The sequence below is a fragment of the Cornus florida genome, unplaced genomic scaffold (genome assembly GCF_030987335.1).
Source record: "Cornus florida cultivar Cherokee Brave unplaced genomic scaffold, ASM3098733v1 CherokeeBrave_3.0.0_Hap2_Chr04, whole genome shotgun sequence".
NCBI lineage: Eukaryota > Viridiplantae > Streptophyta > Magnoliopsida > Cornales > Cornaceae > Cornus > Cornus florida.
The window spans coordinates 18,506,740-18,578,828 of NW_026775574.1; the positions used below are offsets into that span (position 1 = coordinate 18,506,740).

Sequence of the window (72,089 nt, forward strand, 5' to 3'; positions counted from 1 at the left end):
TCCTCTCCAAGAGATGATATGAAAATAATGTTGGCTTCTCTTAAAAAAACAATCCTTATCCTTATATAGGTAGGTCAAAATGACACCCAAAATGAGCTGGGGTCGTACACACAATATTCCCTAATGATTGGATAAAGGACAACTTTCAATAAGATAGAATTTTAACTTTTTCGCACTGGAGGAAGTTCGATCGATCAAAAGTAAGTGAGATCGATCAAACTTAGGCTAGATCGATCCAACTGGCTGAGCTTTTTGGAAAAAGACAAATCCGATATATTTATGGGAAATATTTATGGGAAAAGGACAAAAGTGGTTAGTGGGTGGTACAGCTGTGGATAGGATCAATCATTTGGATAAGGACAAAGGCGTTCGATCAATCGAAGAATGATGTTGGATCGATCGAACTTTTGGACTTAAGTGCTTTGGGTCAAGGCTTGGATCTATCTTGAAGTGCTGAGATCGATCAATGTTCGATCGATTGAACCTTGGACTTGGATCGATCGAACTTACTACTTTGCTTCATTTTGCTTCTTTCTTTCTCCACTTTGCTCCTTTCTTTGTTTAATCTCAGAATTGTTTCAATTAAGCTCTTATTTGGCTGAGTTAGCTTATTTTCGGTATAAGTGCCTGAAAATGGAAATAATGAAATCAATCTAAAACGGTAAAATAAGATAGATAAAGGTACTAGAATGCCTAAGCTTAAGGGGTTTAAATACGTACTTTTCAGTGCTCATCACACCCCCAAACTTAAATATTGCTAATCCCTAGCAATGAACTAGAAAGTAAAGGAATGAAATGAACAACTATACAATTATAAACTAGAAAATAATAAATGGATAATGCCACTTTCGCAGGGAGCACGATTGCATTTAGTATATGCAACAAGCCTTTTAAACCCCTAAGTTACCCCTAGTGGACGAGTGAAGTCTCGTGAGGGTTTCCAGAAATGGTACCCACAAACATTAAGTTCATTTTTTCAAAAGAGGTACCAATATTGCAAACAAGCATTGGGAGAAAACTACCTCAAGTATGCAATTTTTTAACCCTTTCCAAGCAATTTCCCAAAATCTCAACATCAAGCAAGTAAGTATGGTCCTCCACACGTCAAGAAAATGATCATGCAAATCAAAACAACTTTAGAATTCTTTTGAGTGGACTGGCATCAATGTGTTGCTATCTTAGCCAACTAAAGAATTAATCACATCCTTACCCTCAAACTAGCACACAAATCTAGTACCGATCATCAAGACAAAAAGTAGACCTTTTATTAAAACTTTATTGTTCGAGGTGCGCCTATTCTTTTCACTCATTTTTTTTTTTTTTTTTTTAGAGGATCAAAGATGGAAGTATAGTGCAATGTATTGATCTATTGAGCTTTCTAGCGATTCATGAGGTCGAGCGTTAGGTCAATGACTCCCAAACCAGACGTCTTTAGGGCACTAGGTGTTCAAACACCCTTACGGACTTACAAGCTCAAATCAACTAGACTACAAATCAAGACAACAACTATCTAATCATTTCCCACGTCTCAATTTTTGAGAGAAGTCCTCATTTTATTTTTTTATTTTTTATTTATTAAACAAGTTCAATTATTAACTTAGAGTTTGGGCCCTCCACCTTTCGGCGTGAGAAGTTTAGTGCTTGATGAGGCTAGAATCCCGGCTACTTAGTGAAAAGGGGTTTGTTATCCACCTTTATTAAGAATGAAAGCTTTCAATGCACTACTAGCTCAATTGGGATATCACCAATTCAATAATTAACAAAGCATGTATCCCACAAATGAATGCTAGTGTGCGCCGGTGCTAGTGTAGAAGACTAGAGTGAATCTAAAAACAATCACAAAATCAAGATGATGTGGACCACAAGTGCAAACAAGATATCAATCTTTCAAAAAATTTACTCCTAAATGGCATTCATAAGGCATACAAGGAGTATTGGACTCTCAAGTCAAGCAATTTTTAAATTTTAAGTAATATAGTCCTCAAAAGATCAAAATCATAGCTAGGTATGGACCAATCATAGAAATATCCCTCAAATACACGAGTCATGCTAAAAGTTTGAATTTAAAACTATCACTGTAGATCACCATTCCCCCCAAACTTAAATTGCACAATGTCCTCAATGTGCAAAGAGAACAAAGGAAAGAGTATACCAGTGCAATTGAGCAAGAATGATCGGGACTGAAGTATCCGAAGTGGGTGGCATGGCCCCCCCAAACTTAGAATGAACTGTGGTCCTAAAAATTGGCACTTGGATAAACTTATCAGATAACAAAATGGGATAATTAGTGCACAGTGAACATGCAAGTGTAAATGGGATAAACAGATAACGAAATGAGAGAGGTATAAGGGTGGTCCTGAAAATTGGGTAGCACTCTCTCACTAAGGTCACTGTGATGCATTTGATGGAGTCAAACATACAGATATGAGAATACAATCATATGACATCCATAGCAAAAATAGATATATAAAATAGAGAAAGTGCAGGTACAACAAAAATATCAAAGCCGACAGACCGGCTGTAAAAATAATACAGTGACAATAATAAAGTATCAAAAGGAGAGAGGGATTATAAGATAGAAAAGACTAGGAGCTCAGGAAGATGAGGTAGGACGGGCAGGTCTGGCTTCGCAGATGTCTCTGGATAAATCTCTGAACATGGTCGCGACATCAGTGCGGAAGGTAGCGAACTCTGCTCTGTGGGCCGTGAGGTCAGCTCTGATGGCAACAACAATGTCCTCAAGCGTCTGTAGACGCACTCCGAAGCCGGGGGTCAAGTCTGGTATGGATGAGTCAGAAGATAGCTCCTGGGTCAGCTTCCTCTCTTGGATAGGTGACTCGGCTGGAGAATGCTGAGCTGCGTCATCCATTGAGTGCTCTAAGTCAATGCCTATATCAATGTCATCATTCTCAGCAGTTGGATCGACTGGTGCATCGTCCGCTGCGGGAGCTGCTGCTGCTGGTTCTGTTGTTGCCGGGGCTGCTCTCCTCCTCTAACTCCAGCTCTGCAGCCGCCAGTACAGCATGGATCTGCAGGCGAGTGATAATAACTCTGTAGCTCTTGTCCCAGTCCTTCTTGAGGAAGTGACAGGAACTTCTCTCAGGGTCCTCCTGCGGGTGGATGGGATAATGCTGGTCAGTGAGAATCTGGGTGATGAGGTGGCTGAATGGAAGAGATTTGGCCCTTCCGGGCACCTCCTTGCTGACGTACTCATCGTAGAGCTTCCTCATCATGCTTCAGATAAGTGCAGGAATAGACATCCAGTGGCCGGTATAGAAGGCGTACAGGGCTGTTAGATAGTCTCCCCGCTTCTGAATCTTGTGTCTTGCTATGTATATGTTTCGGTAGAGCACTGAATCTGTAAACCACAGGTCATCCGGCAAGAATGTCCGGGTGGCGAAGGTCTCGCCACTGGCATGGTGACCTGTGAGAAAAATCGCCATGTCGGCGTAAGAAGGCCTGTGGAGCCTGGGAGAGGTCTCTTGAAGCTCTGGCGAGCACCGATGTGGACAGCGAGTCGAACGGGCTAGAGTATCCACTGTAATGGTGATCTCATGGCCATCAATAGAGGTGATGAGCTCGGCTGTAGTGCACGGCGATGATCGAAGGTTCTGGTAGAACAACCGTACCAGTCACTGGTAGATCGGCTCTGTGACTGGGGCAAGAATAGCTGAGAGGCCCCGTTGAATGATGTCCTGATAGGCAGATCGAGTCAGCACCAATCTGGAGAAGAATGCGGTGACTCGTGCTCGATAGTCATGTGTGCATATCTGGGCTCGAGCCTATCGCGCTTTAGATGAGCTAGCTAAACAGGTGGAGTCGGCTGAGCTGGCTGCTCAGCGCCTCTATGCGGTGGAGATGGTGATGGAGTGAATGTTGGACGAGTTGATGACTGGGGTGGAGTAGGGTGTAATGGCTCCTCTATATGAGAGGGCTGTGCAGTCTCCCCAGTCCGCTATTGGACTCTCCTCTGTGTGTGGTCGGGAGTAGGGTCACAGACATGAGATGGACCGGCCCCGTCGTTAAGTCTGCGTCTGGTGCCGTAATGGTGTCTACGCCCTACAGTCTTGACGTGTGTGATAAGCGCCGAATATTGCATATTCAAGCGCCCTTAGCAGCATTAGTTAAATCCATTATTTGATTATTCTTTATAAATTATCTTTATTTGCACGCTTTTATTTATTTTCAGGTTCATTGGCCAAAAAGGAGCAAAAATGGTGTTTTATTCAATCTTTGAATAGCAATGTGCTCAAGGCTAAGTTCTGGCAGCAGCAAAATCTGACTTTGCTCGCCATTTTTTACCAATCAAGCTCGAGAACTGGACTTTTATTAAAACATGACATATTTAGAGCTTCGATTTAACTTTCCAAATCTTCAAACGGTTCATCATTTGGAGTTCGGAGCAGAAAGTTATGGCTGTTCTACCAAAGTTGTGCAAAGCAGGTCAAGAGGAAGGAGCTCACTGGACTAACTTCGAGCGCTCGAAGTGCTTAGTTCGAGCGCTCGAAGTGCTAGTTCGAGCGCTCAAACTTGGGCAGATTCCTCTCCGGGAACCATCACTTCAGCCCACTTGCACCTTGTTTCCCTCATCTCTGATTTCCATCTTTATGGGTTGGTTGGAGATGTCTTTTGGTGGTTTTTTGTGCCTTGTTTGGTGGAGAGGAATGTCTACACAAAGGAGGGGAACCACACAAACAATATCATATCTCATCTTTGCAAGATTTTTGGAGAGAGAAAGGGGAGAAAAAGATAGAGTTCTTGAAGCCAAGGGAAGGGAGCTCAAAAATGGAGGTTGCAACCAAGCTTCTTCCTTCTTTTAAAGCTTCCATGGGTAACTAATCCTCTATCTAGGGAGGTCATGAGGCCCCTCCCTTGTAAGCATGTTCTAATTTAGGTTATATTTTGGGGATTACAATGTATATTCTTTGGTCTTTTCATGGTCTAGAGCATTTTGCCTTTTGTAATGGATCTTCATGTATTTAAATGATTAATGTTGAGTCAATTATCTATCTTTGATGGTTTATTCTTTTAATCATGTTGCTTGCACTCTCATGGTGACAATGGTAGTGAGATCATGGAATTGTTTTAATGGCATGGAGTTGGAGGACTTTGATAGATCATTGCTTAGGTGAAACCTTTGATGATTTATGCTTATTTCTTACCTTTATGTGCTTCATCATTTTATCTAGGGCTTGATAGTCTTTCATTCAAGTAAATGTGGTTAAGCTACACCTTAGTTAGGTAGTCTAAATATGTTCACCTTTGATGGATCATGCTTGCTTGAGATTTAATGAGCTTCTTGAGGATATTATAGCAACTAAGTGTGTTATGTATCATGACCATATATATATTGCTTTTCCCCCAATTTAGCTCTAATCTAGCATGTGTATAGGGATGGAGGCGGATTCACTTCCCTAGTCCTCTTTACTTGTATCTTATCTCCCTTAAACTCTTGCAAACTTTTACTTTATGCACTTTAATTTCATAGCTTAAGTGACAACCAACAAATCCTCTATGAATACCTCTATCATTCTAAAAAGACTCTAGACATTTAGGTTGCCATAGATTAACGCAGTCCCAGTGGTTCGACTTACCCGACCAATAGCCCTATTTTACAATGATTCGTGTTATTGTGAAGGTTGATTTATAATTGTAATCGACTCAACCAATCAATTTTTGGCGCCGTTGCCGGGGACTGCAAACAGTTTAGCAACCGAAGTTCTAGGGATAATTTTAGTTTGATTGTTAATATTGTGTTTTGTGAATATTTCCTTGTGTGGTTTTGACAACTCTGTTGTTGTAAGTGTGTGAGATTCTAGGAACTCGGGGCTCACTGAGGGAATGCTAGCAAATTTGTAAGTCTAGGGGACTCCAGGTAAGTTTCTTGACCTTCTAGTTTCGAAATTGTAATATATTGTGCATGTGTTAACCTTAGTGATAATTCAATTTTAAAGCCCTGGTTGAGGCTATTATCTTGTTTAAATTTCCTGTACAAGCATCGGTCCTTGTCGTGGCCATTTAAATTCTGTCTTGATAATTGAGGAGAATGGGAACATCGTATGTGGAGTTGGGAATGATGAATAGTAGCATTGATAGCATTATATATTGTTGATGTTTGGCCGTAGATCGCTCTCCCTACCAACTCTTGACTTGCCAGTTGACATAAATTCACTTGAAAGAACGCTTAGACGAAACCTTAGGGAATCTTCTAGCGTAAGAGATCTTGAAACTGAATTTAACACAATGGCTGAAAATGTAGGAGATGTTAGAAATGAGGGAATTAGGGCCGAAATTCCAAATGAAGAGCCAATGACTCTCAGGGACCATTTCATTCCTACTACATATGCTTCACCTTCATGCATAGTGATGCCAAACATTGATGCGGCTCATTATGAGATCAAATCAAGTACCATTCAAATGCTTCTATCTTTCCATGGCCTTGATAATAAAGATCCGTATAAGCATCTTGATGAATTCCTTGAAATCTGTTCGACCATCCGGTTGAGAGGTTTTCCTGAGAATGCACTCCATCTGTATCTTTTCCCATTTTCTTTAAAAGATAGGGCAAAGTATTGGTTAAACTCACTCACTCCAAATTCCATCACTTCTTGGGCTCAATTACAGCAAGAATTCCTTAAGAAGTATTATCCGGTGAGTAAAACCAACCAAATGAGGCGTTCCATTCTTAGCTTTTCTCAAATGGATGGAGATCAACTCTACGAAACTTGGGAAAGGCTACAAGACCTTCTTAGAAAATGTCCGCATCATTTGATTCCAAAATGGCAATTAGTGCAAGCTTTCTATGCTGGCTTAACCGAACCCCATAGATTCATGGTTGACTCTTCTTGTGGCGGGATGTTCATGTCCAAGAATGCAGATGAGGCTTGGACCCTACTAGAGAAATTAAGCAAAAATTCACTTCAACATAATTCTCATAGGACTCCGACCTCAACCAATGCAAAGAACACCAACCCGTGTCAACTAAAATCAATAAGGGAGGAATCATCCCAAGTGGATGCCATAGCTCATAAATTCTATCAATTGATAGCACCACATCTCTCTTCTTCATTATCTCAAAATTCGGCAAGTTCGGTATGCTCATCATGTACTAGTTCATTCCATCTCACGGAAGATTGCCCCACACCGGAGCAATATTCCAATCCAAATGAAGAGCAAGCTAATGCCATGTTCTCAAGATCCGGGAATAATCCCTATTCAAATACCTACAATCCGGGATGGCGAGATCACCCTAATTTTTCGTGGCGACAACAAGCCCCACAAAATTCCCAATTTCAAAATCAAGGGCATCAAAATCAGCCCCCTCCTCAATTTCAAAATAAGCAATTTCCAGCCTCCTCAAGCTACCGTCCTCCGTATAATCCAAATGTCTCTAATCAACCTCCGGTCTACCCAACTAATGAAATTGTGGCTGCAAACAAGCAAATGATGGAGTCATTAAACAAGCAAATCATGGACTCCAACAAGCAACTCTTGACATCTTTGCAGCCTACTCTTCAAATGGTTCACTCTCATACTCAATCCATAGCTAAGCTCGAAAATCAAGTGGGCCAAATAGCTAACTCTGTGAACCAATTGCTTCAAAAGGACAAGGGTAAGCTTCCTGCTCAACCATTTGAAAATCCTAGGGGGATGCATGCGATTGATGAAACCCCTCCATCGAGTGGGCCGAGTCATGAGCATGTTCAAGCAATTACCACCCTTAGGAGTGGTAGAGTGGTTGACAATAAGGTTGATGGAGACAAAAGTGGAAAAGAACCTCCTTTGAGAAATCCAAATTCAAGCTCTTCCAATCAAATTCCAAGCTCTTCTTGTCCAAATACCATTCACGGAAATCCCACACATGTTAACCCAAATGTGGAAACTACTTATGAGCCACAAGCTCCGTTTCCGCAACGTCTTCAAGAGTCAACACACATTGGGAACAAGAATTGTAAAATTCAAGACATGTGGAAGTTTTCAAGCAAGTGAAGATCAACTTGCCCCTCTTGGATGCTATCAAGCAAATTCCTCCCTATGCAAAATTTCTCAAAGACTTGTGCACTCAAAAACGCACTTTTAAAAGTCATTTGCCAAAGAAAGTGAGGTTAACTGAAAATGTTAGTGCTATCATTCAGCACAGCACTCCTCCAAAGTATAAGGATCCGGGTGCCCCCACAATCTCTTGTGTCATTGGTGACAACAAAATCGAGAGGGCCCTCCTTGACTTAGGAGCTAGTGTGAATTTAATTCCATACTCAGTTTACTTACAGCTTGGCCTGGGAGATTTAAAGTCGACTTATGTGGTTTTACAACTTGCCGATAGATCAGTCAAGCATCCACGAGGCATTCTTGAGGATGTTATCATCCAAGTGGACAAATTCTACTTCCCGGTAGACTTTGTGGTTCTTGACACGGAACCGGTCCACGATCCAAAAAAGCATATTCCAGTGATCCTTGGTAGGCCATTCTTAGCTACGACTAATGCATCAATTAATTGCCGAACCGGGCTGATGGACATTACTTTTGGAAACATGCAAGTCAAACTCCATATCTTTCATGCAACTCAACATCCTTCCAATGAGGATGATTGTTTTCTTGTTGATGTCATTGATGAAGTGGTTGAAGAATCTCTCCCCTTCATTCTAAGCAAGAACCTCCTTGAGACTTGCATGCCTCATTTCGACTTCTTAAACTTTGATATTGACCAATCCATCCAAGAAGTTAATTCTCTGCTTGATGTCGACGCTATCATGGATTTTCCCCCTTGGAAAATTCCAAGAGAGCCACTTCCTCAGCTTTCCACTACTCCTCCGGTTCCGTCTTTGAAATCTCCACCACTACTTGAGCTTAAGCCGCTCCCGGCCTATCTCAAGTATGTATTCCTTGGTTCAAATCAAACTCTCCCGGTCATCATTGCATCGGATCTTCTAAAGGACCAAGAAACCAACCTTTTAGCGGTGCTACAAGAGCACAAAGAAGATATTGGTTGGGCAGTGGCTGACTTGAAGGGAATTGACCCCTCCATCTGTATGCACCGCATTCATATGGAGGATGACGCAAAGCCTACTAGAGAGGTTCAGTGCCGGTTAAATCCTAACATGAAGGAAGTGGTAATGAAGAAAGTAATAAAATTGTTAGATGCGGGAATCATCTACCCCATCTCTGATAGCAAGTGGGTAAGCCCCACACAAATTGTTCCCAAGAAATCCGGTCTCACCGTTGTTGAAAATTCAGTGGGTGAGCTCATGCCACAACGAACCACCACCGGGTGGCGTGTGTGTATTGATTACCGAAAGCTCAATTCGTCAACTAGGAAAGATCATTTTCCATTACCATTTATTGATCAAATCCTAGAAAGGCTAGCCGGCCAAAGTTACTATTGTTTTCTCGATGGTTATTCCGGCTATAACCAAGTGGCAATCGCCCCTCAAGATCAAGAGAAAACAACATTCACATGTTCCTTTGGAACTTTTGCATATCGACGCATGCCTTTTGGGCTATGCAATGCTCCTGCAACGTTTCAAAGATGTATGATGTCCATATTTTCCGATATGGTTGAAAAATTCTTAGAAGTTTTCATGGACGATTTTTCTGTCTTTGGCTCCTCCTTTGATTCTTGTCTCAGCAACTTATCTCTTGTACTCCAAAGATGTAAGGAGACAAATCTAATTCTAAGTTGGGAGAAAAGCCATTTCATAGTCCAAGAAGGCATTGTTCTAGGTCATGTCATCTCTAAACGGGGAATCGAGGTAGACAAGGCCAAAGTTGAGTTAATTTCTAATCTTCCTCTTCCTCTTCCGTCCGTCAAATTCGTTCTTTTCTTGGCCATGCCGGATTTTATCGTCGCTTCATCAAAGACTTTAGCAAAGTCTCACGGCCCTTGTGTAATCTCTTAGCCAAGGATGTTCCATTCGATTTTGATGAAGCTTGTATGGAAGCTTTCATTAAACTTCGCACTCTCCTCTCATCTGCCCCAATAATGAAACTGCCTAATTGGTGTCTTCCTTTTGAGATCATGTGTGATGCATCCGACTATGCATTAGGCGCGGTTTTGGGCCAACGTATGGACAAGCTCCCATACATCATTTATTACGCTAGTCGAACTCTTTCTGATGCTCAATTAAATTACACAACTACTGAAAAAGAGTTGCTAGCTGTAGTTTATGCCTTGGACAAATTTCGCTCCTATCTTCTAGGTTCCAAGGTCATAGTTTTCTCGGATCATGCCACCCTTCGGCATTTGCTATCAAAAAAAGAGACCAAACCCTGCTTGATTCGATGGATACTCTTACTTCAAGAGTTCGACATTGAAATTCGGGATAAAAAAGGGGCAGACAATGTTGTCGCCGATCATCTCTCTCGCTTACTCATTGAAAAATCGTTCGATTTCGCTGTTGTCCGTGATTCTTTTCCGGATGAGCAACTCTTCTAGATTTCCTATGCAAATCTTCCATGGTTTGCGGATATTGTTAACTACCTTGCGGTAGGTAAAATTCCAACTCATTGGTCCAAACAAGAGAAAGACCGGTTCTTTTCCTAAGTCAAGCATTTCTTTTGGGAAGATCCAGAGCTATTCAAATATTGCTCGGACCAAATCATTCGGCGATGTATTCCCGAAGTTGAGACCACAAGCATTCTCAATTTCTCTCATACTCTTGCTTGTGGAGGCCATTTCAGTGCCAAAAAGACCGCTCACGAAGTTCTTCAAAGCGGATTCTATTGGCCCTCCTTGTTTCGAGATGCATACAATTTCTGTAAATCATGTGAAAGATGCCAAAGGCTCGGATCCATGTCCCAAAGAGACATGATGCCCCTCAATTCCATATTAATAATTGAAATTTTTGATGTGTGGGGAATCGACTTCATGGGACCATTTCCATCTTCTTATGGCTACGAGTACATCCTTGTAGTGGTAGATTACATTTCCAAATAGGTGGAAGCCGCGGCCACAAGAACCAGTGATCTTAAAGTTGTGACCGAGTTCATTCAATCTAACATCTTTAGTCATTTTGGTACGCCCCGAGCAATCATCAGCGATGGCGGATCACATTTCAGAAATCGTTATCTTAAATCCGTCCTTTCTAAGTATTCCGTCATCCATAAGGTTGCTACACCTTACCATCCTCAAACGAGTGGTCAAGTAGAGGTTTTTAACCGGTAGATAAAGCACATTTTGGAAAAAACGGTTCGACCGTACCGCAAAGATTGGCCACTAAGACTAGACGATGCACTTTGGGCTTATCGGACGGCTTATAAGACACCCATTGGCATGTCACCATATCGACTTATCTTTGGCAAAGCGTGTCATCTTCCAGTAGAATTAGAGCACCGTGCTTTTTGGGCCATAAAAAGGCTAAATTTTGATCTTAAACAGGCTAGCTTTAATCGTGCTTTGCAACTGAATGAACTTGAGGAAATCCGAAATGATGCATACGAAAATGCTAAAATCTATAAGGCAAAGACTAAAGCTTTTCATGACAAGCACATTGTTAGCAAGTCTTTTGCCCCAGGACAGAAGGTTTGGCTTTTCAATTCCCGCTTGAAACTCTTTCCCGGTAAACTCCGGTCAAGATGGGATGGTCCTTACATCGTCACTACTGTCTTCCCTCATGGAGCCATCGAACTCCAAGATCCGGCAAGAGGATCGCTCTTTAAAGTTAATGGCCAATGGCTTAAGCTTTACATTGACGGCATAGTCCCAACCCAAAAAATTGAGGAAGTCCTCTTGAAGGACCCAATTTACGAGGATTGATGCCTGTTCTAGCTTCGTCTAGCTATCGACTTTAAATTTAGCACAGCATGAGAAGCACTTCTTTCTATTTCCAGGCTTCTCTACATTTTCATTGCCTGGGCTTTGAAATTTTCTGGGAAATTGCTAAGGAAAGCCAAAATTTAACCTTATCTGGAATTATCTTAAATTGTGTCCAACAATTCAAACTGGTTCTCTTAGGCCTTCTACAACCCTTGTTTTCATACTTGGAAATTTTTAGCTCCATCCGGCAATTTTATTGGATCTTTGGAATGCTTCACATGTGTATAACCTCTAATTTTTAATGCATTATTGGAAAATTTTCTCCAAATTCCATTCATGCATTGAAGAGATGTTGGCAAATTGGCAATTTCAGTCATTTCACCCAAGCTTTGCTCACTGGTCAAATTTCGAGCACTCAAAGTCCAAGCTTCGAGCACTTGAAACTTCTATTGTTCAGTTAAGAGCCTACTGTCTCAAGTTCGAGCCCTCGAAGTACACACTTCGAGCGCTCGAAAGTCCATCGAAGCTCACTGCCTCAACTTCGAGTGCTCGAAATGCACACTTCGAGCGCTTGAAACTCATTGCCTCAAGTTCGATTGCTCGAAGGCCTAACTTCGAGTGCTCGAACCCTCCTTCCCCACATTTTAAAATCTGCACTCTCTCTCTCCCGCATCTTTCCAGCTCCTCAACCCACGACCTCCTCCCTCCATTTCCAACTTCTCTCTCTCCCATTACTTCTCTTCTACCGCTCCACTCCCTCCATCAACCCACAACCTCAACCTCTGCACCTTCCTCTCTTCCTCCATTAACTCATACCCACATCCCACTTCTCTCCTTCATTTACCCACATCCCACTACTCTCTTTCCATAACTCATCCACCCATTTCACTCCTCTCCTTCTTCTTCATCCATCCCTATATATATGACCATCACCCCCACTATTCCTCCTCATTCCATCCATGTTTCTCTCCACTCTTCTTCCAAGGTATGTCTCTTCCCTCTTTCTCTTCAATCTTTGTGTTATTTATATTACATTTGAGGAGTATGGGCATCAAATCCTTGGAGTTTAATTGTGCTTGTTGCTATGCTCTATCATAGAGAGCATTGTGTCTGAAATTTTTTGGGTTTCTTCATAGATCCCTTTCATTCTGACATCCTTTTTTTCTTTATGCATACCAGGTGCTCGCTGAAATTCCCCAACCAAGTTCGCCTCTCCAAATGTCTCGTGCCGGCCCTTCCCGTCGTCCTAGACCCTCTGAGGATGTTCTTGTCGTTCTTTATGAACAGCCCCGAGCCCCTTGGCTCGACAAAAAGCTCAATTATGAGCTTCTCTTCCCGCTCACGGGTGTCTTTGACACTCTTCCCACCACTTCATGGGCTATCGCGGAGCTATTTAACCGGCGTCTTCAGCACATTTGGCAACCCGTTGCCAAGGTCACCTACCCCCGTGTGGTGCGGCTCTTTTTCCAGAATCTTAATTGCCCCGAAGAGCCGCCGGTCACTCTCACCACATCCATTGATGGCATCCCTTTTTCCTTTACTCTTGTTGACATGGTAGCGGTCTCTGGCTGTCCTCTGGAGTACCCCGATGACATTATCAATCGTGAGAATCTCCCTTTATATGAGGAGCCGGATACTTTAACTGTGGAACAGGTTGTCGCTGCCTTTTGCAACGTGGATGACCCTCATCGACCTCAGAGTTTTACCCTCAAATCCACCCTTCCGGAGCGAGTTTGGTTCCTTGACTCCGTTCTCAAGCATAATGTTTACCCCTTGGCACACAACACCGAGCGCCGAGGCCTGATGTTGCAAGCCTTGTATGCCATGGACCAAGGCAAATGGTTCTCTGTCCCAGAACTCATTTGGGACACATTTATGCGGTTTTGGGACGAGTGTATCAACGCACGGCAGCATCGTCTTAAAAATCGGCCTTTGCCATTACCATTCTTTGTTATCAAGCTCTTGAAGTACAAGGGCTTCATTGTTCCTCCTCATGAACCAAGGGGCAAAAAGATTCAAACTTTTACTCTCCGCCGGTGGACCAATGTTCTAAGCCATTCTTGGAACCCTCGGCTCGCTGCTCCTCCTTTGCCCCACTCTCCATCTCCTCTTTTTCTGAGGATGACCCCATGGCGGAGGACGCTGAAAGGGACGAACCTCCTGTTGATCTTCCGCCAGACCAAACCTTCATCCGGGCTAGTCTTGCCCGTCTTCATGAGCGGATGGATCGTTTTGAGATTTCTTTGGCCGACTACACTCGAACTGTGCGTGAGGACTACTTCCGTGCCGAAGAAGACCGTTGCCTTGCTGCCGACGACCGCCGGGTTGCGGCGGAGGACCGTCGCGTGGCATTGGAGGACCGGCGTGAGACTCAATCCCTCCTCAATGCCATCTTCGCCCATTTTCCTCCGGCCCCGTAGATAGTTGCCAGTGTTGAACTTTATCATTTTGTTTTGTATTTGTGTATGTTTCCTTTCTGTTTTTCTTTTACTTTTCAACTTTAGGATTGTGCTATGCATAAGTTGCTCTGGTTCAACATGATTGACTCTCAGTTCCTTTTGTAATCATGTTATTATGAATAAAAATCCTTTAGCATTTCTGTTATCTTCTTTTCTGAAATTTTTCATCCATATTTTACTGTTTGTTACTATTTTTGTCATTGTTCTGCCTTTTCTTCATGTCCCATTACAGGTGGCACATTTCAAGTTTGGGGGACGCATTTTGCACTTTTATATAGCTGGAAACCTTTGCCTTCGTCGCTCCACTTGGTATTTTTGTTCCTTTTATCCCCTATGCCCTTTATTTTTCCATCTTTGTCTCCTACATTGAGGACAATGTTTCCTTCCAGTTTGGGGGTGCAACTTGCATTGTTGGTTCCATATTTTTGCTAAGCAATGACAGTATAATTTGAAACTTGGCGGAGATAAAGCATATGTTTAATACCGTGGATATAGAAGTAATTGTGAATTTTTGAAAATAAAGAAAAATGTGATTTTAAAATGATCATGTGGATTCAAATTAGTCTATATAAATGTCTCAATTAGATTCTCGTTGTATTTTCCACTCTTTTATGCTTCACAATGCACAGATGCACATTGAAAACTTAACCGTGAGGCATGTAACTTGATTAACCGTGATCTTGACCTAGTCAATCTGAATTAATGAACCTAATAGATGGATACCTTTGGTGTGAAAAAAAAAAAAAATTGACCAGTTTGAGTTTGTAACCTTTCCAACTTGAGTTATTAAGCCCTAGGAGTGTCTCTACACTCAACACCCTAAAGCCATCTGGTTTGGGAGTTGTTGGCCTAACACTTGCTATATGGGTTGGTTAGAAAGCTTAAAAGACTTAGACATTGCACGGTCATTCAAAAATATTTTTATAAACATGGTTCGTTGGAGTTCGTAGCCTTGCCAATTCGAGCTATTAATCCCTAGGAGTGGCTCTACACTCAGCACCCTAAAGCCATCTGGTTTGGGAGTTGTTGGCCTAACGCTTGCTATACGGGTTGGTTAGAAAGCTTAAAGGATTTCAGCATTGCACAACCATTTTATGTATCATTTTTGAGTTAAAATAAACTGTCAACAAGTAACAAAGTTGTTTGTAAATTAATTCATGCCTTAGGGACTTCATTTAAAATGGAATTCAATGATTTGAAGACTTGTGTCTTGAAACTGGAAAAGGAAAGTAAAAGCCGCATGTTGTGAATCCAATCCACTTTTACTGAAACTAGAGTTGATTTCCAGTCAAGAGATGACAATTGAGTTATTTATATAGACTAGGATGTTGATGCGTGTTTATTGAAATGTGTTTAACCAATTTTTTTTGTATCAATGCTTCATATATGCATGGTAGTCTCCTCAATGACCCCATCTCCAGTCCTGTGTCTGTTTCAAGTTATATTCGAGCTATGTATATATTTCATTTTGCCATAGTTGATTTTGTGGTAGCATTTCCATTGTTGTCATTTCATTGAGTTTTTTCATTTTAGTTTTGCTAAGGGACTAGCAAAATGTAAGTTTGGGGGTGTGATAAGCGCCGAATATTGCATATTCAAGCGCCCTTAGCTACATTAGTTAAATCCATTATTTGATTATTCTTTATAAATTATCTTTATTTGCATGCTTTTATTTATTTTCAGGTTCATTGGCCAAAAAGGAGCAAAAATGGTGTTTTATTCAATCTTTGAATAGCAATGTGCTCAAGGCTAAGTTCTGGCAGCAACGGAATCTGACTTTGCTCACCATTTTTGATCTATCAAGCTCGAGAACTGGACTTCCATTAAAACATGACATATTTAGAGCTTCGATTTAACTTTCCAAATCTTCAAACAGTTTGTCATTTGGAGTTCGGAACCGAAAGTTATGGCTGTTCTACCAAAGTTGTGCAAAGTAGGTCAAGAGGAAGGAGCTCACTGGACTAACTTCGAGCCCTCAAAGTGCTTAGTTCGAGCGCTCGAACTCTGGGCAGATTCCTCTCCGGGAACCATCACTTCAGCCCACTTGCACCTTGTTTCCCTCATCTCTAATTTCCATCTTTATGGGTTGGTTGGAGATGTCTTTTGGTGGTTTTTTGTGCCTTGTTTGGTGGAGAGGAATGTCTACACAAAGGAGGGGAACCACACAAACAATATCATATCTCATCTTTGCAAGATTTTTGGAGAGAGAAAGGGGAGAAAAAGATAGAGTTCTTGAAGCCAAGGGAAGGGAGCTCGAAAATGGAGGTTGCAACCAAGCTTCTTCCTTCTTCTAAAGCTTCCATGGGTAACTAATCCTCCATATAGGGAGGTGATGAGGCCCCTCCCTTGTAAGCATGTTCTAATTTAGGCTATATTTTGGGGATTACAATGTATATTCTTTGGTCTTTTCATGGTCTAGAGCATTTTACCTTTTGTAATGGATCTTTATGTATTTAAATGATTAATGTTGAGTCAATTATCTATCTTTGATGGTTTATTCTTTTAATCATGTTGCTTGCACTCTCATGGTGACAATGGTAGTGAGATTATGGAATTGTTTTAATGGCATGGAGTTAGAGGACTTTGATAGATCATTGCTTAGGTGAAACCTTTGATGATTTATGCTTATTTCTTACCTTCATGTGCTTCATCATTTTATCTAGGGCTTGATAGTCTTTCATTCAAGTAAATGTGGTTAAGCTACACCTTAGTTAGGTAGTCTAAACATGTTCACCTTTGATGGATCATGCTTGCTTGAGATTTAATGAGCTTCTTGAGGATATTATAGCAACCAAGTGTGCTATGTATCATGACCATATATATATTGTTTTTCCCCCAATTTAGCTCTAATCTAGCATGTGTATAGGGATGGTGGCGGATTCACTTCCCTAGTCCTCTTTACTTGTATTTTATCTCCTTTAAACTCTTGCAAACTTTTACTTTATGCACTTTAATTTCATAGCTTAAGTGACAACCAACAAATCCTCATGAACGCCTCTATCATTCTAAAAAGACTCTAGACATTTAGGTTGCCATAGATTAGCGCAGTCCCAGTGGTTCGAATTACCCGACCAATAGCCCTATTTTACAATGATTCGTGCTATTGCGAAGGTTGATTTATAATTATAATCGACTTAACCGATCAGTGTGCCATAGTCTGCAAATAAAAATTTAAAAGTTAGTGCCAGCATATATAAAATATAAGGCACAATTTAGAAACATGTATGTCAAATAAGATAGACAAAACAAAATATCGCATGATTCTATGCAAGTGGCAGAATATGAAACATGCTAAACAATTTGAGTATGAAATGCATCCAATGTGGAATATCACAGGTATTGGGCATATATAAGGTAGCATGAACATAAGATAAGATGAATGAAGTGTGTATATGAGATCTGTGAAATTCGATCGATCAGAAAAAGAAATTAGATCGATCACAAAAGTTGGATCGATCGAGGGTTGAGTTGGATCGATCGCAAATATTCGATCAATCATAAATTTGTTCGATCGTTCGAACAATGTGACGATGAAACCCAACAGTCACAGATCTGTGACTTTTGAAGCATAGGGCCCACACGAGTGTGTTCGTGGGCCCTCCAACAACACAAATTAAGCCTAAATGCACTCCAAACGTGGCCCAAACACCCAAATGTAACAAAATCTATGCACACATATACACATATATAGATATATATAGACATGGATGCTAAAGCTTTGAGAATGGAAGATTCAACATGAGAGCAACATGATTACGACATTTGAAACAAGTATTGATGCATGAGAGTTCAATTCTAGGGAAGGATGTCTCGGATCTTACCTCAAGAGAGCGAGAGAATGGAGAATGAACTGAGATTATCTGAGATGAAGAGGGTGGAGATGAACTGAGATTCGAGATGCTTGGATCTCGCCGGAGGAGTTTCCGGAGCTAGGAGAGATGATTTACAGTGAAGAGGGACGAGAGGCTAGGGTTTGGTAAGTGAGATCAATCCAAATGATCGATCTTAAGACCCTTGGATCTATTTTTAAAAACATTTCCCGACTAGTTCGATCGATCGAAGATGAGTTGTGATCGATCGAACTTTGATGAACTCCTTTCAAAGTATTTTTGGATTTTTTTATTTTTATTTTTTTAAAATTTAATTAATCAAAAACTAAATAAATTAAAATATTTTTGAATTTTTGACAACTTGTTGAAAATTAAAACAAAATAAAATGAGAGTGAAAATAGAATAAAATAAAAATGAAAATATTTTTGGATTTTTGAAAAGTTGAAAAGTCAAACTAAAGTTAAAATAATGAAATGAAGATTTGTGATCGATCGAAACAAGAATTCGATCGATCAGACAGAGAGCAAAAATATGCAGGTTTTTGGTTCAAAAATTTGGCTAAGTGTTGGAACATGAGATCGATCGAACTGGAAAGTTAGATCGATCGAAGAACTTTCAGATCGATCTTGGAATGTTTCGAACGATTAGACAGAGAGCTAAAATATGCAGGTTTATGCAGGCTCAAATTTTTATTAAGTGTTGAGTCTTGAGATCGATCGAACCTGGAAGTTGGATTGATCGAAGATGTCTGATTGATCTAAGAATGAGTTCGAACAATGGGATAGAGAGCTGAGTTTGGATGCAGGTGGATGCAGGTCGAAAATTTTTCTAAGTGTTGAGTGCAATCCACAGTTCAATCGATCGAACTCTAATGTGAGATCGATCGAACTTTGCCAAATGCCTAATTATAACATAAAAGCTTATGCAATCCTCACCAAAGTTCCTTTCAATGTATGTGAACCTAAAACAAGTATCTAAACTTCGCAAGAAACAAAATGAAAGATAGAAATAGGGGAGGAATAAGGTTTTGACACCCTACGAATGCCTTTGCTAGTCTTTAACGTCTCTAGCAAGACGTTGGGCTCTTTTAGCCCGGGTCAAAGATCTTGTGGTGCATCCCCTCCTTGTTGGGGTGATAAATGCTTTGAACTCCACCCAACAAATGGTCCTTTGAAGAACTTGTTGGATCAAGCTCAAAAGAAGTTTTTGATCCTTTGTCTATGCAATTAAAACCTTTGGGCTTCCATGCCCTTTCAAAGCAAGAATTTGAAATAACACTTTGAGAATGCAAGGTTAAAGATGATCCTTTGGAAGTTTTGGTTTTACACAAAAGCTCATTTCCTTGGCAATGAAGATCATGACATTTTTCTACAACATTGACCTCTCCTTCATACTTGTCAAGTGAATTGGGTGTGGGATTAAAGATATTCAACTTTACTTTCATGTGGCCAAATGAAATCTTCATCACCCCTGTTCTACAATTGATGTTGGCATTGGCGGTTGCCAAGAAAGGACGGCCAAGAAAGGACGGCCAAGGATAATGGGAATTTGGCTCTTAAGATTGGAAACCGGTTCCGTGTCAATGACAACGAAATCAACCGGGAAGAAGAATTTGTCAATCTTGATCAAAACATCCTCAATGACACCCCTAGGTTTCTTAATGGATCGGTCGGCAAGTTGCAAAACTACCAACGTCGGTTTCAATTCACCTAGGCCCAATTTAACATAGACCAAATATGGAAGAAGGTTAACACTTGCTCCTAAGTCAAGAAGTGCCTGATTAATGATATGATCACCAATGATGCATGATGTAGTGGGTGAACCGGGGTCCTTAAACTTTGGAAGAGTGTTATGTTGCAAAATTGAGCTTACTTGCTTAGTCAAAACCACTTTTCTTGGTGCTTGGCTCTTGTTCTTCCGCTTTTGGGTGCACAAGTCTTTCAAGAATTTGGCATAAGCCGGAATTTGCTTGATTGCATCCAATAGTGGAAGGTTAACTTTCACTTGCCTAAACATTTCTATGATTTCATTGGTTTTTGCCTTTTGCTTGTCTTTTGAAATGGATCTTTTTAAGGCATCCGGAAATGGAACCTTTGGTTCAAACACTTTTTCAGAATTTTCTTTTGAACTCTCTTTAACACAAGAAGTTTTCAAATCATTTTTCAATAAAACCTTTTCAACATCATTTTTCAAAACTTCTTTTTTAAACACATTTTTCAAAACTTTCTCATTTGCAAGATCATGTGTATGCAATGAAGGAGGAATGGGATGTGAAACGGGACAGGTGGCAACTTGAGGTTGCACCGGTTCACTCTCTTCATTGGATATTTCAACTTGATTGTCCACAACTCTACCACTCAGCAAGGTAGTCACCGCATTAACATGTTCAATGGTATGCCCTTTCGCTGAGTAATGGGTTTTTCCACAACACATTGTTGTTTAAGTGGGGCATTAATGGGTATCTTTCCCTTCTCTCTTGCATTAAGAGTGCTTGTTATTTGCCCTACTTGGGTTTCTAGCTTAGCAATAGATTGAGAGTAAGAATGAAGTAATTGAGTGTTAGCCTCAAGAGTTCCCAAAACATTTAAAACTTTTTTCTTCAAAGGCGGGACTTCTAGTGTTTCCTTGGGAATAAGATTGGTTGGGAAAATGAGAATTAGCAAATTGATTCCCTTGTGATTGATAGGGTCTATAACCTTGGGATCCTTGGTTTTGAAGTGGAGGTGGAATGTATTTCCCTTGGAAACCGCCTTAGGAAGGGTTTAAGCCCTCTCCTTGGTTTTTACAAGAGAAATTCGGATGATTCTTCCAACTTGGATTATAATGAGTACCATAAGGATTGTTCCCTTGGTTTACAAAAGCCGCATTGACTTGTTCATTAGGTTCATTATGCACTTGTCCATGAGGGCAATGAGAAGTAGAATGAAGAACACTAGAACAAGTCATACATGTTTCATTTGATGCATGATGAGAATGGTTAGGAAAGGAAGATACTTGGTTCGCCGAGTTTTGGTTAATAAAAAATTGATCAAACCTTTGAGACAAAGACTTCATTTCGGTGGCTATTTCATTTGAATGTTCGACTTGATGTAAGCCTACACTCTTCCTACCTTGTGAATTTCTACCATTCTTAGATGATAGTGTTCTATGCAAAGAATTTTCACTCATGCTTTCATAAAGACGCCACATGTCATCCTCATGCCTATCAATGTAAGAGCCACCCATGGAAGTATCAACCATACCCTTATAGTTGTCTGATAAGCTCTTAAAGAAGTATTGAACTAATTGCCATTTGGGCATGTCATGATGTGGACACTTCCTAAGCAATTCATTGAAGCGTTCCCATGCCTCATGAAATGTTTCTCCATCCCCATGTGAAAATTCTCGAATTGAGGTTCTCATGGCATTGGTCTTAGAATCTGGATAGTACTTCTTCAAGAACTCTTGTTGCATTTTCGACCAAGAAGTGATTGAAAAAGGCCTAAGATTGTTAAACCAATATTTTGCTTTGTCCTTTAAGGTGAATGGAAAAAGTTTGAGTCTTAAGACCTCTTCCGGCATGTCCGTATATTTTACGGTGGAACATACTTCAAGAAATTCATCCAAATGCTTGTAAGGTTCTTCACTAGGAATTCCATGAAAGTTAGGAAGCATTTAAATAGTTTGTACTTTAATTTCATAATGATGTGCTCTAAATGGTGGCAATTGAATGCATGTGGGTGCATTGTGTTCATTAGGCACATAGTGATCTCTCAAAGCAAGAGGTGGATTAGCTACTTGAGGTGCAACATGAACACTTTGGTTATGAATTCCTTGATTAATGACGGGAGGTTGTGGAGCATACATTGGCCTTAGTATTCTATACGGAACTTGGCCTTGTTGTTGTGGTGGTTGGATGAATGGCCTTGGCATGCCTAATGGTACTTGTATGTTCTCATTGTGCACATTAGGATGAAGGATACCTTGTTGGTCTATGTGACCAATGTCCTCAACATGATCATCATTATGGTCATCCATTGAAAGATTGGCTCTATTTGAACTTCCTCTTCCCCTAGGATTTCTAACGATAGATTCAAGATGCAAATCAAAATGGGCAAGAGTTGGTCTCAATGAACGACGCACATGCATGCGTAAAACAAAACACAACAAACACAAATAATGACAAACACTATGCCTTCATAACAATGCAATTAGACTTCTTCCACAAACATTAAATTCATACTCCCATACTTTAACTCAATGATGCAAGACAATAAAAAATAAGCCTCCACGCGGGCCGACGATTTAACTAAGGGATTGAGTAAAGAAAATCTCACAAAAGTCCTTTAGCACTTCAACTCCAAATTTTAAAGCTTGGCTTAACAATTTTTTTTTTTTAAGTTTTAAGCATTTTTCCTTTCTTTGCTTGCTTGAATTGAATGCTCAATGGCTTCTTTGCTTGCTTCCTCTCCAACAATGTACCTAGTTAAGTAAGAACAACACAATAAGTAACCAAAAAGAAAAATAAAAATAAAGTAAAAACACGATCAAAAGAGTATTAATCCTAATCAATTCCACAAATCCGACGTTGCCAAATCTAATTAACAAATCCCCGGCAACGACACCAAAATTTAGCGATGCTCTACATAGCCGCTCGATACACGCCAAAATTGATGTAGTGAATGTGCGGTTTAAGGAAAGCCTTTTGGGTCAAGTGTAAATTTATAAAAAAACCACTACTAACACTACTACTAACGTAGCAAGAGTGAGTAGGGATCGTCCCAAGGGATTGTGGGGATTGAGCAATGTCGGAGTTGATTGTGGAATCGTTATTAGGGTTAGTAAGTCGAGTGATCAAACAATTGGTTGGTTGGTTGATTAAATGGCAACTAGATTAAACTAAGTAATAGCAAAAGAGTGCAATTAAGAGTAATTAAGAGAGAGAAGAGTCTTGGGGTTTAGAGATCACCACCAAGCAATGCATTTCTATATTATTGATAAGTGATTAATGAGGGCAATTAGGGTGTTGCAATATTGGTGTGTGTGTATTTGGTTGATTCAACAAGCAAGGATGACTAATTAAGCATGTATTGTCTAAACATCATGTGAAAGGCACAATATATCTAAGCTATGAAGCATATATTGTCTAATTAACATATGAAAGGCACAATAAATCAAACCAAGTCATTAATCATTTCATTAGGCTCACAATCCAAATACAACACAAGATTAGAGACATATGCTAATTGCATTCAAAAGCTTGGATCATCAAACAACAAGCATAGATTGTCCTCCCATTTAACACAACACTACAACTACACTACATCTAAACTACTAGCATGAAAGTAAACTAGGGAAGAGGTACAATCCATCAAGGAATCAGTATGAACCATCAAGAGAATCATAATAGCATTCCTTTAAGCACTATGTTTTGACAATCTCTAAATTCATAGCATCAATACACATAGACATGCATCAACAACACAAAATCTAGAGACAAGAACATGAACATTAATTCTAGCATACATAGACATATGAATGAATGAAATGATCAATTGGAAGCATTAAACCGCACAAATCATTGATTAAAAAAGATCTATATATATCAAAGTGTCAAAACATTAATTACAACACTAATCCCTCAATAATACACAAGATTAAGATATAGAAAGCATGCTTGGGGCTAACTCTAGCCCCAAGAGGATGTCTAGCCACTCATGGTAAGGATGCTCCAACCCGCAAGGGCTAACTCCATGGAAGAGGTTTGCTCCTTGTTGATGAAGATCTCCAATGGTGTCTCTAGCCTCCTCCTCCTCTAAACTTCCTCTCCAAGAGATGATATGAAAATAATGTTGGCTTCCCTTGAAAAAGCAAATCCTTATCCTTATATAGGTAGGTTAAAATGACATCCAAAATGAGCTGGGATCGTGCACACAATATTCCCTAATGATTGGATAAAAGACAACTTTCAATGAGATGGAATTTTAACTTTTTCACACTGGAGGAAGTTCGATCGATCGAAAGTAAGTGAGATCGATCGAACTTAGGCTAGATCGATCCAATTGGTTGAGCTTTTTGGAAAAAGACAAATCTGAGATATTTATGGAAAATTTTATGGGAAAAGGACAAAAGTGGTTCTTGGGTGGTACAGCTGTGGATAGAATCAATCATTTGGATAAGGACAAAGGTGTTCGATCGATCGAAGAATGATGTTGGATCGATTGAACTTTTGGACTTAAGTGCTTTGGGTCAAGGCTTGGATCTATCTTGAAGTGCTGAGATTGATCAATGTTCGATCGATCGAACCTTGGACTTGGATCGATCGAACTTGCTGCTTCACTTCATTTTGCTTCTTTCTTTCTCCACTTTGCTCATTTCTTTGTTTAATCTTAGAATTGCTTCAATTAAGCTCTTATTTGGCTGAGTTAGCTTATTTTCGGGATAAGTGCCTGAAAATGGAAATAATACGAAATCAATCTAAAATGGTAAAGTAAGATAGATAAAGGTACTAGAATGCCTAAGCTTAATGGGTTTAAATACGCACTTTTCAGTGCTCATCAACTGTATGCCTGAAAGAATGAAACGACGTCGACAATAACACAAGTTATCATGACCAAAAACAACTCACTCAGTGAATGCATAAAATAAGTAGCATGTCAATGTATGCAATATACAGTCATGCTAAAGTAGGTAAGCATATTCAACATGTTAAAACAACCAAGCATATATAACATGCTAATATAAACAAGCATATACCATATGCTAAGATAAACAAGCATATATCATATGCTAAGGCATTTAAAGTAAACTTCTAAACAAGTTGCCACATAAGTAAACAGACATGTTATCAAATCAAAACATGTTATCAAGAAGCATCTGTTATATCAAAGCAAGTAACAAAAGCATGATATTCACCCAAAACCCATCGTTCAAGGTATTCGAACCTAGGAGCTCTGATACCACCTGTGACGGCCCTGGTTTTTCAAGCTAGTGCGTCCTTTGATGAATAGAAGTTTGACCCAATAAGGAATCCGAATGCAGAAACAAAAACAGAAACCGAGTTTCTAGAGATGCATCTAAGATGCCAAAGTGACCTTCCATGAGGCCACGGAACTCAACGAGAACAACGTGGAAGAAAAAGATCAGAAAAAGACCAAATAAGCTTTTTAAATGGAAACAACGTCTTTACAAATGTACATCATCCCCAAGACACATCCGTGACTTCCCATGAAGTCACGGAACTCAAAAGAAAGCTTAGCGAAAACAATTTAAAAAGGAAAACCGGATAAGTTTAGCCCCAAGGGCAAAATCATAATTTCCAGCAATATTTGGGTGCTATTGAGCACACCATTGGATAGACAACGGAGAATTAATAAATTTTTTCTCATTCGGAGTCCAGACGAAGGAGAACAGACCCGGAGAAGAAATGGCGTCGTGGCAGCCCAAGGTACCAGGCCAGCAAGCCCATACGAGCCCACACGTGCGCCCATGCTTGCCCATGTGTGCGGTAAGGCAATGCTGACAGCAATAAAATTTTTTGATTTTTCTAGAACTGAGAGCAAATTTAGACCTTTAAATGAATTTTTTTTGCAAAAACACAAAGAAGAAACCCCTTTCAAATCAAGTTTTCTACCCGACCATTTTAAAAGAAAAATTTTAAACGCGCTATGAAATGCCCAGAATGCCCCTGGATCAATTTAGGTCAAAAATGATGAAAATGCAACTTTGCCCCAAGTGTTCATTTTACCCTAAATGCATTTCTAGGCTAAAAAGATTATGCACGCAAACGTATTTAGTGATTTTAAGTGTGCGGGAATGACCCGTGGGCCCCATAAATGCCCGATGCAAAATTTGACAAATCAAAAGCTCAAAAATGCCTACAAATGGACTTTAAAATGAGAATTTGAAACTCAAAATTACAATATGGTTTCAAATAACTGTTTGGCCTTGACCACACTTCATGCATGATTGAAGAGACCCTATGGAAGTGTTAAAACCCACTTCCCATCATCCATGCAAATGTAGTGACGTTAAAGTAAGGCATTTTCCTATTTTTCAATAAAATAAGCTTGAAAGTAAAAGTACTTAGATTGCAAAATAAATATCCTTGACCCATGGCCTCATCTCATACATGTCAAATACATCATAAAAGGTGTACTTATGTACACATTACATATTTAGAACCAAATATACAAGTTTTGACATATAAAGTTACAAATAGCATTTCATGCTAATATTTGCATGGATCCTATACTTCAAGTCTATAAGACATTCCAAAGCATAATGTGAATCCCAAATCTTGATTCTTGTACTTGAAAAATGTTCCCACTACATGGGTGAGTAACATAAAGCTACTCGTAGGAGATGAGCATGCATGGACCTAACGTTTTACTGTTCATTAAATTGATATAAATCAATACATACGGTCAATGCCACCTAGCGTCTATGTCAAAAGTGAGATTCAGGGAGCATCCTAAGCTACCTTAAAACATTTTTAGCATAAACCACATCATTCATGCAATTTAACAACATAGGAGCATATAGTGTAATGTAATGAGACATAGGTATTCAAAGTTATTAACTTGGAACCTAAAATGCGAAAACAACAGAAACAGTTCATGCCACCTAACGTCTGTGTTCCAAATGAGTTTAAGGAATCATCCTAGGCTACATTGAACAATTAAAACATAAATTACAATTTCAATGCAATTTAACAAACATTGAAACTTCCAATACAATGCAACAAAATATAGATTATCAAAACTATCCATTTGAAGCCTAAAATGCGTAAACAACTAAATATCACCATTTAGTAAAAATAGAACTTCTAGTGTAACGCATAAAAACATAGATTATCAAATTAAACCATTTGAAGTCTAAAATGCAGAAAATAACTAAATATAACAATTTAGTATCATTAGAACTTCTAATATAATGCATCAAGACATAGATTATCGAAGTTAATAACTTGAAATCTAAAATACAAAAATAACAAGTTATCACAATTTAGTGCCATTGACTTATAATCAAAAGTGAAATCAACAAAGGTGGATACTCAGATATCGATCGGATCAGACTGACACGGGGCTACTTTAGGGCTACTAACCCATGGGCAGCCTACCCTACATGCGCACTAGACTTATAGGAGGAACTCTCATCCCCCGTACTAGAATTATATCTTAGCTGTAGTCAAACATTTGATATCCCAAGTTTCCAAAATCAAGAAGTTATGCAACCACGTATATATTATCATATATATATATACAAGATAAAAGCTATCTATCATGCACAATTCAATTTTGGAAATACACAACACATGTTCTAAGTCCACAACTACTATGGCATGCAAAATGTCGAATTTTCAGTGTGCGATTCGTTACATGCTATAACAATGTTGTTCAATATTGAGAACACAACTTCATGCTTATAACACAAGCTCGGAATCATGATTTAAACATATAATCAACGTCAAATACATGATTAACACATTATGCAATAAAATCAAAAATTAATTAAATAACCTAATTAATTTCTCTAGATTTCAATTCTCATCCAAATAATCCTTAATTAACATATGTTGAACAACATAGCATGGTCATTACACAAACCAACTCAAAAACTTAATTAGGACATTGGAACTACAAAATAGAATTTAATTAAAACATGGTAATTAAGTCTCTAGATTCTAAAGCAACTCCAAATGGCTCCAATTAATATATACTAGTGAATAAATCCCAGTCATTGCAAATATCGAGTTAAAAACTTAATCAAATGCTTAGAACCATTAAATAGATTTTAATGAATTTATTTAATTAAAATCTCTTGATTTTTAAACTTATTCAAATGCTCTCAAATTACAGTATGTTAAAGAACATGCCAAAGCTTAATTTAATAGCATATCACAAGTTAATTCCATTCTAGATATAACTAGGTGAATTAAACTTTCATAGAAGAAAATAAATAAATAAAGTTTTCGATACTCATTTAAATATTCCAACTTCATATATGTTAATGAACATATCAAGGCCTAATTTAATATCACATTACAAGTTCATTACATGCTAATTACAGCCATTTGAATTAAATTTCATCTAAGATAATAATTAAATAAAAGTCTCAAAACTTATTAAATTACTCTTAATTAAATATATGTTAATGAATATATCAAGGCCTAATTAAATAATATGCCACAATTCAATTCCAATTTATATACAACCATGTGAATTAAATCTTTTACATAGAAAATAATTAAATTAAATTCTAGATAAAATACCTAAGCATATATACAAGTTGTATAAGCATGAAATGTGATGGTCCAGGTTTTTCAAGCCAGTGCGTCATGTGATGAACCGTAGTTTGACCCGATAACGGATCTGAAATGCGAAAGCAAAAACAGAAAACAAATCTCTAGGGATATACAACATTCCTAGGACACCAAAGTGACCTTTCATAAGGCCACGGAACTTCACGAGAACCGACGCGGAACAAAAGATCAGAAAAAGACCAAATAAGCCCCCAAGGGCAAAATAGTCTTTTATATGGAAACAACGTCTTTAGAAATGTACATCATTCCCAAGACACATCCGTGACTTCATAGGAAGTTATGAAACTCATAAGAAAGTATAGTAGAAGCAATTTTTAAAAAAAAAGGAAAAAAAACCAGACAAGTTTTGCCCCAAGGGCAATATAGTAATTTTTAACAAGATCTGGGTGCTACCGAGCACACCATTGGAAAGACAACAAATAATTAATCAAGTTAGACTTAAAAATCACTTGATTTGGAGTCCGGATGGAAGAGAAGAGTCAAAACAAAGTTTTGACGTTGCCGAGGCTGTGAATAGTGTTTTGACAGCAATGAATAGTAACCTGGGCAAAATACTGAAGTTCGTGTGCCGTTTTTAGGTACTAAATGATGTTTTTTTGGAAAAACACGAAGAAGAAACCCCCCTTAAAATAATTTTTCCAAGCTGACCATGTCAAAAGAAAAATTTATTTTTGACGTAAAATCTCCAAAATGCCCTTACAACAGACTTTTTCAAATAGTGCAGGTGCGCACAGGAAAACAGATTTGACGCAGGATTTTCGGGTCCAAGACGACTTTTTCTGGAAAAATGTTGTGAAGAAACCCCCCCTAAAATCACGTTTTCTATGTGACCATGTCAAGATCAGAATTTATTTTTCAAGGAAGTTTCCGAAATGCCCCTAAATCAGTTTAGACCAAGAGGGTTAAAACAAAAAGCTGCTACATGATTTTCTTTTGAAATATGCCAGAACAGAGAGCAAAACATTTTCTGGAAAAATACGAAGAAAAAACCCCCCCTAAAATCATGTTTTCTACCCGGCATCGCGGAAGAAAAAAAAAAAAAAAAAAAAACTGTGAAATGCCCAGAACGACCCTACCCAGTCTTGGCCAAAAACGAGGAAAATGTAACTTTTTTACCAAGTGTTCATTTGACCCTAAATGCATTTCTAGGCTAAAACGATTATGCACGCAAATGAATTTAGTGCTTTTAAACTCGCGGGAATGGTTCATGGCTCTCAAAAATGGCCGATGCAAAATCCGACCCCCGACGGCCAAAAAAGGCGAAAATGCACATGAAAAGGGAATTTTGAAACTTAAAATTATAAAATGGTTTCAAATTACCGTTTGGCCCTTGGCCACACTTCATGCATGATTAATGAGACCCTATGGAAGAATAAAAATGGAATTCATACACCCGATGCAAACATGGTGAGCCAATGGCTTGCCTTTTTTCAATATTTTCATAATATTTCATGAAGTCAAAAGTGACATAGGATACAAATTAGATGTCATTGGCCTATAGCCTTATCTCATACATGTCAAATATATTGTAAAGTGTGTACTTATGTACACATTACATGATTAGAATCAAATATACACATTTTGACATATAAGGCTACAAGTGGCATTTTCAAGCCAACATTTACAATAATTTGAAACCTTTAAGTCTATAAATCATCCAAGCACAATGTGAATCTTGAATCTTGATTCCTGTACTTGAAAAATGTCCCTACTACGTGGGTGAGTAACATAAAGCTACTCGTAGTAGATGAGCATGTAAAGACCTAACATTTTACAAACCTATTAAGTTGCTATAATTTAACTCAAATGGTCATGCCACCTACCGTCTATGTTGAAGGTGAGACTCAGGGATCATCCTAAGCTACCCTAGTATAAATTACATCATTCATGCAATTTAAACAATATAGGAGCATGCGGTACACGCAACAAGACATTCAATATACAAATATATGTACTCAAGTATACAATCAAGATTGAAAAGCACTTAAGATAAGTATAGAATATATAAGTATACTAGGTTATCTAGAAGTAAATCATCAATATACAAGGGTACATACTAAGTACACTATGCAATATTGAAATGGAAATGCAACACATAAATTCAAATATACATTTCAAAGTATACTAAACAATGTTGACATGCATGGCATACAAGTATACAAATCCAAGTATACTAAGCATTTTTGATATATAAGGTATACAAATATACAAATCCAAGTATACTAAGCAAGAAATGAAATATCATGCATCCAAGCACAAGTTAAAAGTAATTCACAATTACAAATAGGAATTGAATGCAAAATCAACTAATGGCGGAAAGACAAAGGACATATGATCTCAATGACCAAACAAGTGATCTTGGGTTACTAGCCTGCAAGGAACTACCTAGTGTGCACTATTTATTGTAAAGGGAACTCTCATCCCCTGTACTAGAGACATACTCTAGCCTTAATATATTACAATGTCCATACAAGCTTTCAAAAAATTATCAAGTTGTGCAACAAGTATATCACATATACACAATGCACATTGTCAATTACCATGCACAACCAAGTCATGAAATACACACAAGATATGCTCTAGACCTTCAAGCTACAATGGCATATTAAATGTCATAAAAGTATAATGTGTATACAGCAAGTTAAATCATAACTTATACTCATGGAATACCATCTTGTAATCATACACTAAGTTGCAAATTATAAATTAAGCAAGAATATAACATCAATGCTTAATTACCTCCATGAAAGCATACAAATGGAATTTAATTAAATTAAATAATTAAATTATCAAGATTACAAAGCAACTCCAAGAATCTTAAATATAATATATGTCAAAGGTCATAGTATGGCCTAATTTACCTTCAAGTTACAAACAAATTCTACCTTAGTTACAACAAGGTAAATTAAGAACAATACCAAGAAAATAATTAAATAAATTTCTTAAAACTCATTTAAATATTCTCAATTTAATATATATGATAGAACATGCCAAATCATCAATAATATCAAGTCAAAAATCCAATTAAGTGATTAGAACACTTAGTGTAAAATTAATTAATCTAATTAATTAATTTTCTCTAGATTTTAAAACAATTCCAAATGCCCTGAAATTCACATATGTTAAAGAACATACTAAGGCCTAATTTAATATCACATTACAAGTTGATTCCATGCTAGTTATAAACATGTGAATTAAATTTTCATTCAAGTGAAAGATTAATTAAAAGTTGCATTACTTATTCAAATCCTCCCAATTTAATATATGTTAACAAGCATATCAAGGCTTAATTTAATAGCATGCTACAATTTAATTTCAAACTATATACAACCATGAGAATTAAATCTTAAACATAGAAAATAATTAAATTAAATTCTAGAATTAATACAAAGGCATTCTTACAAGTTATATATGCTTATAAAACCATCAATACAACACATATTTAAACCTAAAACATCCCCTACCTCATTTTGTGATGAAATCACAAATCCCCACCGAAACGAAAACGCTCTGAATCCGACGATACTTCGGGGTTTTGTCGGGGACAACACCGTGAACATTAAAATCCAAAGAGGACCTACCAAAATCCTAACTTGACCTCAAACCCGAACTAAAAAATTGGCCAAAAACAGGCTCTAATAAGGGGGAAAGGTGTGCGTCATGAAGGCCTTCGATAAATGCTAAGGCACTACGACCTTTTACCTAAGGGAAGAAGGTTAATTTGGGAAAAGAGGGGTGGCAGCCATGGAAGGGCTGTGGAATCTAATCCAAAAATGTGGAGAAGAAGAGAAAAATTATGTTTTAATTTTTCAAACCCTCTATTTAAAGAAAATCTCAAAAAGTGCCCCGGATGGGTCCCGCCGGGTTCGGAAAAGTAGAATTTGAGTAGACGTGCTCAAATGGCAAAACACTGTGAATGAAAAAGGACCAAAATGAAAAGAAATGAATAACGGAAGAAGTGACGTGAAAACGGAGTCCTATATAGGTAGATATGCCCTAAACAAGTTTGGCGCTAACCGGGGCCGAAAACCCGAAAACTGTAGGGTTCGACCGCAAGACAATTCTAAGAGTACATGACTTGACAAAATGTGAAAATGAATACCGTATGAGGATCCAGGCTCAAAATGAGGTATTTTGCAATAACTTTTGTTAATTGCACAATGGCCCCTACAAAAAGGGATAAATGCAAAACTGCCCAGAATGAAAATATCTTCCAAAAGATATTTTCTTAAAAACCCCTAAAATAAAATATCTTCAAAAAATATTTATGAAAAACACCCTAAGAAATATCAATATTTTTGAAAAATCCTTTCATCCATGCCCCTACGGGAGAAAAAACAACCAGCGAGCTTTTCTTCAAAAGTAAAGCTACGCCTTTCGAGGAAATCAACTGGAATAAAAACTCGTGAAGTCAAAACTCAACTCCGAAGATGAACAGTGAGGTTATGCCAATAAAGTGGCAAACGGAGAAAAGGAAGAAAAATGCATAGTGTCGAAAAATGAAAAATTTGGAAATGACACGGTCCTTTAAGGAGGTTGTCAATACAAAGGAAAGAGTCTCGGAAACCATTTTCGAGCGCTTGGGACAATACTAGGTGATGAGTAACCGTACTTATAAAAGAAAAATCAACGAAAAAAATTTATCCATAAAAATCTGAGAAAAGGAAAGGAAGGAAAATGACCGGGTCATTACATAAAATACATTTAAAACAAAAATTATATAAATCTAAAACATTCTCTACCTCACTTTGAGATGAAATCTCAAATCCGCATCAAATTGGAGCCGCTCTGAATCCGACGATACTTCGGGGTTTTGTCGGGGACAATGAGGGAAACAACATTCACCCTTGAGGCATGAAATACCCCTAGTTTTAAAAATGGATATAAAATGAATTTAATTGTTTGTTTTATTGTATTTTAGGTGCTTACGTGGCTATGTGCTTATGTGGCGTTATGTTATATGCTTATTTGTTTTAATTGCTTATGTGATTTATTTGATTATTGGGTATTAAATGATGTGTTGTTTAATTGAATTATTTGTTTTTAATTTAATTGTATGCTTATGTGGTACTTGAAGTAATTGTTTATTTATTTTATTAAATAGTGTTTTGCATTTAAATTTTAAGGATGGACTTGGATAGTAGTAATGGATCAACAGTTAGGTCTCATGGACGACTTGAATAGGGGTTGTCTATGGGTACGGATAATTATGCATACATGGTTGGTTGTATATATACTTGAGTATATATGTTTTAGAGGATAGAGTATTACTATTATTAATTAATTATTTTTAATGATAATAATAGTAATATTATGTTAATAGGTTATATATATACTTATAAATTTTATACATATTTGGTTATCACGTATAGGATGTATAGGACCTTATATGTATATGTAATTATATTTTAATTTTCTTTTATTTTCTTTTATGATTAGCCGACTTAATATCGGGTTGGGATTAGGGTTTGTATAAGCCTATATGTACATATTAGGTTTGTCTGTCAAGGTTTGGAAAAAACCATATTCACGCCACTTTTTAGAGATCAACAGAGAGTTTGAGAGAAAAACTGAGAGTGGAAGCTAGGGTTTTGGCTTAGGGTTGAAAGGCTGGACCAAGGAGGAAGGAAGAGGGTCTGCTTGTGGATTAGAACCAGAGCAGTAGGAGGCTTGACGATAATCAGAGGTCGCCGGAAAGTCTAGGCAGAGGACGGTTAAAGGTTTCAAACCAAAACCTTAAGAGACAAGTTCTTCTTCTATCTTTTTCCCTTTGCTTCATGTTTTGTGCATGCCTAGGTTAATTCTAGGAGTAGTCAGAGATTAAATTTATCTTTAAACATGCTTAATTGGAAATAAAACTCAATTCTTACATGAAATCTTGTTTTAATTTACGTAAAAGATGCATAAAAACTCTAAATAATTAATGGAGATTATCTGGAAATTAGAACAGAGATTTAGAATCTGTAACGGATGTGATTGGAAAGAACAGAGGACATCAGAGACGAAGAAAAAACAACATAGTAGGTTGAGAGCAGACTCCCAGGAGCAAGGAGCCGGTTCCCTAAAGTTTTCTGCGGCTCTCAGGGAGAGAGAGTCAGCTCTCTATTGGAGGGAGATGGTTCCCATTAGGAGGGAGCCGGCTCCCACAAGAACAGAGCCTACTCCCTTAGTTAAGAGCTTGCTCTCACGCTGGATTTTGTAGAAATTTAATTATTTTAAGTTTCTGTTTGGCAGATTGGGTTGTTCTAATGATGTTGTGACAATTTTGGATAAGTTAGATGGTTGAAATGATAGGACTAATTCCTACAATGCATGATCTACATTAACAGGTTATGGACTTAAATAATATGACATTTTAAATAGGTCTGCATATTGTTATTGGATGATTTAATTGCTTACTATTATTTAGTAATGTAAATGGAGGAATATTGGAATTAAACTAATTTAATCAATTAATTGTATTTAAATAGTTTAATTATGTCCTGGAGGTTAAAACAATCTATTTGAGATGCAAGTTAATTTATTATTGTAAAAATTAAATGCATTTTACTCAGAGTTGTTATTTTGTTTAATTATATGCAAAGATTGTATATGTGATTTTTATCATGTCATTCTCTAGATTTTTAATTGAGGAACTACTTTATTTTGTTCTTGCAATTATTGGATTGTGTGGATAATATGCACCGGTATGGGACGGTGGCATATTAGGGATGGATTAGTTCAAAACACTAAGTCCTACCTATTTTGTATAAGGGAATGGATTAACTAAAAATGTTAAGTCCAACTTATATTTAAGTCAGATCAACTGAACAAGTTGAACGACTATCTGGATTACTTATGGATGGATTTATATATATATATATATATGATTATGGTACCGTAATATAAGCTTGAGTCTTAGGATCATGGTTAAGGTGCATATAGTACCTAGGATGGATAACTGGACATAATACACCTGGTCCCCTGGTAGGTCTAGGTATACATGCCCACCTTATATGCGATTTGCATGTTACCTTCTATTCAGGTTGAGATAGACCTATGGTCTAGTGAGCGTCCTATAGTATGTATTTATACATATATGGACTATTTAGCTATTGTTGAGTTATCTAGGATGTATCTGCGTATTGGGTTTCCGCTTGGACTGTAGTAGAGTAGAACTTGTTTGTGGCCTGACCCACTATCATTTTTCAGGTATTTGTCAGGACTAAAGATTGTTCGTGCTGAGTAGGGATCGTCTACTTCATTCTTCCGGATTGTCTACATAGGAGTTCTCTTTGTGATTTCAGTATCTAGTTGTAGATCGTTGGTTATTCAGTTTTGGTTTTCCAAGGGTCTACATATTATGGATTCCCGAGTTGTATAAATTGGAGGATTTCTTGTATCCGAAGAATTTATTAATGGAAATTTTATTATGAGGTATTATTTATCATTTTAGTTTCTAATCAGCATTTCAGTTATTTTTATTTTCATTTGTTGTATTCTGTGTTTGATTATTACCATTTGTTTTTGATATCCTCGGGTATTCAGGCGTGGGCCTGGCCAACCCACATCTGAAAATCGAGGGGTATCACAAGGCACCATGAAAATCCAAATCCAAACTCAAAAATGATCCGAAATGGATTCTCGCCAAGGCCTACGATAAACGCTAAGGCATTATGGCAAAATTCACAAGGGAAGAAGGTGGAAAAGAAGAAAGAAGAATGGCAGCCCAAGGCTGCCATGGATGGCCGGCCAAGAGAGGGAGGAAGAAGGGAAAAAGTTGACTTTTTCTTATTTCACCCCTTATTTATAGAAAAAGCCTAAAAGTGCCCCGAATGGCCCCGCTGGGTCCGAAAAAGTGAAATCTACGTAGACGCGCTCAAATGGTAAAACACCATGAACGAAAAAGAACCGAAATGAGAAAAAATGAACAACGAAAGAAAGGACATCAAAAATTGAGTCCTGTGCAGGAAGATTTGCCCCGAACAAGTTCGGCAGCAACTAGGGCCGAAAGCCTTAAAATTGGGGAAAACGACCGGGAGGAAATTCTCAGAGTTCACAACTTGATGAATGTGAAAATAAATCCCGTACGAGAATCGAGGCTCAAAATGAGGCACTTTGCAATAACTATCGTTAATTGCACAATGACCCCTCCAAGAAAGGATAACTGCGAAACTGGCCCACAATGATATCTTCCAAAAGATATTTTCTTTAAAATCCCTAATCAAAATATCTCCAAAAGATATTTACGAAAAATACCCCCTAAAAAATCAATGTTTCTTAAGAATCCTTTCATCCACGCCCCTACGGGAGAAAGAAACAACCGGCGAGCTTTTCTCCAAAAGTAAAGCTACGCGTTTTGAGGAAATCAACTGAAATGAAAATTTGTGAAGTTAAACTCAACTCCGAACACGAAAAGTGAGGTTGTGTGCAATACCCTTAGTTTTCAAAAGGATAAGATTAGAATTTAAATTTGTTTCTATGTGTCCAATTGTTTATTGAATAGTGGTTTATTTTGTTTTACTTAAATGAATTATTTTTTATTGTGTTTATTTGAATTAATTAATTTGTTTAAATTTTGTTTTTGCTTTTCTGTAGTTACATTAATTGTGTTTATGGACTTAGTGTTTAAGGACTTAATTGTCATTATTTGAAGAAGTTGCATTTATTATATTAGTGGATTTAACTTGTGTGATGGTGTGTCCTTAAGTGTTTTTATAATTTTTCTTTATTTTTTTTTATTTTTTATAATTGGGTAAATAAGTGTTTTTATTACGTTAATTATTTACAGTCTTTTGGAAGTCACGTATGTAGGTGCCGTAGATGATAATTGAGGTTTTGTTTTTATGGGCCGACTGGGATTGGAATTAGGCCTTAGTCTTTAATTGGATATGGACTAGGGTTATGGTAATAAGCTTATAAATATAAGCATTTTAGTGGTTTAGGGTTTTAGAGACCTGAGCATAATGGTTGTAAAACAGAGAGAGTTACAGAGGGAATTACAGAGAGAGATAAAGGGAGAAAGTCTAGGGTTTTGCCTTAGGCTAGGGCTGAACCAAGGAGGAGGAGGAGTAGAGGTTGGCTTGTGGGTAAAACCAAGAGCAACAGAGGTGGAACGGTCGTCGGAGATTTCATCGGCAAATTCAGAGACGGTTAAGGCAAGTTCTTTCCTTCCTCTTTCCCTTTGGCCTCTGTTCTGTGCACCTAGATAGTCTCTAGGTTAAATTGGTTATTAACTAAAATTTACATGTTTAATACATGCTTTATTGATGATCTATAAGTGTTCAATATGTTCTGTAATGGTTTGTGCATAACTGGGTTTCAAGTTGTTCATTAAGCAAGTTAAATCGGTAGCACTTTTAACCTCTGTAATTGTGTCCAACTGGTATAATCAAACCCCTAGAAAGCTACTGGGTGTTTCTAGGACTCTTAAGACCAGGTTTAAGAAGGAACAAAAGGGTAGGAAAGGGGCGTAGATGAAGCAGATCATCGGAATTGGCGAAGGAACGAAACAGAGGCTCTCAAAGGAGAGAGAGCCGGCTCTCCCATGGAAAAAGCCAACTCTAGGCAAGGAGAGCCAGCTCCCCTTGTGGGAGAGCCGGCTCTAGGTAGTTTTAGAGCCTATTCCAGGTTTCTAAGAGCAGGATCTGTAATCCTAAGTGTGTACTGAAGCTTGTTTATGCATTGTTGGTTCAAACTGTGTTCTGTTCCACTGTGTTTTGGTTAATGTGATGGTTTTAAACATTAATTCATAGAGTGTTAAAGGCCTAGGGTGTATTAATTTATTTACATGCTATTGGTTTAAACCGTGGGAAAATCTGAAGCAAGTCGCAGGCAATTTACGGACTTAGCAGACCGAAAGGATTTAATTGTGCAAACTGGGTCTATAAATTAAAAAGAGTTGATACATGGATTCCAAACATTATATCATACTATACTAGAGCCATTTTTAATAAATTAGTGCCTTTGTACTCAGGGATTTAATCGTAGGAAGGTATACAGCAGTGCAAGTTGTTAACGGATGGAAGAGGTGTAATTGCTTAATTTGGTTTTAGCAATTTAATGGAGTATGTATATATTCATAAATCTGGTTGTAGATGCATGCTAGTATCATTTAATTAAGAAGTGTGATCTATGCATATCTTAGATGTTAATTATTGAAATGTATAATACTTTTCTGCAATGCATGGATTTAAGCTTGGAACTTTAGTTGCGGTAATTTTAAGTACTACACTGCAATTATTTGGATTAGAGTTTGGACTTAAATTGCTGGACTAGTACTTAGGTTATGTCAATTTAATTGGATGTTTGCTTGGAATTAATTGAAGAATTAAATATATATTTTTTGTCAATTACCTAGATGGATGCTGGTATATAACTTGACGAATTAGTAAACTTTGTCTCGTTTAATTACATGGATGGATTCTGGATTTTTAGTTGATGATTTGTTTAAATTCTGTGCTTATCAACTATATGGATAATGTGGACTTTATTTGATGTACTACTTATAATGTTGTATCATTTACGGATCATTTGCATGTATGCACTGGTATGGGACGGTGTCATACGGAGGGATAGATTAGGTCACAACGCTAATTCCTACCCATTCATACATACGTAATGGATTAACTAAAACAGTTAAATCCTAAATGATTTCATGTCCTGTCAGCTAAAACAGTTGAACGGCATACTGGATGGTTGTTTATATTACTGTATTAGGAAGGATAGGGTTTCAACTAAAATGTTTAAATTCTGATTACATGTTGTGTCTTGAGCAATGAACTGTTGACCGGCATAACATTGTACTTGGAGGGAACTTATATATATAAGTGGGATAGGGATTTAATTAAAATATTTAAATCTTAATTTTATGTTGTGTCATGGCAACGAATCAGTTGATCGACACTGCATTGGTTTAGATGGGGATTTATATATATAAATTATGGTACCGCGATCTGAGCTTGAGTCTCATAGTCGATGGTTAGGGTGCGTATATGCAGTAGGATGCGTAGCTAGCTATGTTGGTTGAGGTATACCCTGTTAGGCTTAGGTAGTCATGCCTACTCTGGTACGTATTGCATGTTGCCTTCTATTCAGGTTGAGACCCTCAGCATAGTTTAGTGAGAATCCTATAGTGTGGATATATATATTTATCTATCATGGGCTATATAGATATGGTTGAGACATCTAGGATGTATTTGCGTATCGGGTCTCTGTTTAGATTGTAGTTAGGATAGAACTTGTTCGTGGGCCTGACTCACTATTAATTTTTAGGTAACAGACGATTCCAGGTCTCAGATCTTGTTCGTGCTGAGCAGAGACGGCTTCTCATTCTTCCGACGACGTAGGAGCTTCTTCACGATTTAGCAGTGGAGTTCTTCAGTTGATGATTTCAGTGTTGGAGTTTTTAGGGGTCCACCAGATGGATTCCTGAGTTGCATTAGAAATGGAGAATTTGAATGTATCAGAATAATTCTTTATTAATTTAATTTTATTCTAAGGTTTTAGTATTTGGATTATCATTCTAGTTTCTTTTCAGCAAATTTTTATTTATTCTTGTTTCCTTAATTGTTTTCTGTGTTCATTTATTGCTAATTGGTTTGATATCCTCAGGTAATCGGGCGTGGGCCTGGCCAACCCGCATCCAGAAATCTGGGGGTATTACATTGTGCCAACAAAGTGAAAAATGGGAAAAAGATGAAAAGTGAATAGTGCTCAAAAAATAAAAATGTGGAAATGACTCGGTCCTTAAAGGAAGTTGTCAATCTAAAGGAAAGAGTCTCGGAAACCATTCCCGAGCACTCTAGACGACACTAAGCGACGAGAAACCAAACTCAGAAAAGAAAATTCAACAGAAAAAATTTATCTGTAAAATTTCAGAAAAAGGAAAGAAAGGAAAATGACATAGTCATTACAAGACAACTTGCCTAATACAAGAAATAAAACAACCAAGACAACTGGAAGAAGTAAGAGCCCTATTATGGAAACCCACTCAATCACCGAAAAGGAGAAGTTGCAGGAGAAAACCCTTTAGCACAGCCAAGGGTAGAATTACATTATCCAATGTCATTTTTGATATTATATTGGTCAAATATTTATCCATGGTTTCACCCTAATAACCATTGACCTAAACATACAGCTAGTGCTAGTATTGCTATGGATGGGTGGTGGGTGTGGTTGAGATGGGAGAAAGATATAGAGTGAACTTGCGTGGACAGTGGTGTGGTAGTTGAGGTGACAACTAATGGACCTGCGGTTATGGGCAAAAGTTATGGTGGTGTTGGCCGGGACCACCATTGATGTACGATAATGGAGGTATATAGACACACACACACACACACACACACACATTACCGCATACTCTTTAAATTATCACATCACTACTCCAATTGCTTGATGTACCATTGTTATTCATCAAATAAAGCCTTGCAAATTACTCTGTTGGTCGGTAGCTTTCGTCGGCTCCGTCATCTATATATTAAAATAGTTATCTTAATTAATAATAATGTAATTTTTCATTCCTTAAAAGAGTTAATAGTTTTCTCAAAGAGTTGTCTCACTAAAAAATACTTAAATAGGGTTTTTAATTTATATATATATGTTTGTTTTTAGATTAATAGTTGTCTAATAATACAATTGTTATTTTGAAACTTTTTTACGCAAGTGTTGATAGAGTGCTCTAAAAACTTTTCATGAAGCAAATTGTTGCAAGTCAGCGTTTGTACGTGGATTAAGTTGTTTCCTACGCTATAGTGAATGGCCTAAGTTGTTTCTTTCGCTAAAGTGATTGTATTGGGCTTACAGTATTGAAACAAGGTAAAACACCATTTTGGTGTTTCACTTTTTGCCCCAATTTTTGACAATGTTTTGCCACTATTTCAAACAAAGTAATAGCTACCAAACATGTTTTGGGCCAGAAATGAGCTACTATATTAGCCCTGCAACAAAAACACCTAAAACAAAACAGCTACCAAAAAGGGTAGTGCTCTGTTTTCAATGAGGAGTTCATGGGCTACAAAGAGCAGGCATGTCGATTATCGTAATTGGGGGTATATATTAGTGGTTTAAATAAGTCGTGCCTTTTTAGATACGTGTTTAGTGGAAGATAAACCTATATATGTTGACATACTTTTTGTTTTTACATGTGTTGACATATATTTGTGTTAGTTTAAAGTTGATATTACTGAAATAATTTTTAGAAAGGAAGAGTAGAATATATATATATATATATATATATATATATATATATATATATATATATATTTGAAAAATTAATTAAAAAAATTCACAAACATTTATGCTCATGTGCAATGCAACATTTTTCTAGTCTACATATGTATAGATTATTATATGGGGCAAAGTGCAATAAATCCCCTTAATTATTCGCGTTTTGTAATAACGAAAATGCCCCTACTCCTATTATATAAGGTAAATTATATAAAACTGTCTACTTTGAATTTTTGGCAAGAAACCGCCTTGAAGAAAAAAGTTCACATAAAACCCCCTAATAATTAAATTTGTTGCAAAGTGATGTTATAATGATAAAAGTGTCCCTTGATATACATTTAATAAAATGGTGCTCCTTAATATTAAATTAAAATTAATACAAAATTCATTTGACATAGTGTTGTTAGAAAAAATTTTATTATTATTTTTTTAAATGCTGAATTTATAAGAAAATGAAAATATTTTTAAAATCTTCTTAAATTTTTATTTTTAAAAATAAAAACAAAGTAAAAGCTAAATAAAAATAAAAATTTTGAAAATTGATTCAAGGTATTTTTATTTTTTAAAAATAAAAAAGAAAAAGAAGCTGAATAAAGGAATTTTCTATTTTCTTATAGACTTTTATATTTAAAAAATTAAAATTTAAGAAAACTATGAAAATTGTTTCAAGGTGTTTCCATTTTCGACTATCCTTTTTTTTTTTTTTTTTTTTTTTAAATTTTTTGCAAAGTGATGTTATAATGACTAAAGTTCCCTTGAATATTTATTTAATTAAATGGTGCTCCTTAATATTAAATTAAAATTATTACAAACTCATTTGGCATAGTGTTTTTATAAAAATTTTGATTCTTTTTTAAATGGTGAGTTTATAAGAGAATGAAAATACCTTGAAACAATTTTCGTAAATTTCTTAGAATCACCATTTAAAAAAATAAGAATTGAAGAAAATTTTATAAATTGTTTCAAGGTAATTTCATTTTCTTATAGGCTCACCATTTAAAAAAATAATCAAAATTTTTCTAACACTATGTCAAATGAATTTTGTATTAATTTTAAATTAATATTAAGGAGCACCACTTTATTAAATGTTTATTAAGGGGCACTTTAGTCATTATAAGATCACTTTGCAACAAATTGGATATTTAAGTGAGGGTTTTATGTGAACTTTTTTCTTAGGGAGGTTTGTTGTCAAAAATTTAAAGTAGAGGGGGGTTTTATGCAATTTGACTTATATAATAGGAATATCGGCTTTTTTTGTCTCAAAAGCACACATTTTCCATCCACTCTTTACCCCCTCGATAGTTGAGGGGATTTTTTTTGGCAAAAATTAGTCGAGGGGAGTTTATTGCAAAACGTGAATAGGGGTTTTAATTATTGCACTTTGCCCAAAATTAAATGAAATGAAGTTTCCTTCTATAAGAACTCTTTATATTGAATTCCATGTATTTCAAGCTACTGAACAAATAACACACTTTTGTTATGGACTAATCAAATTTTGTGTATAAGTTTACAAATATTAGAATAGAAGATGCAAATAAAGTGTAACTTAATATGTAACTACAAACTATTTAATGCAAAAAAAAAAAAAAAAAAAAAAAGTTCTGTGCACCAAAACTAGAGTACCAAAATGTGACTTCTGAGCTTTAATATTAATCACACTCATACTTAGTGCTATCAAATAAACCCAGGAGTTCCCCCAAACACTTCAGTAAGTTGAGTGTTAAACTTGTTGAAATTAACAAGAGTCCTTAATGAAGTGGTCAAGGGAACTGTAATGTTCCTATTTTTTTTTGCCATTTTTCATTTTTTTAGAATTTCTGTTGTTGCGAGGGCATTTTCGTCTTTTTTCGTTTTGCGTACCGGACACCGTGGGGTATGCCGACTGTATCCAAGAGTTGGTTGGGGCATTTCATTGAGTTCAGGACTCCTTGCAATGCAATGGTTTCCATTTCGGCATTTTTTCCCTTTTTTGGGCCAGAAGGTCCCATGTGGAACCCGCCACCAGATTTGTTGTGTCACGGGTCATTACAAATTTGATATCAAAGCAATGGTTCGAATACAATTAGGATGATAGGTAGAGGCCTACCTAGGATTGCATATGGAGTTATGTTATTTGTTTACTTGTTTAATTGTTTACGTAATTGCATGCTTATGTGCTTACGTGCTAAGGTGTTTAATTGTTTGAAAAGCATGCCCAATTGCTTACTTAATTACCTGTTATGTGATTATGTGCTAAGTGTTTAGTGCTGATGTATATTATTGTCATGACCATGTTTATTATTAGTTGGGTTTTTCTGGGAGTTTGGAAAGTGTTCAAGTGATGTCATTTCTTGTCGAGTCATTTGTGTGAGGATTCCGATCTCGTGTGTGTATAAGTATCATTGTTTTGATCGATTCTCTCATTTTATAGCATCATGCCACTAAGAAAGGATCCCGGGGAAAGTTCTAGCTCCAATCCTGTAGAAAGGGATCAGGAGCAAGTTGAAGAGGATGTTTTGTTGCGTGATTTGGTCCCACCAAGAGAGGGACAAGCGAGGGGGACCATTGATCCACCACTTTAGATAAGTGAGGAGCAGTTTAAGTTGGCAGTGCATGCAGTCTTTTATGATGTGTTTCGAACTGTAGTGGCATCATTGTCACAGGTTGTGCCACCACCGACACCACCACCACCACCACCTCCAAAGACAAGTGAGTCAGATGATACCCTTTATCACATTGCTAAGTTTGTGAAGTTGATGCCAATTCTGTTTGAGGGTGGCCCAGATTCGCTCGTTGCGGATAGTTTTATGGATAGGGTGGAGAACCATTTTAATGCCATGAATTTGGTGACGGACAAGTTGAAGATTACACTAGTAACTTATTATTTTGTTGGGGATGCTGAGATTTGGTGGAAGACCATTTCTCACACCCACAATCTGGACACAATGACCTATAATACTTTCAAGAAGCTGTACTATGAGAAGTACTTTCCGGCACCTAAGCGGAGAGAGCTAAAGAAGGAGTTTGATGGGTTGAAGCAGGGAAATATGACTGTTACTGAGTATGAGAACAAGTTTATGTCACTCTTGAGGTTTGCACCAAGGATTGCCAATGATGAGAAAGGAAAGATAGAGAAATTTGTTGATGGCCTTGATCTTACCATCAGGCCAATTGTAGTTGCCTCAAAACCGACAGAGTATGCGAAAGCAGTGCAAAAGCCTTAGTGGTGGAGGCCGAAAGTAAGGACAACAAAGCTATCAGGGAGTCCTATAAGCACAATAGGAGCATGAATGCTATCTCCGAGGGCCAATCACATAAGAAGCAGAAGAATGAGCAGTCAGGGTTCAGGGGATAACAGTCAGCCAGATCCGCACCCACTGCTTCAGTGTCCATGGGGTCTTCCAGACAAAATGTTACTTGTTTAAGATGCGGACAGCCAGGAGATTCTAAGTCCCAGTGCACTTAGACTCAGGTGACTTGCTTTAGATGTGGGCAGTTGGGGCACCACAAGACCCAGTACACTCAGGTTCAAGCAGCGTAAGGTAGATGTTTTGGGTGTGGCCAGCAGGGCCACAGGGTGAGGGATTGTCCACAGTAGGGCAGTGGTTTTGGTAAGGGTGGAGGTTCACAGCAGAGGTAGATGTAGTCTACCACAGTTCAGTCAGGGTTTAGACCGCCACCACCACCTCAGCCATCTCAGCCAGCTTTGACAGCTCAGAGTTCTCGACCAAGCAGAAGGGCTTCTTCGAGTGTTCCTACTCAGCAGTCTGGTTATTTGACAGGGGGTCCTCAGGGGCAGAAGACTCAAGGTCGTGTGTTTGCAGTCACTCCAGTTAATTCATCATCCAGCCCTTCAGTTGTCAGGGGTATGTTTCTTATGTTCCATTCTTGGGCTTGAGTATTGTTTGATTCCGGTGCTTCTTACTCTTTTATCGCTTTATCATTTGCACGGGCATTAGGGTTGGAGGTCAGTCAGTTAGACAGACCACTTTGTGTTGACACGCCTATTGGGGGTTCAGTCACCCTTGGTAGAGTTTGTTGGGGTTGTTCCATTACTATTTCTGGATGGGTACTTGAGTTCGATCTTATCCTTCTCGAGATGACAGGGTTTGACGTCATTCTTAGGATGAACTAGTTGTCGTCCTTCAGAGCTGTTATTCATTATTTCAGTGGTAGAGTGTCAGTGTGTACCCCGGATGGGGATTGTTTCTGTTTTGTGGGAGATCGGTCTGATTCCCTCATTCCCTCTTTCTATGGTGTTAGAGGTCGGGATCGACAAGGGTTCTTCTTGGCTAGCCTTTTCGCTGATGATGATGTTGAGTTTTGTGGGGTTGACTATCCAGAGGTTGTGCGCAATTTTCTGGATGTGTTTTCGGAGGACTTCACTGAGTTGCTTCCACACCGAGAAGTGAAGTTTGCTATTGATTTGATGCCAGATATTGCACCAATCTCTATGGCACCGTATCATATGGCACCGATTGAATTGGAAGAATTGAAGAAGCAGCTTGATGATTTGAGGGTGAAAGGTTTCATCCGACCGAGTGTGTCACCGTGGGGTGCACCGGTCTTGTTCGCTAAAAAGAAAGATGGTTCTTTGAGGTTGTGCATTGATTACCGGAAGTTGAATCATGCCACCATTAATAACAAGTATCCTTTGCCGATGATAGGTGATTTGTTTGATCAGTTGAGGGGAGCCAGTTATTTTTCAAAGATTGACTTGACGTCAGGCTATTATTAGTTGCAGTTAGGGATGAGGATATCCCAAAGACAGCGTTCCGTACATGGTATGGACATTACGAGTTCCTTGTTATGCCTTTTGGTCTGAGTAATGCACCAACGACATTCATGGATCTAATGAATCGTGTCTTCCACGATTACTTGGATCAGTTTGTGGTAGTTTTCATGGATGACATTCGTGTGTATTCACGGACTCGGGAGGAGCACGAGATCCATTTGAGTATAGTGTTGTAGATATTACAGGAACACCATTTGTACGCCAAATATGAGAAGTGTGACTTTTGGCTACAAGAGGTGAAGTTTTTGGGACATGTTGCCTCGGAAAGTGGAGTGTCAGTTGATCCATCAAAGATTGAAGCAGTTTTGAATTGGGAACAACCTAAGAATGTTTTTGAGATCCGGAGTTTCCTTGACCTAGCGGGATACTATCATCGATTTGTGAAGGACTTTTCCTGTTTGCCAGCTTCTATGACTAGATTGACCCGGAAGGGGATCAAGTTTGCATGGAATGAAGCCTATGAGTCTTCTTTCAAGAGTTGAAAATAAGGTTAACTACGGCTCCAGTATTGGTGATACCAAAGCGTGGCCTGGGTTATGTGATTTATTGTGATGCCTTACATGATAGTTTGGGTTGTGTACTGATGCAGGATGGTAGAGTAGTGGCTTATGGCTCTCGACAGTTGAAGACTCATGAGCATAACTACCCTACTCATGACTTAGAGCTAGCGGAAGTCGTGTTTACTTTGAAGTGTTGGAGACACTATTTGTATTGTGTGAGATTTAAGGTGTTCTCGGACCACAAGAGTCTCAAGTACCTTTTTTCCCAAAATGACTTGAGTAACAGACAGAGGCGATGGGTTGAGTTCTTGGAGGACTATAACTTTGATTTGTAGTATCATCCGGGCAAGGCAAATGTGGTAGCTGATGCTTTAAGTCGAAAATCTCGTTAAACTTTGGCTAGTTTAGCCATTCGAAAGTGGAAGATGCTTGAAGATTTGGCAGAGATGGGATTGTATTGCTTTGATGATGGTGATGGCAGTGAGTCAACATTCTTGTTTAGTCTCGTGGCTCACCCCACTCTTGTCGAATGGGTGATTGAGTCATAGAGACAGGATTCAGATTTAAATGCTATTCACACTCTGTTGGTTGTTCCTACAATTTGTTGTGAGGAAGTCTTACAGGAGTTTCACACTTCCCGCTTTGCAGTTCATCCAGGTGGTACCAAAATGTATCACAATTTAAGATGTCAGTATTGGTGGAATGGAATGAAGAAAGATGTTGCACAGTTTGTGTCTAGATGCCTTACCTGTCAGCAGGTTAAGGCTGAGCACCAGAAGCCAGCTGGTTTATTATAGCCATTGCCAGTAGCGCAGTGGAAATAGGAGCATATTGCTATGGATTTTGTGATAGGTCTTCCCAGGTCACAGAGGGGAAATGAAGCCGTATTGATCATTATCGATAGATTGACCAAGACGGCTCACTTTTTACCTATTAAGGCAATAGATGATGTAGAGGCACTTAGTGTGCTGTATGTGAAAGAGATTGTTAGATTGCACGGAGTTCTAGAATCTATCATTTCAGATAGGGATGCTAAGTTCACCTTGAAATTCTGGGAAGGACTTCACACAGCATTTAGCTCACCGTTGCATTTCAGTACGGCATTCCATCCGCAGATGAATGGCCAGTCAGAACGTACAATCCAGATCTTGGAGGATATGTTTCAGGCCTGTATTCTTGATTTGGGATGTAGTTGGGCGGATCACCTCCCACTCATTGAGTTTGCTTACAGCAACAGTTATCAGGCGAGTATTTATATGGCTCTATTTGAGGCGTTGTTTGGTAGACCTTATAGGTCTTTTGTTTGTTGGACTGAGGTAGGCGAGATAGCCGCCTTAGGACCCAACATTGCACTCGGGACTACTGAGAAGATTAAATTGATCAGACAGAGGTTGCTAATAGCTCAGAGCCGACAGAAGAGTTATGTGATAGCTATCCTTTAAGGTGAGATACCATGTCTTTCTTCGGGTTTCTCCATGGAAGGGATTGATGAGGTTCGGGAAGAGTGGCAAGTTGTTGCCATGATTTGTTGGACCTTTTCAGATTTTGGACAGGGTAGGAGAAGTTGCCTATAGGCTTGCTTTACCTCCACAGTTGGAAATGGTCCATAATGTTTTTCATGTATTGATGTTACGAAAGTATGAGCCGGATTCGTCTCACATTCTTGGTTGGGTTGATGTGGACATTGATGAGGATGTTTCCTATAAGGAAGAACCAGTTCAGATCCTTGACACACGGCAGAAAGTGTTAAGGGATAAGACGGTATCATTGGTGAAGGTCCTTTGGAGGCATCATGAAGTTGAGAAAGCTACTTGGGAGCTTGAATAGGAGGTTCGCTCCAAGTATCCAGCATTGTTTTCTTCCCCAGGTACTATTTGATTTTGGGGATGAAATCTTTTTAAGTTGGGGAGATTGTAAGGCTCCTATTTTTTGCCATTTTTCATTTTTCTGAAATTTCTGTTGTTGCAAGGGTATTTTCGTCTTTTCTCGTTTTGCGTACCGGACACCGTGGGGTGTGCCGGCTGTATCCAAGAGTTAGTTGGAGTATTTCATTGAGTTCAGGACTCCTTGAAATGCAATGGTTGATATTTTGGCATTATTTTCGTTTTTCTGGCCAGAAGGTTTTGGGTGGGACCCGCCACCGGATTTGTTGTGTCACGAGTCGTTACAAGAACTCTAGGCACACCTAATGTTTCTTCAATACTAGTTTAATTATAGTTCCATTTGTTAATTTCAAACAAATTACCAGTAGTCAAAAGCAGAAGATTTTTGTTTGAAATTAACACCATCGTTGATATCATCCAGTGTCCTAACTTTTCAAACAGTTAATTATGATATCAAATACAACATGCAATGGTAATGCTATATATTATAAGCTCCCACCGCCACCGGATTTGTTATGTCATGGGTCATTACAGGAACTCTAGGCACACCTGATGTTTCTTCAATACTAGTTCAATTCTAGTTCCATTTGGTAATTTCAAACAAATTAACAGTAGTCAAAAGCAGAAGATTTTTGTTTGAAATTAACACCATCATTGATATCATCCACAGTCCTAACTTTTCAAAAACGTTAATTATGATATCAAATACAACATACAATGGTAATGCTATATATTATAAACTGCTATATAAAATTTAATTAGGACGTCATTGGATTTTTTCCGCTTGATACAAAATAGATTCCCATTTAAATGAAATAAGTATTTGATGTTATTTTTCATTCAATCACGCTTGCTACATTTCCTATGGTTTAGATGATATATCAGTGGTTACACAGAGACTAATTCAACCAGAAGACAAGCTTCCTGTAATATATCTATATATTTATATGTATACTCCAAGAACCTTTTCCTTGTAACTGTAGCTTATGCATGAAAAGCTTAGAGCACTAAACATCCTAACCCACCTCCTTCTCGTCGGCCAGCAAATCATCTAAAACCACCATTCCAGCTGTCTTTCTGTAACAAACCCATTTCCACTCCTTCCATCCCTCATCAAAAACCACCCACCCCAACTAAGCATCCATCACTAAATAAGTCGACACCACCATCACTCTCACTGTCAAAAAAGCCTCCCCTACCACCCAATCCTTCCCTACCATCAAAACTCCCAAGGAAACCACCCATGTCTCCCACATCTCCACCATTTTTTAAGCCCTCAAAACCAGCTAGAGGAAACTCCCCTGATCATTTTAAGCCACGTTCCCCTTCAGTATCGGGTTTTACAAAGGAAAAGGTCAGGCTTGCACTGCAGAATAATAGATTCCTTAATCCCAATAGGCTTGAGGTCAGTGACGTGGTCCTCCTACCAGAAGGCATTGATGCAGCTATCATGGATGCCTCAAAACTTGACCTCATCAATGAGGTGGCTCACCTTAAGAGTTTGCTCATGGAGAAAGAAAGAGAGCTTGCAGTGGCCACTGATAAGCTCAAAGCCCTCAATTCCCTTCAGCAATCAACTGAACCGAGTGATGAAACGGTACACCCAACTCCACCAGCTAACAAGCTACTCGAGATTTTGCCCACACCGCCCCCCTGTTAACGCACCGTGATGGCCATGATGTCTCCCACGCGCCTTCACCTACTTAGTCAAAGGGTTTCCCCGCCAGCGCACATGACTTTTCAAATTTAAATTCCGTTGTAACCGCTCCCAAATCTCTGTTTACACTGCAGCCCCTACCACATGACATCACAACATCACTACATGAGCACAGTGATCAAGAAGTCCCCAATCCTAACCTAACTAAATCCTCCTCCTTTTCATTTCAATGTAACCAACCACTATCCCAATGAAACCAAACTGACCAACCAATATGCAACAACCCTAGCCCCAACTTATCACGAAAATCCCCAGGACAATGACACTAACTGCAAGGCTGATAGTTGGGCCTCTGTTGCTCAGTTACAAAATTTGAATTGGAAGTTTGAGTACTTTGAACCCCTTATCCAAAAGGATGGGCTAATTGTGGAATCTCCAAAATGCATCTTTGAAGAGGGTGATAATTACTGGAATGAATGCCTCCTCGGAAGCTTCGGCAAAAAAATGCCTTTCAAGTTGATTTCTAGAATTGCTCACAAGATTTGGGACTCCAGAGGTTTACAAAAGGTTATAGTCAACAGGGAAACCACATATTTCTTCAAATTCAACTCGATCGATAGCTGCAAAAAGGTTCTTGGTGATAGACAGTAGAAATTTGCAGGTTTGCCCATTACCCTCAAGCTATGGTCTACAGACACCACACCAAATACACTTGAATCTTCCAAAATAGCATCCATTTGGGTTAAATTTTTCAATGTCCCTCTCAATTTCTGGTCCCCTAAGGGACCAAGTTACATTACAAGTGTAACAGGGAGACCATTTTTTTGATGCAAACACACAAAACCTGGACATAATTGACTATGCAATGATTTGTATTAAAATCAACCCCCCCTCACCTTTACCCGAATCTTTCCATGTGAGATCAAAAGATAATAAACTTGAGGAAATCAGAGTGGTTTATCAGTGGAAACCAGTGGTATATCTCAACTGTGAGTCATTTGGACACACCAGTGAACAATGCACCTATCCAATTACAAATTGTGGTACTCTTGTTGTTGTTCCTTTTAAAAATGTTAATGTATCAAAGGAGAATGAATGACAAATTGCATCAAATAGGAGAAAGAAGCAATCCAAATGCACTATTATCTCTAACCCATTCAGCCAATCAAACTTGTTAAACCCTCAACATAAAACCTCCACCTCAAGCCCTCAACCAACCCTGTAAAAGGGCATTGTCAGTATGCCAAAATCAGTAAACCCCCCTGGAGATACCACCACTAATGAAGAGATAGTAGCATGCCCCATTACTGAACCCTCCCAAGTTTTGAACTTCAAAGCACTGGACCTTGTTGTTGACTTGACATGCCACAACTTGATAGTTGAAGAGGGTGTAACATCTCCCACAGAACCAATTCCTATATCCAATAACTTTGCAGCCTTACAATGTGTTGAAATTACAAATGTGAAGGAGTCTTCTTCCAATGAGGATAACATATCACAAGCTGGAACTGCCTCCAACCTTGAGTCTTATGATCAAGCTTATTCTCCATTGTCAACAAAGCCTTGAAATCCAGAAAACTAACACATGGAAAACACTCAAAGATTAGGAGGAAGCCTAAGATCACAAAGCCTAATCTGGCAAAGGTTCTACCTTTAAAGGGTTTAGGGGGTTGTGCAAGCTCACCAGTTCTTCTCAATGAACTGGGCTGCATGGAATATAAGGGGTTTGAACTCTCACCCCAAACAAGTAGAGTTGAAAATTTTGATTAAGGATGCTAGTCTTAGCTTGGTTTCTATTTTGGAACTAAAATTAACCCACTCAATATGGACACCATCCATAAAGCTATTGTTCCCAATTGGATCATCAGATGCAACTAGTTATCTTTAATAATGGGAAGGGTGTAGGTGTTATGGAACCCATTGGTACTATCTTTAATGGTTATGACAGAGAATAGTCAAGTGTTAAATTGTGCTGTGTAGCTGAATGACCTCAAACTGAGATGCCTAGTTTCCTTCAGTTATGCTGCCAACACAGCCTCAGAGAGATTACCATTGTGGAGAAGCCTTAGGCAGCACCATGAACCTAATGTACCTTGGATCCTAATGGGTGAATTTAATGTTACATTGCATATCAATGAAGCCTTTGGTGGTGCCCCAAGATGGACTCAAGGGATGGAAGACTTCAAACAATGTGTTTTCAGAAATGAACTCAAGGACCTAAGATTCAAAGGGATCTTTTTCACTTGGACAAACAGTAGCCTTGGACCAGCTAACATTTCCAAGAAACTTAATAGAGTGTTAGTCAATCGTGCTTGGATGAACAAGTTCCCACAGTCTTCAGCTAATTTTTTACGTGATGTTATTCCTGATCACTCTTCAATGGTGGTCAAACTTGGATTAATCTCACCAAGGAAGAACTTGTCATTTAAATTCTTTAACTTCTGGGCTATAAATGATAAATTCCTAGACATTGTTCACCAAGGCTGGCAATTGTAAGTTCATGGTACTAAGATATTTTGTGTTGTTCAGAAATTGAGAACTCTTAAGTACCCTTTGAGATTGCTTAACAAGAATGACTATGGAGACATTTCATTGAAGGTTATAGCTTGCAAAGAGGAGCTTCTCTAGTGTCAAAGAAGTATTGAAAACAACCCTGCTAATGACCTTCTAAGACTTAATGAGAAGGAGATTGCAAAAAGGTTTGCAGAACTCTGCTTGGTTGAGGAGATGTTTTTCAAGCAAAAGTCACAAGTGCATTGGTTGAAAGTGGGAGATCAAAATACTAGTTACTTCATGAAGTGTTTCTCCTCAAAAGTTAACAAAAGGAAAATTGTCATAATTGAGGGCCAAAATGGAGAGGTTCTGCAAGGTCATGAGCTACAGAATGAGTTCCTCAACCACTTCCAAAACTTACTGGGGCAGAGCTACAACCATTATCCAGGTATATCCTCATTCTCTAACCTCATTTCCAAATCTATTTCAGCTAACCTTATCCCTTCACTTATTGACATACCCACAGATTTGAAAATCCAGCAATGCATTCTTTCATTTAATCCTTTTAAAAGCCCTAGTCCTGATGGCTTTAACTCTTGTTTTTTCACTCATGCTTGGCCTGTCATTGGCCAAGAAATCACTGCTGTAATCAAGGATTTTTTTGTGTGAGGAAGAATGCTTGCTGAAATCAACTCCTCCTACATTGCACTTGTACCCAAAGTCCCTAATCCCACCACTGTCAATGACTATAGGCCTATTTCTTGTTGCAATTTAATTTATAAATGCATTTCCAAGCTTATTGCTAACAAGCTAAGCTTGGTCCTTCCCTCATTCATAAGTCTCACACAACCTGCATTTGTAAAACACAGGCACATCACAGATAACATACTTCTTGCTCACGAATTGCTGAATGGATACCATAAATCATCTCACCCCCCTCTTGTGTCCTCAAAATTGATCTTAGGAAAGCCTTTGATACCATTCATTGGCAATTTTTGCTTGATGTACTGCAATTGTTTGGTTTTCCACATCAATTCACACATTGGATTGCTCAGTGTATCTCCACCCCATCCTACTCCATTTCAATAAATGGTCAACTTTGTGGAATTTTCAAAGGTAAAAGGGAAGTAAGACAAGGTGACCCTATTTCTCCCCAGCTTTTTGTTCTTGCCATGGAAGTCCTATCCCTATCTCTTAACAAGGCCATCTCCCAAAATCCCAGTTTCAAATACCACTGGAGATATAGTAAGCTCTCCATCTCACACTTAGCATTTATAGATGACATCATGTTGTTCTCTTATGGTGATATATCCTCTATAGAAGTCCTTTACTCAGCACTGAATAACTTCCTTTCAATCTTTGGACTGTCCATTAACTGCTCTAAAAGCTAAGCCTTCTTTGCAGGTGTTGATAACTATACCAAGAACAGCATTGCCTCACTACTCCAGTTTGAGATTGGCTGCCTGCCGATCACATTCCTTAGGTTGCCTTTGTCCTTATTAGCAATCAATGCCAATGATTGCCAAACACTTGTTTAGAGAATTATAGCTAGAATTAGCCAATGGATTTCAAGATTTCTCTCCTATGTAGGAAGGGCTTTGTTAATTAAATCCATACTCTTTTCCATCCAAGCTTATTAGACACAAGCATTTATCTTACCCATGAAAGTTATTGACTAGATTAATCAAATCCTAAGAAGTTTCTTTTAATCTAGGAATGATCTTAAGAAAACTGGGGCTAAGGTTGCTTGGACAACCATCTGCAGACCAAAAGCTTTTGAAGGCCTTGGATTTCCTGCCTTGAAGTCACCAATAAAGTGTCAAGCCTCAAACACCTATGGAGATTGTGCTCAAGAAAAGAAAGCCTTTGGGTGGCTTGGACCTACATATATCTAATCAAAACCAAATCCATTTGGATTGTCAAGGCAACATCTACTAGTTTAGGATTCTGGAGAAGATTGCTTAAACTGAGAAGCATGGCTAGGGGGACTTGTTAGGCACATAGTGAATGATGGGAGTACCACAAACTTATGGAATGATTTCTGGTTGCCAAATGGTCCCATTGTACTACAACTTGGCATCACTGATATGGAAATTCTTCAACCGGATCCCCAAATCACAGTTGATAGCCTAATTTTCAATTATCAGTGGTCAATTCCAAACGCATTACACCACCTGCCTTTTTCATGAGTCAAGAATTCACTTCTCAGCTTTAAACTATCCCTTTACCATCCAATAACCATGATCAAGTTGAATGGCTTCCATGTGCAACAAATGACTTCTCCCACAGACTTACTATGGAGTATTACACTGCCCCTTCACTGGCCTTCGCTTGGGATCACCTCATTTGGTTCAAACATCATATGCCAAAGCATGGATTTATTGCATGGCTAGCACTCAAAGAAAGACTTGCAACACTAGACACTAAACCAATGCTAAAAAAGCATTACACCAATGCTTGTTACTTATGTCTTTCAGATGAGGAATCAGTGGACCACATTTTCTTCAAATGTCAGTACAGTGGTATCATTTGGAATTTCATTCAGCATGTTGCAGGTTTCTACATCAATCCTACCAACTGGAGTGACCTAATTTCATGGTGCTCAACAACCTGGAGACAGAACCACTTCATCACTCACAAGTTGCTTCTCTCATGTGCCATTTACTTCATATGGCAGGAGAGAAATGCAAGAGCATTCAGGAACAAATCATCTTCAGCCCACCACATCATCCATCGCATCAAGGACTGTATAAGAGCAAGGTTTACATCTTTTAAATTAAAGTCTAGTGCAGAATTGAGGAAGATTGGCTCCCCTGAAGCACTCCAGCAGCTGTTCATTCAAGGATGTTCTTATGCCAATGGACAGTCATGGTTCCTAAGACAGTAGCTGTAACATTACTGTTATCCCTCACTTGTTCAACAAACATTTGGCCTCCAGCATACCACACTGCTACTGGAATTGATGAAGTGAACTATAGCCTAATAGAAGCACTTGGTAGCTTGGCAGTTTGTTGCATAGGTATTTCTCTGATGTTGTATTGATTGTATCAGTTTTTGGCTTAGATTGCTTTTACTTTACTACTCTAGGTGACAACCTTTGTTGTCTTTAGCCTGGACTTGTATTGTCCTACTTGGATTACTGTACATTCTTCTGTTTATCTATTAAAGCTTACCATTTACCTAAAAAAAACACTAAACATCCCATTTTCCATCACCAGTGTAGTCTCTGAGACATTAGTTATCATTTATCAAACACCATCACATTGCGGCCTTTCACTAAGGTCATGACCATGTCTCACGGATCATAACTTCCCTAAGGTACCATTTATCTCTTTGATTTATCAACCTTATGATATATTTGTGTAGAGCTTTGATGAAAATCATGAATGCATCACTCCAAGGCCTAAGATCATATTAGAAGGAGAAAATATTTGTAGAACATATGGCCTTGAACACGAAAATCATTACAGTAATTTCCAAAATGAATTTTAGCAAAAGCTGAAGTGGGTTAGGAGAAACACAACATATGAAGTGGTCCTTTTGGACAATAAAATAAATGAACACGAAAGCACAATGCTATTTAGAACAAAAAAGAGCTTACGAGTCTGGTACATTACCAGGAATTAAAAACTATGATGTTATAAACTAAATGCAATATTGTTGTTGATGATTACTACAATGACTAAAAAGTGTTTTGTATAACTTTATATGAAATTAGATTTGTTTATGCATTCTTTATATTTGAATAGAATTGTGTAGTTATTACTCCATCTGGTAACTTGGATATCGAAGTAGACTTTTTGGAAGGAAATTTGCATGCAAATATATGGGTTACACTGGTTGATTGATATGGATGACCTAGAAATGCGCTCAACTGGCAAAATGTTTTTAGTTCAATAGCCGGGATTGACTTCAGGGGCATAGTGGAAATCTTTTTTTTTTTTTTAAAATATAAGAATAACCAGAAGAAAAAGGGAAAGAAAAATAATTTTTGAAAGAAACAAATTAGAACAGTATTAAATAAGGGAAATTTAACCTTTTAAAAATGGTAATTAAAGAAATTTAAAGACTAAAGAGGAAAAATATAAAAAGTTTAAAAGAGTTTTGGAAACTAATAATTTTAGGGGCATAATATACAAATTTCTATATAAAATTTAGTGATCTCATTTTTCTTCAGAATGAAAGGTTGAAGGTTCAAGTTGGAGCAACCGTGGGTGTGTGTGAGTTGGGGTGCTTGAGTAATTTTCTATAAAAACGAAATCAAAGAAGGCTAAGCCAAGTACTTACGCTGCCAAGATGTGAAGCAAAAATTTGATTTACAACAGAGTACACCATCTCATGTGTAGTAGCAAAAGAGCCCAGGAGTTTCCCCAAACACTTCAGTAGGGTCTAGGGAATATTTGCACCATGTCCCCGGTGAAGTGTTCAGGGAAACTCTAGGGCACATCTGACGTTTCTCATTGCTAGCTTGGTTAGTTTATGCAATGACCATCTCCTATTTATAGTGAATTTTTATGTCTACGCCAAAGCTCGGGATCGAAGAAGGAAATGTTATCAGATAATGAACCTAGTCACAAATGTGGGAAAGATGAAATGTAGAGAATCACATGAGAAAGTTGGGTGGCAATGAAGCCTCTCCTATCTTTCTTCTGATCTGTCCTCTCTAAGGCCTTTCATTTTCAGCTTTTGTAATTGTAGGAACTAGAATACTTTTAACCACAAAACCAGTATTTGCTTGCACCCAAGTCTGAAATGGTTTCTAATGCAATGCCAAAGACTTGCACCAATTTGACAGCAATGGCGATACGAGTCTGACCCATACCGCGCTTTGCGACCACATGCAACACCAAGGCGCGCTCTCCGCGCATAAGATAGTCTGCTGAATCAATCAATGTTATAGTGATAATTTGCATTAAACATTGGTTATTTAGACCAGATTTTAAGCAAGTTTTGGGCAACTAGAAGTCAACCCTTAAGCTATTATCTGCAGTACTGGCACACTTAAGAAGAAAATATTTGGTTGATCTGGTCCATGAAAAAGATTGAAAATGATAGGTAGAGAGTTGACAATGAGAGAATCTAGAGTAATGACAAAGTCAATATTATTCCCAATTCTTCATTTGACACACAATTCCGACCAGGTTCATTATTCAAGTATGAATAAAATAGTACTGTCCTAATCAAAGATTCATTTGTACGCATTTCTCTCTTCATAGTACAAAACACTATAATTTCTCTCTTCATATGTGAGGATACCGAAAATAAGCTAGGCCAAATGTGGCCCAATCCATTGAAGACCAGAACTGGAAGGAATTATTAGTCCGTTTGAATGATAGCCCAGTGGGCCCAATGTTCATTAAAATCATCTCCAGGCCCAATCTCAAGTGGGTAATAGGTTAATCCACCTCCAAAGAAGGGCCCAAGAAAAAAGGCTCAAAGGACTTGCCCAGCTCGGAAGATGAAGGAGGAAGGTTCTAGAATATGTGTAGACCTCTCTAAATAGTAACAAAAGAGAGGGAAAGAGGAGTTGAATTGTTTGAAGTGTAAGAAAATATCTTTCTGAATATAGAGAGCGTTTCTCTGGTACTTCAACTGGCGCCGTCTGTGGGAACGAGAGAGAGATTTGATCAATTTTTGTGTACAAAAGGTGCAAATTGATCGATTCTTAGGAAATTGAGATCAAATCGGAGGAAATTGAGATCTGATCGGAAGAATATTAGATCTGACAGATTCGCAGTAAGGAAGTTCAGGTCCAGTTGATTTTCAGTACTTGATGACTTAACTCTATTCAGGAACAATGATCGGAGGTGAAAGTTCTCATCAGCAGGAGAACGAACAGCATACGAAGCTCGATGAGTTGATGACCATGATCGAAACCTTGAGGCTAGAAAATGTAGAGCTAAGAGTCGAACTGGAATGAAGAGATGTTCCGCCGATTCCACGACCACCACCGCCAGCATACGAGAGGGCGATGCCGCCAAACATCAACCGTCAGATGGATCGAGAAGGATCCATTCACTCGGATCCACATCGCGAGGGACTCAGGCCAGAGATTCTGCCGTCGAATTTCAACTGTCAAGCAGATCGAGAAGGATCTGTTCACTTGGATCCGCATCGTGAAAGATTCAAGCGGGAGAAGGAGATGGAGATCGACCATAACGAAACCATTCCATTATGGCAGAAAGAATCAACTGCAGACAGATTGTTCGATACAATGCACCAGTCACCAATGATCATGTATGACCAAAGAAATACAGGCAAAAAATAGATCGAATAGAAAGCACCTCCAAAGGACAACGAGGCCCTCCGTACGTCAGCTCGGACTACCGATTCACCGTTTATGAATGAGATCCTAAATGCTCCAAAGCCAATGAAATTTTGCATACTAGTTTTCACTCTATTTGATAGAACAAAAAACCTGGTCGAGCATGTCTACCACATTCAGTTGAAGATGGCCTTAGATACAGGAGATAACGCACTGATATGCAAGGTCTTCCAGACGAACCTCACTGGACCTGTGCTTGACTGGTTCAAGCATTTGCTAAAAGGATTGGTGGAGAGTTTCAGAGATCTCTGTGATAAGTTCATAAGTCAATACTTTCAACAAGTGACTGATGAGGGACATATTGTGCTTATTCTCTATGAAGCAATAGGAGGGCGAATGCCTTCAAGACTTCCTCACTCATTTCAATCTTGAGAAGAGCATGGTGATCGAATCTCACCCTTCCACAGCAGTATAGGCGTTCAAACTCGCTATGATTCAATAAACTTCGTTCCATATGAACCTGGTTGTGAATACACCAAAAACTATCGAAGAACTGAATGAAAGGTCTGAGGGTTTTGTACGTCTGGAGGAGGAAAAAGCAGCCAACACAAGAAAAACAACAATGGTCACAGTGAAAGGAATAACTAAGGTGAAGATAAATCAGAGACAAGCTGCACCATCGCAAATGACCCCTTGGAGAGCGGAGAAAAGGCTACGGGAGAAAGAGCTGATTACCCCACTTAGGGTTACCTTGGCTCGGCTATACCAAGAGAATAAAACTATGTTCCGTCAACCTCAGCTGATCAGACAACCGCTCGAACAGAGAGACCAGTCCAAACACTGTGCATTCCATAGTGATTTTGGACACTTGACAAATGAGTGTAGAAACCTGAGGAGGTTGCATTAGATGTTAATTGCAAAAGGAGAGTTCGCTAACTATGTCCAAGGTCAGCCAAAAGAGCAGAATCATCCTGTCGAGCAAGTAAAGAGAAATCTGAAGCCGAACTATCACGACGCCCAACCGATTTGAATTATAAATGCAATCCATGGCAGGCTCGAGGTAGCGGATGAGTCAGAAGAGTTGCGCCGAACGCGTCTCCATCAGGCCCATATGAAGAAATGGGTAGGCAGTGTCAACGCGGTGCACCAGGAGAGTAGTTCAGCTTAAATAAGATTTGACAGAGCTGACCTCTTACGAATTTAGATTCCACATGAGGATCCATTAGTGATAAGCTTGTTGGTGACAAACTGCTTGGTCTGAAAAGTCCTTGTAGACCCAGGGAGCAGCGCGAACGTTATAACAAAGGTGGCGTTTGAACAGCTGAAGATAGACTCAAAGAATCTCAGGCCCATAGGGAATCCATTGTTGGGGTTTGATGGAAAATGAGTGGAACCTATTGGAGTGGTTGAGTTACCTGTTTTCATAGCAGAACGGGAGCTGACAGAGAGCTTTGTTGTCGTGGACGTCAGTTCAAGATAGCAATTACAGGAACCTCTTCCCAAGGGTGTTGGGGAGGAGGTAGAGCCATTAGTCCTTACTGAAGAGCCGCTAGATGATGTGCAGATTAATCCTCTACTTCCAGAGAGAACAACGAAAATAAGATCTAAGCTCACATGGAAGAGAAGAGGCTTCTGGTTGAGTTTTTAACCAAGAACGCATACGTGTTTGCTTGGATTCATTTAGATATGCTAGGGGTCAATACTTTTATATCATGTCACTACCTTAACGTTGATCTGAGCGTCAAACCAGTAAGGCAAAAGCAAAGGAGGTTTGCTCCAAAACGTAATCAAATCATATTTGATGAGGTAGATAGATTATTGGAAGCAGGCTTCATCAGGGAGGTTCAATACCCGTCTTGGCTTTCAAATATGGTGTTCGTCCAAAAGAAGAAAGGGAAATGGAAAGTCTATATTGATTTTACCAATCTAAACAAGGCTTATCCTAAAGATAGTTTCCCTCTACCAAAAATTGATCAGATGGTAGATGTAACCACTGGGTACGAATGGTTGAGTTTTCTAGACACTGACTCGGGCTACAACCAGATCCCAATGGATCCGAACAATGAAGAGAAGTCATCCTTTGTGACCGAATGAGGGATCTATTGCTATAAATTCATGCCGCTCGGACTGAAGAAGGCGAGAGCTACGTACCAGAGGCTGGTTAACAGGATTTTCAAAAGTCAAATGGGCAGAACAATAGATGCTTAATTTGATGAAATGGTTGTGAAGAGTAAAAAGAAGGACGAGCACCTGTTACACTTGCAAGATGTGTTTGAGCTGCGAAGGCATAGCATGAGACTCAACCCATCTAAATGCTCATTCGGGGTAGGTTCCAGACAATTCTTGGGTCACATTGTCAATAGCCAAGGGATAGAAGTTAGCCCAGCACAGGCTGAGACCTTGATAAAGAATGAAGAACCAAAAACCACTATAGAAGTCTAAGCCCTTAACGGACGAATAACAACACTAAACTGGTTCATCTCAAAATTGTCAGATCGTTGCAAGCCGTTCTTCGATACAATTAGAGGCCATGGACGACAGGCCTGTGATGTGTTAATTTTTATTTATCAATAAAAAAATACCACTCACAATAGAACGAATCCTTGTAGGATAGGGCTATGTTGAGGGTGTCGAACCTCAAGGACTGTGGTGGTTTACCGAGTCTTCAATTAATTGCTATTTTAATTAAGAAAGAGGATTTGATTTTTTGTGTTATGTTGCAATTCAATAACATAAAAGAAAATAAACAGAATAAAAAGATTGAGATCAAGAGAAGAAATACTTAGGGGTTGACTTCACCACGAACCTCATACTATGGTCAACTATTCAACCTTGGGATTTCAATAGTTATGTATAATATGGAATTAAACTTAATAACTTTTAGTTTAATTCAGATTTAAAGAGAGATATTCCATGAATTTCAATTAACTATAACCTATCTTTGGTTGGCGAATTATCTACCTTCCTACTTCTAACTAATTTTGCAGTATAACTCGTCTTCCCTAGGCATAGGCTATGAAAGCATTCATTCATGAAAAATGTTTGAACACCATTGCATGATCTCCATTCTTATATCCGACAGGGCTCCACCAAATATCGTCCAATAAGAATGGGTTGAATATAATTTAAGAATAATTGAATCTACGACAAGGTATTAATCATTTAAAAACTATGTAATCATTAAAAACCAATAGAATTAAGTCAATTTCCCATAATCATGCAATCAAAATACATAATATAGTAAATTCCCAAAGTACAGAGCAATCAAACCATAGTCTTCAGATTCAGGTTACATCAATGCCCTAAGAGAGGAATTAGCTGCTCATGATAATGCAAGATATCATTTGTGTTGTTGTCGTCTTCATCGCTATAGACCGCTAAAACTCCTTTTGGATCTTCTTCTTCAAAACCCTAAAAGCCACCGTGAGAGAGAGATATAATAACTATGGAAAAGATGATTTTCTATGGCTTTCTCCTCTTCTTTTATAGTGGAGAACAAGTCCCAATCCCCTTTGGATTGGTTTTACAGCTTTTGGTAACAATTGGGCTCTTAAGGAAATAATGAAAGATAATTTTTGGTAATTTCTGCATGTATTTTCGACTTCCAAGACATCCGAGCTTGAGCTTTGGAGTCCAAGGTTCGAGTTTCAGGTACAAGGCTCGAGCTTTCAAGAATATACCTCGAGCCTAAGCAATTTTGACCCATTTAGATTGCGAATTTGGAGATGGCTATTAGAGACAAAAATATCAGGCTTCGAGTCTTGTTTCTAAAGTCACTGAGTTTGCTCAATTTGAAGTTCTGAGTCAAAAATTATGCCCAAAATACTGAAGCAGGTTCAGAGTTTTCAGCAATGCTCGAGCCCGGAGTGGTTGTGCTCAAGCTTTCTGATTCTGGCTCGAGCTTTGAAGCTCGAGCTCTAGCTCTAAGAGCAAAATTATTCCGAAATGTCTTTTTATTGATGGTGCTTGATCGCTCCTTCATGGTGCTCGATCCTAAGGTGTTGGGCTCGAGCTCTAGGGCTATGGGCTCGAGCTCTAGGTGTTAGTGCTCGATCCCTAAGGCTTGGCACGAGGTTCTGGGATTTTGTATCAACTTTTTAATTCTGACTCATCATGTGCTCGAGCTTTTAGGAAAATACTCGAGCACCCTTAAGTTAGGCATGAGCTCTGAGTTCAAAGCTCGAGCTTTCTTGCCTTGGTGGAATTTCTTGTTTTGTGCTCGAGCCATAGAACTAAGGCTCGAGCTTCTGAACTTAAACTCTTCTAAAATTCACCATTTTGACTCTCGGCTTGCTTCAGATGACTGGCAATGACACAGTAAACTTGATTATCAATCTTTTCATCATAAAAGCTCTGTTTTAATTGTTTCTTTGGGAAATCACCTAAAAACACGAAATAAATATAAATCAGTATAAAACAGGATAGATATATCACTTTCAGTGTTAACATATGCATATTTAGGGGCTTGAATATGCAATATTTAGCACTCATCAGCCAAGGGGATGAACAACGATGAGCATTAACCAGATTGAAGGAATATATGCAGAGCCCACCAATCTTTTTTGCCCTAAAGTCGTATGAGAAACTTTTTATGTACCTTAGATGTTAAACATAGCAACAAGTGCTGTCTTGGTTTAAGATGAAGAAGGAAAACAGTATCCCATGTTCTACGTTAGCAAAATGATGACTGATCTAGAAAAAAGATACTCAATGCTCGAGCGGGTAATCCTGGCATTGGTAAATACCAAGAGGAAGCTCAGACAATATTTTGAGTCTTATCCCATTATTGTCCTCACCACCTTTCCCATAAGGGTCATCCTGCACAAGCCAGACTTGCCAGGAAGAGTAACAAAGTGAGCAATTGAGTTGAGCTCATTTGATATCACATATGAACCTCGAACAACCATAAAGGACCAAGGAGTAGCTAATTTCCTGCTAGAATTTGATACAGAAGATGCAGAAGAGGTCCTCGGGGATCAACCATGGAGGCTCTTCGTTGATGGATCATTTAACTAGATGGGGGAAGGTGTGGGAATTAAATTGCAAACCCCTAAAGGTATAACCCTTTGCCAAGTTGTGACGACCTTGGTTTTTAGGCCAGCGTGTCCTGTGATGAACCGTAAGGATGATCCAATAACGGATCCGAATGTGGAAGCGAAAAGAGAAAACAAGACTCTAAGAAGTCAAAGTGACCTCCATGAGGTCGTGGAACTCAACAAGAACGGATGCGGAAGCAAAAGATCGAAAATATGACAAATAAGCCCCCAGGGGCAAAATAGTCATTTTTGAAAGCTATAGATTCGGGTGCCACCGAGCACACCGCTGGAAGGACAACAAAAAACTAATCAAGATGGACTCAAGAATTGCATGATTCGGAGTCCAGACGAAGGAGAAACGGCATGACGAAGAAAAATGAGCACTTAAGGCAAAAAGGATAAACTGGTAATTATCCAGGAAGAATCGGGTGCAACCGAGCACACCATTAGAAAGACAGCAAAAAATTAGTCAAGTTAAAAAAAAATTCACTTGAATCGGAATCCGGACGAAGGAGAAAAGCCCAAAAGAAGAATTGACGTCGCGGTGGCCCGACGAGGGGCCATGGCGCACACGGCGCCCATGCACGAGCCCACCGGCGTGCATGCCGGCGCCCAAAGACATGGCATGGTGGCAGCCCTTGGCTGCTGCTACATTTTTTTTGATCTGCCCAAAACTAAGGCTTGAAACGGAGGTCAAGACGAGTTTTTCTGGAAAAACACGAAGAAGAAACCCCCCTAAAATCGAGTTTTTCACCCGACTGAGCGGACGGAATCGAAAAAACTCACTGTAAAATCCCAAAAATGCCCCTAGATCAGAACTGAACAAGAGGGTCATAAAGCTGCTAAATGAAAACTGGAAGCTGAAACTTCACGAGGAATTTCCGGTACCAAGACGACATTTTCTGGAAAAGCACGAAGAAGAAACCCTCCCTAAAATCATGTTTTTTATTCAACCATATCAAAAGAAGAAAATAAAACTGATGTAAAAGGTCCATAATACCCCTAGATCAGAATATGCAAAAAAAATGCGAAATGAATTCACAAGAGGCTCAAAACACAAACGATAAGGTTTTGCCCGGAAATGACCATGCACGCAAACGTAACTTACCTATTTAGACACGCTACAATGGTCCATGGCTTAAAAATATAGCCGATACAAAATCCGACCCCCCAACGGGCAAAAAGGCAAAATGGACTTAGAATGGAAAACATGGAATCCAAAAATGTAAAATGGAGTCAAATGACCATTTGGCCCTTGGTCACACTTCATACAAGATTAATAAGACCCTATGAAAGAATGAAAATAGAATTCCCACACCCGATGCAACCATGGTGAAGCAATGACTTGCGATTTTTCAAGGTTTTCATAATATTTCATGAAGTTAAAAAGTTGTATAGAATACAATACACATGTCATTGGCCTCCGATCTCATCTCATACATGTCAAATACATTGAAAGGAGTGCACTTATGTACACATTACATACATGGAATCAAATATACATATTTTGACATATAAGTCTACAAAATTACATTTCATGCTAACATTTGCATGAAATGGAAATGTGAAAGCTACACGACATCCAAGGAATGCTAGGCTTCACGAACCAAGTCTTCGTACCTGAATTATACCCCAGTATCGTAGGGGTGAGTAACATAAAGCTACTCGTAGGAGATAAGCATGCATCGATCTAGCATTTTACAAATTTATCGCCTTAAGGTAAAACATGTTAAAGGGGCTCATGCCACCTAACGTCTATGTCCAAGTGAGACTCGGGGAGCATCCTAAGCTACCTTAGAGTTTAAGCAACAAGAATCATGATATACATACGTATATGAAACAAATCATGGTTGGGATAATCCAAAGAACACGACAAGAAGAATGCTTGAGCATAGATTAACATGAATTGCATTTTCAATACAATTGAACTAGGTCTAGGGTAATCCATACAACATGACAGAAGCATATTTGAATACAAGTTAACAAAAATCACATTATCCATGCAATTCAACAACAAAAGAGCATGTTATACAATGCAACAAGGTTTAAGTTCTCAAAGCCATCAACTTAGAATCTAAAGCATAAAATAACAGTAGTGGTTCATGCCACCTAACGTCTATGTTATAAATGAATTAATAGGATCAATCCTTAGCTTTATTAGAACGTTAAAACACGATTTTCAATATCGATGTAATTTAACCAACATTGGAACTTCTAATACAACGCATAAAGCATAATTTCGCAAAGTTAATATCCTGTAACTTAAAATGGAATGACAAATAAGAAACAACAAGTTACAACATCATCTAGTTATCAATTTGAAAATGAAATACGAAATCAAACAAAGTGGATACTCGGACGTCACGCCGGATCAGACCGACAACATAGTTACTTTAGGGTCACTAGCCCATGGGTAACCTCCCTATGTGCGCACTAGACTATATATAGAGGGATTATCCCCCGTACTAGAACCACGCCCTAGCCATAGCCAAATAACGACATCCCCAAGTTTCCAAAATCAACAAGTTGTGCAACAACGCATATATCAACAAGAATATGCAAGATAATCAACTATCTACCAAGCACAACCAAATTTGGAAACCTATACAATACATGCTCTAAGTCCACAACTAATATGATGTGATGAATGTCAAATCTTCAGTGTGCGATTCGTTACACGCTATGCATAAATGATGTTAAATACGAAGTGTGCAAATCATTACACAAGGCAACAATATATTCAATAAGAAAAACATATTCTCATGAGTATAAACATAGCAACTATGTTATCCAATGTTCAAAACATATCCAAATGAATATACAACAAGTCTAAGTCCATGATTTGAATATAGAAACCACTTCCAAAACACAACTAGATCATGGAGCAAATTGATAGAATTTAAATAGATAAACAGAATTAAATTTTCTAGATTTTCGATTCAATTTCAATTAACCTCAATTTAATACATGTTAAAGGCAATGGCAAGGTCATCACCTATATCCATTCTAAAACTCAATTAGGTTATTGGAACAATAAAGTAGAACTCTAATTAAATCATGCTAATTTAATTACCAAGATTCTAAAGCAACTTCAAATGGTTCACAATTAATATATACTAGTAAACAAATCATGGCCAATACAAATATCAAGTTAAAATCTTAATTTAAGCTAATGGGACCACAAAATAGATTTTAATTAATTCTTTTAATTAAAATCTCTAAATTTTCAAACTTAACCAAATGCTCTCAATTTAACATATCTTAGAGAACATGACAAGGACTAATGTAATATCACATTATAAGCTTATTTCATGCAATTTACGACCATGCGAATTAAACTTTCACTAAAGTTAAATATAAATTAAAAGTTGCAATTCTAATGCAATTAATCCCAATTTAATATATGTGAATAACTAAACCTAAGCTTAATTTTCTAGCATGCCATAATACAATTCCAAGTTGTATATCACCATGAGGATTAAATCTTAAACATGGAATTTAATTAAATGAAAGGTTTCAAAACCTCACTGAATATTCTAAATCAAATATATGTGAAGCTATATGGCATGTAGATCAAGAATATCAAGTCGGAATTCAAATAGAGTGAATAGTGCACTCGGGGCAAATTAATTAATCAAATTAATTAATAATTACTAATTTTCAAAACACCTCCAATTACTTTCAAATTCAACTATGTTGAAGAGCATGCTAAGGCCTAATATAATATACTAACACATATTAATTTCAAGCTAGTTAAGGTCATGTGAATTAATCTTTCACCTAAGATAAATATTAAATAAAATCTTTAATACTTATTCAAATGTTCCAATTTTAATACACGACACTGAGCATATCAAGGGGCAATATAAAATCATATTACATGTTTAAACCAAGTCATGAGTAACCGGGAAAATTAGATCCCGTACAAGAAAAATAAATAATAAAATCTCTAGATTTTATATTTAATCATGCAAACATGTAGTATAAGCATCACAAGCATCCTATATAACAAGAATTTAAACCTAAAACATCTCCTACCTGAATTTGAGATGAAAATCCCAAAGGCCCACCAAAATAAAAGTGCTCCGAATTCGACGATACCGAGAGGTTTTGTCGGGGACAACACCGTGAACATAACCCCCATGAAAGCCAAATCAAAATCATAAATTGACCTCAAAACCAAACTCAAGAAATGGTTAAAACTGAATTCTAATAAGGGGGAAAGGTAGAGCACGGCGAGGGGAACAACAAACGTTAAGGCCGAAGACTTTCCATCAAGGAAAAGTGAACCAAAAGAGGAGAGAGAAGATGGCAGCACCCCTTGGGCTGCCATGGGAGCTCCAGGTTGTGCATGAAGAGGGGAGAAGATGCAAAATGAAATATCACACCCCCATTTTATAGAAATCTCAAAAAGTGCCCCGAACGGGCCCCGCCGGGTCTGAAAAAGTAAAATTTGAGCAGACGCGCTCAAATGGCAAAACTTTGTGAACAAAAAAGATTCAAAATGATAAAATATGAATAACGAAAGAAATGGCGTCGAAAACTGAGTCCCGAGCAGAAAGGTATACCTAAAACAAGTTTAGCAAAAATCGGGGCCAGAAACCTTGAAACTGGAAAACATCGACCAGGAGGAAATTCCAAGAGTACACAACTCGACGAAATGTGAAAATGAATCCCGTACGAGGATCCATGTTCAAAACAAGACATTTTGCAATAACTTTCATTAGTTGCACAATGGCCCCTTCAAAAAGTGAAAATTGCACTTATGGCCCAGAGTGAAAATATCTTCCTAAAATATTTTCTTACAAACCCCTGAAATAAAATATTTTCAAAATATATTTACGAAAAACACCTCAAGAAAAGAAAATAATTTCAAAGAACTTTGCATCCATGCCCCTGTGGACACCAGGAGCAACCAGAGTACTTTCTTGCAAAAGTAAAGATACGTATTTCGAGGAAACCACTCAAGATGAAGGCACGTGAAGTCAAAAACCAACTCCGAGCATGAGAAGTGAGGTTGTGCCAATAATGTGACAAATGGGGAAAAGACAGAATAGGGAAAAAGACAAAACAAGGAAAAGGACGAAAGACGCATAGTGTCCGAAAAGTAAAAATGCAAAAATCACTCGGTCCTCAAAGGAAGTTGTCAATTCACATGAAAGAGTCTCAGAAACCAATTCTGAGCACTCGAGATGACATTAAGCGACATGAAACAGAGCTCAAAAAAGAAAATTAAACGAAAAAAATTCATTCGTAAAATTTCAAGAAAAAAGGAAAGGGAGGCAAATGACTGGGTCGTAACACAAGCAGTCAAACTAGAGTTCAGAGCAACTAATAACGACGTAGAGTATGAGGTATTGTTAGTGGGGCTAAGGCTCGCTAAAGAATTGAAGGTCAAAAGCGTGAAACCTTTCAGCGACTTACAGTTGGTTATAAGACAAATGACTGGGGAGTATAGCACTAAAGACAACATAATGGAGGCCTACCATTCTGCTATTGTGCAGGAATTAAAAGGTTTTGATTAAGTCAAGTTCTCCCAATTGCCTAGAGAGGATAATGGGAATGCCGACCGACAAGCTTGTAATGCATCAATTTCTAGGGAATCATTGGCAAGAGTGGTCCCTATTGTTGTGTTATACCAACCTTCCATTTTTGAGGATTCACTTAGTGCAGACCATTTTCAGGTAAATGTCGTACCTTATGAGCCAAGCTAGATTGATCCCATCATGTCTTTCATAAGAAATGGTGAGTTGCCTCTACAGAAAACCGAGGCAAGGAAAATTCGGACGAATGCTGCTAAAGTATGCGATCGTCCATAACTAGTTGTACAAAAGGTCCTTCTCAAGCCCCTATTTAAAGCGTGCCACCCCCTCGGAGGCAAAGCAGATCCTGCGGGCCATTCACGAGGGAGTGTGTGGCAACCATTCGGGGGGGAAGATTCCTAGCACATAAGGCGATGACACAGGGATATTTTTGGCTATATATGTCATGGGATGCCAAAGAATTTTTTGAGGATGTGACAAATGCCAAAGGTATGGACCACTAATTCACCAACCACCTGAAGACTTACACATAATGGCAGACCATGGCCTTTTGTGCAATGGGGGATGGATGTGGTTGGTCCTTTACCAAAGGCAAGATCGTAAAACTAGTACGTTCTACTTTCAACTGACTATTTCACCAAATGGGTGGAAGCATAACCGTACCCTAGTGTGTAATACCCCTAATTTTAAAAGGATAGTCTCGGTATTTATTTTATGTTTTTAGTGCATTTTTACTTTCACTTATTTAATTATTTGGTATTTGTTTAATTATTTAATTGTTTAATTGATGATTGTTTTTATTTTTATGAAATTTGTGGTTTAATTGAATTATCTGTTGTGTGATGATGTGTAATTTAATTAGTAGTTCTAAAGATTTATTTTATTTTACATTTTTATTTAAGGATGGGATTGGATGGTATGGATTTAATGGATGATTATACATATATCTACGGGTATATATGTATTTTTGGGTTAGTTTAGTTATTAGGAATTATTAATAATTAAATTAGGATTAGTTATTATTTAATGAATAATGTAATTCTAGGTTTTTATATTTTTCACGGGTTAGTCGAATTGGTTATTTTATTTTAGTTTTGTTTTCTTTCTCTACGTCTAATTAAAAATTAGGTTATTAGAGTTGCCTATATATATATATATCGTTTTGGGTTTGCCTAGGGTTTAAAACAAAAATTATATTCAGGAACAGAGAGGGTTGAGAGAAACAGAGAGAGGAAAGTTGGGGTTTGACTAAGACAAGGGATGAACCAAGAAGGGGTATTGGAAGCTTGCTTATGGGTTGAACTAGGAGCAATAAAGGAGTTAAGGATGGTCTTGGATTTGCCAAAATAATTAAGAAGACGACGTTAAGGTTTCAAAACTGAAATCAGAGGCAAGTTCTATTTCTTGCTCTTGTCCTTTGACCTGTGTTCTATGCATGCCTAGGTAGTCTCCAGGAACTAAACGTATATTAAAATTGATTAAGTATGCATGTTAATTCAGATTTTAAATTGTAATATATGTGTTGAATGATTGAAATTGATTTTCTGTATAACTTGCTTCAATTCTGTTTAAAATTTCTTGTAACGATGCGTACTAGGTTTTATAATTTTTCTGGATGATTCGGAAAATAGTTGGACCTCTAGGAACTTAAACTAAGACATTACAGAGGGTTTTTAACATCGTTGGAGATGAAGATGATGACAGGAAGTAGGTACAGAGCTGGCTCCCAAGGGAATGGAGCCGGCTCCCTAAGTTTTTTTGGCCACGACTCTTTATGAGAAAGAGGGCCGGTTCCATGGATTGAGGGAGCCGGCACCCTATGTCACAGAGTCGGCTCCCAAGGTAGGGGAGCCGGCTCCCATTGCTTGAGAGCTGGCTCTTAACTTTTGAGAGCTTCCTTTTATGCTTAAATGTGTACTAAACGTGGTTTTAAGTACTGTTTTGATATTTTTGGGATTTCTGGACTGTTCTGGGTTAATATTAAGGATTCTAAGCATTATTTCAAGTAATATAATACCCCATATTGCATAATTTATATCTATATGCTAATGGATTGAACAGTATGAAAGTTTAAACAATTTGGCATGCTGTTAATGGATATAAGGGATTTAATTGCTTAATTTTATTTTAACAATTTAACGGACTGTAACATGATTTTTAAACCTTGTTTTGGATGCATAATAGGGTCATTACTTATTAGACTTTATTTATGTTTATTTTGGAATTTTAATTGATGAACTATTAAATTCTGTTATGTCAATTACATGGATGTTATTTTGGATTTTTAATTGATGAACCATTAAATTATGTTCTGTCAATTACATGGATGTTATGAATTGTATGCACCGGTATGTGATGGTGGCATGCTAGGGATGGATTAGCTCAAA

General features: G+C 38.1%; 1 pseudogene; it reads left to right on the plus strand.

The window, feature by feature from the left end:
- The first annotated feature begins 21,340 nt into the window (after positions 1 to 21,340).
- On the plus strand, positions 21,341 to 21,439 carry LOC132305723 (small nucleolar RNA R71; annotated as a pseudogene).
- Positions 21,440 to 72,089: the final 50,650 nt, after the last annotated feature.